Here is a 72,089-nt window from a genome sequence, read left to right as displayed (position 1 = left end):
ACTTGCCAATAGAGGTGGTGGGTTGTAATCTGATTTCGTCATCGAGATTGAGCTAAATGTTTGTGCGATGTTAGGTGTGCATGGGAAAGTGATCGTGGGGGAGGATGGTGGATTTTAAGACTCTTAGATCTCTCAATATGATTCTCTGGGGCTCAGGATATGTAGCGCTCCACATTTTCTGTACTTTCCATATTTAGAAAGTTGTGTTAGCATTTTTATTTGTAAAAACTTCTTTTCTTACTTCATTTCAATCCTTGTAATCTCGAGACTTTGATCATAATGGAAATCATATTTTTATATCAACCTTGTTTAATCATACATGCATAATATGTAATCAGTCGCGAAATACACGTTTTAATTTAAAACCGAGACATACATCGAGATTATATTTTCTCAGACTCACATACATACATGTATCATACTTATAATATACATGCATACACCTTTATAGCATGAAATATTAACAATACAAGTGCAAGAACTAAAAAAGAAATTTTCATCTCCCTAACCACTTTCTTTAATGTTCTAACCTCCAACCAACTCATTTAATGCCCCTCCTAACTCCCAACCATCTTCATTTAAACCCCAACCACTTAACCCTCTTATAAATACCAACCCTAACACCTCCCAAACACTTGCACCACCTCCAAATTATTTCTAAACTCTCTCAAATCTCCAAGATTTTCAACTTTGGGCAAAAAGTTCAAGAACCAAAATTGGTAACTTCGGTGTTCCAACAACTCAAGACTCGTCAAACTCACTAAGTGGAAATTTCTTCGCAAACCGTGAGTATACATGACCCTTTTTACTTTTTACACTTTTGGGTGCACTATGTTTATACTATTTAACATACGCAATCACTTATACTTTATGCTTAAATCACAAACAAACAATCCAACATACATGCTTAATACGTTATGCTTGAGTTCGTATACATTGGAACATTCTTATGTAATAAACTTGTCATTAACTTCGTACGCGCCTCCCCTTAACATGCGCTATAGGAGTAACGCACCGCCGGTAGTCTTGTGGTCATGTTAAGCCTCTTTAGTACTTTCGGTAATCAGAGGATTAACTTTTCTAATCGCATGCCAGTTATATGTTAATTCTTGACAACAATTTTGTCATGTGTATTGTTCAAACTTTTATATACATATGTTAATATTCAAACTTGTATGTTCGCCAATACTTTTGTATTGAACTATACTTTAATTTAGAGTCAGTTCTAGAGGCCGTGGGAGCAGCAATTGACGAAGAAGGTAGCAATGGGGTGCAACAATGAATACGCTTTTTGTTAATATTAGGGGTTATGGGGTGGAGGAGAAGAAGGCTATTTGGATTAGAGGGTTAGTATCCTTGAACAAGGTCTCCTTCGTTTCTTTTCAAGAGACCAATAGGGCCGACATTTCAGATTTGGATGTGGAGAGGTTTTTGGGGAAAGGTAGGTGGGAGAAAGCTTTTGTTGACCCATATGATCGATCGGGGGGGGGTATCCTTTGTGTTTGGGATCCTGGGATGTTCTCTCTAAATTCTAGTACAAAAGATCAGAATTTTCATCTGCTTAGTGGGGTGATTAAGGGTTGTGATGAGATAATTAATGTCCTGAGTGTGTATGCGCCTCAAAAGGTTGTGGATAAGCGTGCTTTATGGGCTCGAATTTTGTCTTCTATGCATAGTTTGGACGGTTTTTGGGTTGTTCTCGGTGATTTCAATGTCGTTCGGTGTGCCGAGGAGCGAAAAAATTCCAAGATGAAGCCAAGATGTGCGAGGGATTTTAATGATTTCATTCACGAGTCTGGCCTGTGTGAGTATCCTTTAAAAGGTAGTCGATATACATTTATGGTTGATTCGGTAAAATGTAAGAAATTGAGCAAGATTGATAGGATCTTCGTTTCTCACGAGTTCTAAAATAAGTGGTCAGACGTGTCACTACGCGTGCTTCCTCGCATATTTTTTTATCACAATCCGCTTCTCCTCTCGGTGGTGGACCTGACCTACGGTACAAAGTCGTTTCGTTTTTTCAACACTTGGCTTTAAAGGCCGGATTTCGAGACGGTGGTGGCTCAAGCATTAGAGTCAGCGGTGTTCGAGGGTCCTCCAGACCAGGTTCTCATGTCAAAATTCAAATTTCTAAAGGTAGCGGATTATAGAATGGAGAAATAAAATCATAATTAAAGAAAGGGAGGAGGAAGAAAAGCTGAGGAGTGATCTCGAAAAGCTGGATTTAGTCTTAGAGGATAGAGACCTAGACGAAGAGAAGGAATGGATTCGTATGCAATGTAAGAAAGATCTAGAGGTGCTAGAACAGAATAAGGGTAAAGATTGAAGGCAGGGATTGAGAGTGAAATAGGCTTCGGATGGCAATGATAACACGATTTTCTTCCACAGGGTTGTGAACAAAAGGAGAATTTCTAATGCTATACCAAGCATCTCTGTGAATGGCCAGTGGGTGTCAAAGCCTAGAAGGGTTAAAAAAGTTATTCACTATTTTTTAAAGAGCGGTTTTCAAAAAGTTTAGATAATCGGCCGGCTCTGGAGTGTTGCTTTGACAATAAAGTCTCAACGGAAGAGGCCGAATGGCTGATTCGACCATTTTTGGTGGAGGAAATTAAGGCGGGCATCTTTGAGTGCGATAGTGATCGGGCTCCAGGCCTGGACGGGTTCAACTTGAGATTCATTAAAAAATTCTGGGGGCTATTCGAAGACAACTTCGTTAATATTTTTAGCTTCTTTTCCACCCATGGATGTATTAAAACAGGGGCTGCAATTCTTCGTTTATTACGTTAATCCAAAAGGTCAAGGACCCGGTTAATTTGACTGAATACAGGCCTATAAGCTTAGTGGGAGTTATTAATAAGGCGATTTCCAAGGTTCTCTCCACCCGTCTCAAGAAAGTGATCGGTCCTCTGATTTCCGTTAACCAGTCAGCCTTCCTGAAAGATAGATTGATTCTTGACGGGCCTCTAATAATCAATGAGATCTTGGCTTGGTATAAAAAGACACATGGTCAGGCTTTCTTGTTGAAGATTGACTTTGAGAAAGCCTATGACAATGTGAACTAGGATTTCGTTAAAGCGGTAATGGAGCAAATGGGGTTTCCGAATAAATGGTGTGACTAGATTACTGGGATTCTTTTGTCGGCCAAATCGTCAGTGTTGGTGAAAGGTTCGCCAACATTTGAATTCCAGTGTCGGAAAGGGATGCGCCAAGGTGACCTGATATCGCCATTTTTATTTATTCTTGTTATGGAAGCGTTCACCGGTATGATAAAGAAAGCAAGTAGGATGGGTGCGTTTAGAGTTATTGCTCATCCAAATGATGGGTCGACAATAACCCATCTTCTGTATGCAGATGCCTGTATGGTTATGGGAGAATGGTTGAAGACGGACATTAAAAATATGGCGAAGTGCGAAGTTGCTGAGGTGCTTTTATTTATGCTCTGGTCTTAGAATTAATTTGTGTAAGTCTAATCTTATTGGCATTGGGGTGGAGATGAGAGAGCTAGATATCATGGTGACGGCTATCAGGTGCCGATTCGGGTCGGTCCCGTTTGTGCATCTGGGTATCTTGGTGGGGGCCAACATGAATAGGGTATAGAATTGGCAGTTTATCTTCGATATTTTTGAGTCTAGACTTGCTCGTTCGAAAGCCCACACTTTGTCTATTGGAGGCCGGGTGAATTTAAATAAATCTGTTTTGGAAATCATTCCGAACTATTTTCTCTCGCTTTATAAGGCTTCGAGCCAAATAATTAAGGGCCTTGAGGCCATTATGATAAAATTCCTTTGGGGTGGGGTCGGTAATATTAGGAAAATGCATTGGATTTCATGGGATCGGGTAGCTCTGCCAGTCGAGATGGGTGGTCTTGGCCTTGCTAGACTGGATAAAGCTAATTCTGCCCCTCTCTCGAAATGGTTGTGGAGGTATAAATCAGAAAACACAAGCCTGTGGAAACTTGTTATTGATGCACTGCATAATACAAAGGTCTGCTGGGAACAAGTGCCTATAAATAAATCCATTAACTGGACTTGGAAAAAAATTATGAAGGAGGTGGAAAAAATGGAAATGGAGGGGATCAAATTTCATCAGTTGGTTAGAGGCGTTGTGGGGGACGGTATCGACATCCGATTATGGCTTGATCCGTGGATTCATGAAGTTCCTCTTAAAAATTAATTCCCTAATCTGTTTAGATTGGAGAAGAAGAAAAAGTGCAAGGTGGCCGATAGATTTAATACAGAGCTAAATAACTTTATGGGTTGCTGGAACTGATCTCGGGTGCCATCGTCGAATGAACAAGTCATGGAGTGGAACAGCTTGATTGAGTTATTGGATGAGGTTGCTCTTTCCGATAATAAAGATAGATAGGAGTGGAAGGGGGGACCGGATAAAGAATTCTCGATCAAAGTTATTAAGAAGTTTTTGGTTAGCGATTTGGATTGAAGTAATGTTTTTGTGTTTAGTTGATGCAAATGGGTCCCGAAGAAATGTAATATTCTGGTTTGGAGGTCGGTGATGGGGCGTATTCCGACTTTGGACGTATTGGCTAGGAGGAGCAGCTACACAGGGAATGGGACATGTGTTCTTTGCAACTCAGAACCCCAATCGGCAGAGCACCTGTTCTCCTCCTGTTTTGTAGCGACAGTGGTTTAGGATCGGATCAGTAGATGGTGTAAGATGGATCCAATTTTCGCTTTTTTGGTGAAGGCTCTCATTCAGATCGATGATAATGTTAGCTTTGGTAAGAAAAAAAGGGACGTGGTTATGGGCATTATGATGGTGGGAATATGGTGTCTGTGAAGTGCTCGGAATAATAGGAGGTTCTCTAATGGCATTGTAGTGATCGACAAGATTCTTCAAGACATTAAAATTTTAGGCTTCTTTTGGCATAAAAATAGATCCAAGGATAGAGCGATTAGTTGGGGTAGATGGTGTAATTTTGATTTCTTGTAATGGTTTTTTGTCTTGTGTAATGCTGGCGCTTGTGTTATATGGGTGGCTCGTTTGTGAATAATATTTGCCTTTAAAAAAGAGGTTACACTATTTCCTTAGGGTGAGACTCCTTAGCGTGAGATGGAGAGAAACGAGGAAAAGTGAATGATGTGACGCCTAGATGGTGGAGCTAGCCTTAAAATTTAGGGGTATTCTAATAATTTTTTGGGATTAGGGGTATTCTGTGTATAAAAGACAAACATTTTACACTATATACATAGAGTTGAAGAGTATTTTTACACAATGAAGAGTACCCCACCTTGTATATTGCCTCCGCTCCTACCTAGGTAGAGTTAAAAAAAAATTAAAATATACCCTAAAACCTTATATAACAACACCAAGTGAGCAGAACATTGAAAGTTTCCTAAAGATAGAGGGATAATTCAATATCACAATAAAAGAATTAGTTCTAATACCACCTATTCCAACATCATTATGTGATATTAACAAATATTATCATAAGATGGAGATTGACATAGGTAGAGATCAAAATTAAATAATGTTAAAATCATATAGGTCAATGTGGGGCTAGCTTACTTGGTAAAGGCTCTTGTCTTTTAGTAGGAGATTATAGGTTCAATTCGAAACAGGGATAAGTTTATGATTTATTTAGGGAGGTAAAATGACAATAATGCCCTCGTAAGCAAGGCACATGACCAGATTTAACCAAAAAATCTAACTGGGTTTGGCCTAAAGAATATGACATGCAAGATTTTGGAACATTAAGGACAAAACTTGTCAACTTTTGCGCTAAAAGGCAACGCCTGCAATTTAGTGTTAACATAAAAGACAAAACTTGTAATTTACTCTTGTATTTATTACCTCAAATGAACACAAAGATTAACCACTGTTATATAAGGCAAGGGGCACCCAAGAGTAACCTTTGCCCTAACCAATCAAATCTGTCCATATATCTTAAAAACTATCCTTAAGACACAAAATACTAGCGACGCCCTACCCATATCATAATTTTTTTTTAGTTTTAATAAATTCAACAATCATATTTAACTAGAATTGGAATTTCAATAAATAACAATTTAAATTAAACAAACTAATAAAATTAAAAAATCACAATGAAAATAAAAATAGTAAAACAATAAAAATATAAAACAAACTACTTCTCGTCTTCCTGCTCGAGGTACGGTAGATCTTGAGCTGCAAGATGGACCACAAGATCATTTTTAAATCGAAAATGCATATCTCGGTCCATCAACTCACGAAAAACAATATCGTCAAAAACGGATTCGACGATTGGTTCCAGATGTGGACTGGTTAGAATGCATGCTCGTCATCCTTTAAGATTGTGTGGTGTGATGCACGTATAAACCATGATGATAATTTTATCCACAGTCATAGCACGCATGGGTCTCCTAAGTATGACTCATTTTACTTTTAGTGCACTAAAAACACGCTCCACATCTTTTATTGCCCCTTCTTATAATTTCTTGAACCTTTTTTCATTTGGATTGGCGCGATATGAAAACGTTTTCACAAACGTTGATCAAGTAGGGTAGATCCCGTTGGCTAGATAGTATCCACGTTTGTATGTATGCCCATTCACTTAAATGGACACTTAGGTGTGGTTCCATTCCGTTTAGCGAGATATATTGGAGATAAATGAAGCACACTGATGTCTTTTAGTGAACCGGGCGGACCATAATACGCATGCCAAAACGATAAATCTTGTGACATAACCACTTCGACCATGACCGTTGGGGATTTGTGATCCCCTTTCATACATTTTCATATATTGGCCTCGTAAGTCATTGGGACACATTCTCCAAAGAAAATGCGTACAATTGATGCTACCTAACAACCCCGAATGTGATGTTTTCTTTGTGATTTTTGTACAAATTTGCTACGTTGTTGATTGTCGGCCTACACAAGAACTCATTACCATACAATTGATTCATTGCATTACAAAATTTGTAGGGATTCCCGCGAAATCCTTTCAACATTTGTAAGTACTCATCGTTCTTGTTGAGATTATTACCGCTCGCGAGTTATTTAACGGCGTATGTAACTTTTTGTATTGTCATAAAACTATTTTTCAACCTCTTGTCATATCCTTCTTGAAACCAAGGATATTGTGCTGCCACATCACCAACAATTTTTAAGAACAACAGTTTCGACATACGAAACCGGTAGCGGAGTGTTTCATGATCATACTTTGGTTCCTCAACAAAATAATCATTCATAAGATTTTCATTACCTTGTACTCAATCACGTTTGACGATTATTTTAAGAATGCCTGACGACATTGCCGTGTCTTTCGTTTCGGCTTTCTCAGGCATCTCTTTAGAAAAAAAAATTAAGTTATTATCGGTTGACAAGAATCGTCTTCGAAATCGTCGGGGAGGTAAAAAAAAATACTCAAGTCATCCTAGGAGAAATTAGCAATTGTTGAGAAACGAGATTGACTTGTGTGAAAAATAGTATTAATATTTAAGAATGGTATACAATTTGAGTGAAATGAAAAACGGGACGTGATGATTTATAAGGTATAAATAAATAAATAATTTTTTTATTAAATCCAAAAGGTCATATAACCGTTGCACGGTCAACAAAATCGAACAACATTGTATCACGGGTTGATCTACCCGTTCAAACAACCCATCAACCATACCTGTAACGAGCCCGGGGAGGGTACCCGCATGGGTGTCGTGTCCCCCTAAGCCCCTTGCTGACCTATATTAATTATCTAAAACTAATATATAGGTAGTGACGAACCCATATTTTTTTTCTACGGGGGCACAAACTGATTGGGTTAAAAGAAGGTGGATCAAAACAAGTTCGGTTAAAATAAAACGGGTGAATCCAATGTTTTCATAATCGGAGGGTGGGCCGGTGTATATAGGTACACTTTATTATTTGAAACAAAAAATTGTTTACACTCTAAGATAGGTACACTTTACTACTCTTGTAACTTTGCAAAAAAAAAAAAAAGAATAATAATTCAAAAATTTTATACCGTATAAAATCACGTCGCCTTGCAAAAAAATATAAAATCACATAAAATTTTATTGCAAGAAGTTGGTGGGGGGAATGTTCGTTTTTGGAGCACCGATTCACATGTGAAGTGTAGACAATCCGTACGTAGATGCGGTATTATTAATGCGTCGTGACTTGATGTTTAATTAACACCTTCTGATTTATAAAGCATCATTTGGAAGTGATCGAACGGATTAAATAAATTCAGACAAGTATTATAAAAAGTCATAAAAAATATAAAGTGGTTACACTTCATAGTTCCTATTCATTATATTCCTTTTCATAATGGCCGGTGCTCAATTTCGTTATCAACTTTCCGGCCTATTAAGTTAGAACTAAACGATTTAATTAGAACATATTGAACGTGGGTATGGAGCAAATTCTATCTTGTACTGCAAGATTGAAATCAAATTCCCTAATGACCCGTGAGTAACGTGTAAGAATAAGAATCAAATTATTAATTAATATGTTTCGGATTCATTTGTGCATTAACTAACCACCTTTTTTACTTGGGTGATCATACAAGATAACTTAGAATCTTCGTTTGCCGTTGATGCTTCGATCGGGGTCGTTTCTACGATTTTGGAGGCCCTAAGCAACATACAAAATGAGGGCCTTTAAATTTGTATAATTTCACAAAAAAAGAACATGCATCTAAGAATATAAACTAAAATCATCGTAAGTCGTAACGGTCAACGATTCGTTGGCAGCAGACAAATAGGAAATAAGAACGATCTCTAATTGAGGAATTTTATAACGAATAACTAATATGTCAATGTATGCAATTATGCATATTAGCTTAGCTGGAGTTTTTAATAAAAAGTGAGTCTTTTTTTAAATAGAAAACTGGTTTTATTTTGTAATTAATTTTTTAATTTGGGTTATAACACACGTATTATATATATGATAACTTACTAAAAAACAGAGGCTCTTATTCTTTGGTGGCCCTAGGTCCGTGCCTAGGGTGGAAAGACTAACAGGCCGGCCCTGACTTTGATTTAGTGGTAGAGGAAAAATTCTCTCAGTGTTTAGACAGGTGGAGGTTATAAGTTCAATACCCTAGAAGTAACTTTGAGTCGTCTAAAAAAAACTTAGAATCTTCTTTTGCTAATGTAATTGAGTATAAATAAAAAAAGTTTGCTAATTTTTGGACAAATTAACTTTTCGATATTTTTAAATTGCAGGATTTAAACACTTCAACTCTTAGAGTACTACTAAACCAGTAAACCAGTATATGTTGCTTGGGGGCTAGATAAACTTAGAATTTGTTTTACAATAATTTAATAAAACTATGTTGCTATACGGCTTAATAAATTATATATGACTTATGATCACACATTTTAATTCTTTCAACGAAAACACTATCTTGATAATTCGAAAAAGGTTTAACGAAGGTTTATTGTCATGCCCAACTTAATAATCTGGATTAGAGGTATCATCCAGGCTTTAATATTTGCACTTATGTAGTTAAACGAGTTCCTTTTATTACGTATGGCAACCTAATAAAACCGTGATTTTAATCTTCTAGAGATTCATGAAACATGCAATATATATAGGGGTTGGTTAACGTACAATATTCCATAACGTATGATGTGTACGAGATGAAATTACGCACGTCATAAAACTAAAAAACCCTAATCACGCATGTTGAAAACTATAATCACGTATGTTGAAACCCATAATCATGCATGAACATAATCACACATGTACAAAATCAGAAATCACGCATGGGGTAAAAAACCTAATCACGCATGTTATCTTTTCACAGCGTACGCAGCATACAATAAGCAAAACTGTACAATACACTTTCACTATATATATATATATATACAGGATTAGGTTCAAGAGTGAACACTAGTGTAGCTTGCGAAGTGAGTGAACTAATCCTGGCCATACACGTGTGTAGATCAATGGCTAGGATTTGATGTTGAAATACACTAGTGTATTTTACGATTTAATGATGAGATCCTCGCCATACCTGTGTGTAGATCAATAGCCAGGATTTGTTCACTCAGTTCGCAAATATACTAGTGTTCACTCTAGAACCCCACCCTATATATATATATATATATATATATATATATATATATATATATATATATATATATATATATATATATATACTACTTTATAATACATATAGGAAGGACTTCTTAAAGTCCATAAAAATTCCCTTCAAACACCTCTAAAGCATGGTTTACAACCCTCTAAAGCACAAAATAATTTACACTTCCAATTATGCCCCTCCAAAACTTTTAGCATTTACCCGGATCCATCATCACCGTCCATTTCCTTTCACTTATTCACACGGATCGTGATCTGACGGGTGATATTGTTTTCACACGGATCCACCTTTCCCCTTCCTTCTCTCTCTTCTCTCTCATCTGTCTCACAACTCACATCTCACCAGATCTCATCCGCCCCCAACTCCATGCTTTCTCTCTCCCAGGCGATTTCCAGATCTAGGGTTTCAATAACCCTGAATCGTTCATTTTCTCTCAATCCGACAGAAGATCCAGTGGGGTTGACCTCAGGTAAGTTGGCTTTCTTGTAAACCTAAGTATTGTGCTATCCTTTGCTGAGGGAGTATATGTGATTTAAACACCATGTTCTGTGATGGTATATGTGGTTTAAACACCATGTTCTGGATGTTATCGTGGGGTTCTTTTTGCTAGATTTTCTGACATATGAAGTGGGTGTCACTGTTGTTGGATTTTTTTTTATTCTTCAATTAATTTTAGAAAGATTCATTTCAGTTGTTGATGTTGCAGCTAAATGAAGTATATGACTGTAGCAAGCCCCATTTAAACTTTTGCTTCAGATTGTGACTTTGGGTTCAAAGTTGATTTTGTTGGTTGCCCCTTTTCTTTATGCTTAGGCAAGTTCTTTATCCTCTCTTCTATATGAGTTTTTAAATAATAATGGAGTGTTCGGATGTGCGTCTGTTCATGGTGTTACTTATTTTATTTCTTATGCCAAATTGATATAATGATTGACATGTATGTGTGTTGAATGGTTAATTTAATAGGAATCTTGAACCCTAACAACGAGTATGCATCCCTGAATCCCAAAGAAGGTAGCTTTCACGGATGGAAATTGTATGGTTTTGTGAAGCTCAGATTTTTGCAGATTCAACAGTTAAGTCACAGGTCAACTGAGGCGTTTTCCACTTTAGCCAAAGTAAACAAGTCTATACCTTAAGATGAAGCTATTTGGGCCATTAAAGTAACAACTAATCAGTCTTTGTTTATTTGTGATATTAAACAGGCCTGAGTTTGTTTAAAAACTGTTTCCATATACTGTTTGTTCAAATGTGCTTTTTCATTGGTGTTTACCTAAAACAGATAAACATGATGTTTCAAACTAGATGGTGAGATCTTTGTCATGATCCCCATGATTCAATGAGTGTTAGAAGCAAAAATGATGGGGAAAGTAGTTTTACAGTAGAGCGATCTTTAAATACCAACACTCCATGTGCTGAGTTTTCTGATGCTTGGGAAGGGAATAATGTTTCTTTCTAATTATGTTTAAATATAGTTAAAGGTGAAAATGGGTAGGTTGGGTAATGTCTCTTATATATATATTTTTTAAATTTTTTAATCTTTATTTTATTTAGAACCAAAACGGTCTTGATGCTAATAGTTTTATGTGGGTTTATAAGAGCCATTGCTGCTTTATCTTTAACAACAGTTGCCTGGTTGTGTCAAAATGGCTTTGGGTTGAAACACGCCTTTTTATAGTACGGGTGGGTTGTGTTGGGTTGGGTTGACCCACAAACTCTTTTCTGTCCATGCTTCACTTTTTGATAAATCATGTTTATTATGATTGCCAAAATGTATATGAAATTGCGAATCTTATACTCTTGGAGATTGTATGCCTTAAATTGTTATTTATGATTGCCAAAATGTAAATGAATCTTAAGTTGTTGCATGTTGGAGATGTATGCCTTACGTTGTTATTATTCTTCAGAATTTGTTGTAATTTATGTCCGTTTGTTTTTTATTCTTCAAAAAAGCCATAATTATGTTTTCCTCCGGGTTCTGTAGATACGGACGTGAGTTGTGAGGGGACGGGAGTTGTGAGAGGACGGGATGACGGTAGTAGGCATCACTCAGGAGCACAATTCTGAAAGCAGATGTCTATTGTTATGTTAAAGAGGCCAAGCAAAATCTATCAAGTTACTTCTGCACATAAAGCGCAATGAGGGAGGTAACACTTATCTTTTGATATCCGAAAACTTATCTTTTATTATTTAAGAAAGACAAAGTCATAAAACTAGATCGTTTAATGTGGTTAACTATATAGTAGTCAAAAGCGCGCTAGAGTCTAGGTGCAAGCCTAGGCTCTCGGGACGAGGCGAGGCACAACTAAAACGCCTCAAACACACTCAAGTGCTAAAAACGCTTTGCACCAGCCTGAGTGGGTCTGAACCAGCCTTGTGGTTTCTTTATTTGAGTTGAATCCACTCTATAGTCAATCTCCCTTGCCATATTTCATTAAAACCACAAGACAGTTTAAAAAAATATATTAGATCTTCTAATATATTTGTAATGATCAGTATTTTACCCATAGTAAAAGATGGTTCCAGTCATTGTCATTGTGCTGACTATCACATTGGTAACTGAACCATTTATGATAAGTAGTATCCGGAAGTAAGAAGAATTAACTTCAATAAGTTATTGAAACCTTTAACAGGCTTTGGGTGTGGGGTTGTTTATGTAGGTAAGTTGTGTGCTTGGTTTTAAAAAGCGCGCCTCATGCGCGCTTAAGCGCGAGTCACAACAAGGCTCACACCTTGGGGCTTTTTCGCTCAGCGCCTAGAGTAATTACAAGAAGCCCAAAAAAGACGCGCTTTTTTGGGATTTTTCTGGGCTTTTTTGGCCTGGGTCACGCGCCTCTTGTACTCGAGGCGTTTTATGCATCTGAATGTTGTACCTTGGGTTTTTTGGTTTGTACATGTAGCTAAAATCATACAAAAACCTTACTTATGGCTATATTTTGGGTAGGGAAAGCTAATGACCTATGGGATATATAAAAATGTATATAATTAGCTTGCGGCTTGAGTATGAAAACCCCGCCACTTTTGCGCTTTGCGCTTCGTGTCTCGGTTTTAGACATTGTCGCTTTTGGGCGCCTCTCGCCTTATAAAACCAAGGTTGTGTGGTGTTTCATTGGTAGGTAAAATGAATGTATGATGCTATTTTTCTAAAAAAACAGAGTATGCATTCCTTTTTTGGTAGTTTTTAAAGTAAATTTTGATTTTATGTATATTTTTTCTCAACGTATGTTGCTATTATTGGTATTTACTTTCATTGTGTAAAAATATGTTGCTATTTAAATTTAAATTGATCATTCTTTTCTTGGAAATTTGTTTTTAAAAAATTGTCTGTTAGGTGCCCCTCATGTTCAACACACATTAACTGTAATTTGTAGTTCAGTCATCTTACCTAAAAAGGTAAAAAAAATAGAAGTCAAAAGCCCTTCCAACTCATGAGATCGGGAGGCAACTGACAGATTTCTGGATTCGGGCATAAACACATGTTTAGATGTTGCAGGTAAGGTTTAACACAAATCATTTTAAACTGCAGACGCCAAGGTACAGTCATTGGTTTTAAGTGAACATGGCCTTTTGTTTCCAAGGTACTATTTTTTCATGTTCTCAAACAATTATGAATTTATTATTGTATTTTTATACCTATTATTATAGATGACCCGGATTTTACTTTTGACTAACAAAAGAGTTGATAGGCAAATCATTAGAACCAGCAGCCGTGAGCAATAGCGCCACCACCTTCAATAAACGATATTCGTTTGGAATAACGGTTGTGATTCCATCATAGCAACCCAGCACCCGATAAATGATATCAGTTTGTGTTGCTGATGGAACCTTTGTCCTCTCTCCTGCTGAACCCAGAGATTATCACAAACCTAGGCAGCTCAAAACTTGGAAATGGTGATCAACCGGTGTTAATTGATTATGAACGTCTCAAAGTATAGATACGATGTTGTGGTTATGTTTTATGTTTCTGAAATGGAGGGTGAAAGATTAGGTTTAAAAAACTTATCGAGTTTCCATTGGCAATCTCATGTACTTAATTTTCCTATTAATGAAATTTGGTTTTTGCTGGTAAAAAAAAAAGCTAATTTAGATAAGTTAGCCAAAACACTAACCATGAGTTTCCATAGGCAGGTTCTAGACAAAAAAACTTGCAACGGTGTGTAAAGTTTTGCTTCTTTTTGCTTGATGAACCGAATTTATTCATGAAGTTTTTAATAGGAAAGTATCAATTAAAAATGGACTTTCATTTGATTTTCATCAAGTTGAATACAATTAATTAAATATAAACTATTTTTATTACCCTTTTTAGTTTTGACTTAGCATTCTGAAGCGCGATCAACTCCAAAAGATTTTGAACTTTCAAAAGGTTTGCACCAAACCGTACATTGCATTCGATGATCATCCAAATTTAAGACATGATTTGATTGTAGATTTAACTAAAATCCAGTGATCATTTTTTTTTAACGGCCAACAAACTCAATCCTGAGCACTCTCAGGACACCCACTGGACAAACGGAGTACTCCGAGAGTAACCCGAGTCCACCACTAATTCCGGGGAAAAACCCGGTAACCCACCTGCCCGTAGGCACGACAGTGAAATTACTGGTAAAACCCGTTTGGTTCAAGGATCCAACCCAGGTTTCCCTGGGTCTCCTAAGTCCTATCATTGCCCACAGTGCCTCACTCTGCACCAAGTGAGAGTCGAACCTGCATCAAATGCAAGCACTCCACCAGTTGACCTAGAGATCATTGGCAAAATCCAGTTATCATTAAAATTCAAGACACCGATTTGATTGGGCCAGTAACTTTTGAAATTATGATATAACTAAGAAATTCAAGAACTGAGGTATATATACATTAATACAAATACACAAACATAAACGAATTAAACAAGCGAGGTAACAAACCAATTTTGAACGACCTTTTTTCAACCGAGATTTGAGCAAGGCACGAGCTCTTTAAACAATTGGCACTATAAATCATCACCCGGGTTTCCTACAAGCTTTTTTTCAACCGAATGCCAGGCCTAACGCATGGGTAATTTCTATAAACAAAAGTCCGTAACTATCACGAGAAAATTAATTAACTAACGAAAAATAAGTACCACTTTGTAAATTGTCGCCGCCGCTGCATCGCGCGGGTCCCTGCTAGTATATATATATATATATATATATATATATATATAGGGTAGGGCTAGATAGAAAACCCTATATATATAAAAAACCCGAGAAAACCCAAGCTCCCGACATTTTTTTTTTTTGAAAAAAATAACACATGTAATATACATGTTTTTAAGACTTTTGGGCCAAAAAAATCAAAAAAGCGCCGAAGGGATATTTAAAAAAAAAAAACAAGTTTCAGCAATTTTCAGCGAAATTATGTCTTTTTTGCTTAACACGTGTTAGGAGCTGAAATTTGTTTATTTTTTTTTTTAAAAATCCCTTTGGCGCTTTTTTGTTTTTTTTGGCCCAAAACACTCTAAAACATGTATATTACATGTGTAATTTTTTTCAAAAAAAAAAAATGTCGGGAGGTTGGGTAAAAATGGCTTCCCATTTGGGTTTCCAGAGTTTTCTAAGAATTTTAGGGTTTTTTATCTAGCATTATCCTATATATATATATATATATATATAAGGTAGGGATAGTGTACAAAGTGTCTAAAGTGTGAGAATTGTAAAAAGTGTCTTAAACCATTAGATCTTTGATCTAATGGTTAAGATCAATAGGGACCAAATTATAAATTGTGTTATAATTATTTGGACTGATTTGAAAATTGTAGGGTTAATAGTGTCTTTGTATATGTTTCAAATTAGGCAACCTCTCCTAAATTCTATCAATTCACTCCTAAATTCTAGCGATTTAAATTTAACTTATTATAAAATCCGGACATTCTAAAAAATCCAGAAATATGTAACTGCTACAAGAAATATATAAAACTATACATCAATCATATAACACTATATAACACCGTATAACACTATGTAACACCATATAACACTATGTAACAGTATATAACACTATATAACAAATATATATAACACTGTACATCTATCATAGACATGCTATCAGAAAATATAACACTATAACACTATATAACACTATATAACACTAAATAACACTATATAACACCATATAATACCATATAACACCATATAACACTATATAACACTATACATCCATCATATAACACCAAAAAACACTATATAACACCATATAACACTATGTAACTATAACAACCTGACTTTTTGAAGTCAAAGTACAAGTCAAAGTCAAAGTCAAAGTTAAAGGAAGAAAAGATTGCTAATCAGATCAGTCATTCCTTGCTTAATTATTACTTATACTCTCCGACTCCATAATCGATGTATGCTAGATATCGCTATATTTGTTTACGATTTGTAATATGTGAAGTAACAATGCGATAAACATAATTAAACGCTAATCTACTTAACGCAAATGCAATCACAACTCTATAACAACGCAATCTCATCGCGAACTAGAAACGCAAGTTTACTTTTTTTTGTCTTTTAGGAGTTATGTTATTTTTGTAACTAAACTGTAATACTATCGCATCGCTTACTCGCAACTCGCTAAAACGCAATGCCCAACACACGAAACGGAAGTCGGAAACAAACTCGCACTTGCCGTCCGATCGAACGACCGTTCGATCGAATGGTCATCCGACCGGATGACCATCTGATCGGATGGCCATCTGATCGAAAGTCCCTTCGATCGAATCACTCCCACCGCCTTTCTCCTCCTTCCCCTATAAATACTCACCTGTTACATCACTGTTCACGTGATGTGACAGCTTTCCTTCGACCCTTCGCATTCTCAGTCGATTTTCTCTTGATTCCTCGCGATTCTTGTAAGTATTCACTCCAAATCTTGTACTTTTACAATCAGCACACACTTTCTCATCATCTTCACCATCGAATCTTGCAATTTAACCATGGAATCCACCTGATTTGGGCTGTTATCGAGTGACGTCATCACTGGTTCATATGAACACCGGAGTATGATCTCATCTCACCTTGAACAACTCAGATCTAAAGGATTTCTATGATGTTTAAACACTGATTTCACCTAAACCCAAACATTTTCAACTAGGTCCAAATTTTCCTCAAACATTCTTTAATTTTGCTCAAAACCGATAGAATCGGAGCTCGTTCAGGCCTTCTACTCATTCAATAAGTGAAGTGCCGGTTTGAGAACGAATTACTATCGAAGAGACAACCGATTCACGGGTTGAACATGAAACACCGTCATGAACAGCTGATTCGGATCGAACGGGGTGATTCCCGTCCGATCGGATGAGTTGGACCTGATGGGGTTTCCGTTGTTTGACACGCTGTCATACCGTCTCGGTTCAATCGCAAAACTTTCTAAAACTAACGGATTTCACAAGTTTTTAAACGAACAAGTTGCCCAATCGGATAGTCGTCCGATCAGATCACCATCCGACCGACCGAACGACTATTCGTCCAGGTGACTTATGGTTTCAACACTTACACAATTTTCACAAAATTTCAAAGAATATCAGTACCAACCGAAAGGCTATCCGACTGAACGGTCATCCGTCCGGATGACCTGATATGTAGAAACACTTCACATTTTACAAAATTCTACAATGAAAACTTAAAAGTTTAAATATTACACAAACACATCCTTCCCAAACGAATGACCCTCCGATCGAATGGTCATCTGTCCGGATGACTATCCGTCCGGACGGTCATCCGTTCGGATCACCATCCATCCCCTATCTCACTCTGACACGCTGTTTAACACACCGTTCAACGCTTATACTGTCGTTATCTGACCAGGCTAACTCTCCAGCGCTCCCTTCAATCCAAGACTGTGTTTATTCATTAAACACGATCTGTGAGTATACTCGATCCATTTTTGCTTAACGCACTTTTGGGTGTTACATACGTTACTTATATCAACTCACTTCGACACACAACGCAACTACTTTTATACGCTAACCGCTCTGCATGTTATACGTGTTATTCAATGAATGCTTGTATGTTATGTTTACACAGTGATTGTTGCCTAACACCTTAGCAATGATAGTACTATAGTTTGGACTCAGCACCTGTCGTGGACAAGGGTTGTTAAGGGTATTGTTGGTGCATACATTTGTCGACTTCGTGTTGTATCGAGTCTAGCCTTAAAAATGTTAGATCGGGGCACATTGTACGAGATTATAAGTTGAGTTAGATTGTTATAGTTCTGATTCCGCTCGTAGATGCCCAAAAGGCTGATTCCGCCCGAAAGTGACATGTGCCCTTTGGAGCGAAATCAGATCTTTCCGATTCCGCTCAAAATGGCATATGACCTTTCGAGCAGAACCCCTTCCCCTATAAATACCTCCATGAGCGAAATCAGATGTAACTGTTCTTGTTTCCGGTACCGAACTGCTGCCGAAGTGCCTTTTGACTGTAAAGATGTGAAATCATCAATACAAGGCAACTTTAAGAGAATTAAGCTGTTTTTATAGTTCGTTTCTTATTTTCCGCATCTGAAACGGATTAGAGCTCTTCTGATTGACTCGTTTGGGTCAGCACGCGATCCTACAAGTGGTATCAGAGCTCAGGAGGAAGAGTTCTTATCGTTTAGCTCGTTTTCGCTGAAATATTCTGATTCCTACACCTTCTTTCATCATTTCAGAAAGTTTTAATGGTCAAAACCGGTTCAAATTTTCACAGACTATATAAAATTTACAATTAACAAACCCTTGAGAGTTTCAGCTTGAAATACTGTTTAAAACTGATTAAAAATGGTTCAAAACCTGATTCCGCTCGAAACAGCATTTGGTTGATTCCGCTCGTAATTCTGAGCGAAATCAGGTTTTCATTTGAAAAGTTTTAATTCCGCTCCAAACGGTAGAAGCAGAATCAGTGATTCCGCTCGAATCTTCTGATTCCGCTCCAGGGTACTTTTCTGATTCCGCTCGAACCTAAAATCAGTGATTCCGCTCGAGTGTTAATCAGTGATTCCGCTCGAGTGTTAACTTTCTGATTCCGCTTGAAAGTTAACTCCTGATTTCGCTCGAGTGATTAACTTTCTAATTTCGCTCCAAAAAGTCAACATCAGATTCCGCTTGAAGTTGTAACTTCTGATTTCGCTCGGAACTGAATCTGTAATTCCGCTCCAAAAGGTTTTCTATTTGAAAATTCTAATTTCTCTTGGCAGGTTGTTTTGTAAGAAAACTTGTCGGGATTGTTTAAAAGATGACAATGAGGTTTGATGAAGAAGAAAATTATTATTTTGAGAGTTTTAATAATTGGAATCGAGGATTTATAGATGAGAGTTATAGAAATGTGAAAAAGGATGTTTGGGTAAAAAGGTTTAAATATTTTGTGTGCTTGAAAAATGAAACATTGGATGATCTAGAAAACTGATATAATGTTTTACTAGGTTACCTAAAAAATCATGAGATTTTCTTATCAAATGCTGAAAAAATAACAAAGTTTGCTGATGCATTACCTATTGAATGGAATGAATGTTTGAAAATTTTAAGAAAGGATTCAAATTTTTCAAAACTATATCTAAAAGGATTCATCAGTAAGCTTAAAACTCATGAATTTGAAAATGGAAAGAAAAGGAAAGAATTGATAAAAGTTTTGGAAACTCATTTAGTGGATATGAGTTTAGATGTGATTGATGAGATGAACAAAAGGATTGTTGAATGTATTAGAGCAAAATATGTTATGAAATACGATATGAAGAGGGGTTGTTATATTGATGAGAATACGAATCCTTTTGATTCCGTTAAAATTTTTTGTGCAGGTACATTCAGGATAAAGGAAGAAGAAGCTTCAAAAGTTAAAGAATCTGTGAAGTTTGGATCTTCAAGTTCTAAATCAGTGTGCTCTAAATGTGACAGCTTTAAGACTGAAAATGACAAACTCAGGAAACATGCGGAAAGTTTGACTTTGGAAGTCAAAAAGTTGAATGATAAGAAGCAAGCTGATGATAAACAGATTCTTGTTTTGCATGGAAATTGTGAAAATCTGAAAGATGAAAATGACAAACTGTTAAGTAATTTGAACAGTTTGACATTGGAAAACAAGAAACTGAAAGAAAGAACAAAAATATTTGATGATAAAATCAAAAGTTTTGAAAAGGAAAAATTAAAAATGGAAAAAGAATTTCAAAGTCAAATAAAAATTCTTGAAGATGGGAGAAATGTTTTTAGTAAAAATAACATCGAAAAGCAAAAAATGATAAATTCCCATTGTCAGAAAATTATTAGACTTGAAAAAGAAGGTGAATGTGCTCGAAAGAAAATCAAAGAGTTAGAAGAAAAGGAGTCTGAAAGCAAAAAGAAATCTTCAGAAAATGAAGATTTCTGGATAAAACTGGAGAACAAAAATCTGAAAGCAAATGAAACAAAATTCCAAGAACAGTTAAAAGATTTGGAAAATGAAAAATCTGTTCTTGAAAACATTAAGATTGAGAATGGAAAATCAATCAAGTCTCATCTTGAAAGAATATCTCAGCTTGGAAATGAAGCTGAAAATTCAAGAAACAAGATTGATGAACTTGAAAAGAAATTGAAAGGTTTTGTGACTTCTTCATGTTTCTCCTGTCCAAAACCGATCAATTCTGTTCCAATAAGTGATAATGTCACAAACTTTGACAATGTCAAAGTTGAGGATTGTGATGAAAGAGCTGATGATGAAAATGAAAAACAAAAAACATTTTTGAAATTAAAAGAAAAATTTCAAGAAATTGTTTTACATTCTACTGAAAAAGGTGAATGCTCTACGCAGAAACCTTTAAAGAAGACTGTAGAACAAAAACAAAAAGTTAAAAATTTGAAAAATTCCCAAAAAGATAATAAAAGTTCATCAGTTCAGTCATCCAATCATATTAAAAAAACAAAAAAATCAGAAAATAAAAACTCAAAAATAGTTGGTGAAAAGTGGTGCAGGTTGGACCATAGTGCTCAAATGCAAAATCCAGCTCAAAGGAGAAGATGGAATGGGAATTCACCCAAGACTAATCATTTCAATGATAGCAAGTTGAGAAATGATCAGTACTTCAAATCAAATCAATGCTATGATTTGAGTATTTGGGTTGAAAAAGATGAACGGTATGACAACAGAGTGTGTTACAATTGTGGCTATCAAGGACACATAGCTGTTGATTGCCAGAGAAGGAATTTTGAGATGAGAAGATGCTTTGAATGCAACATCAAAGGTCACATTGCCAGAGATTGCCCAGGGAGATTTATGAGTAGATCGAGGGTGGTTTCTCAAAAAATGGCAAAGATTCCAGTCAATGTCAAGCCCAAAGAACAAAAGGTTCAAAAACCTAAAGTTCAAGAACAGACGATTCAAGAAAAGAAAGTTAAACTTTCACAGGGGCAGAAAGACAGACTGAGGAAGAAGAGGAAGAAAGCACGAGAGTATTTGGAGAAGATTTTGTCCTCGGATACAAAAGGAAAATCAGATAAAAGTTCTGATAAACTAATTTGTTCTTCAAAGACTGACAAATCAAGCAAACTGAGTTCATCAGATACAAATCTTAGGACAGAGAGGTTAAAAAGGAAAGAGAAAATGGTCGGCGATGAATCTGACGTGTCGAAGTCAGACAAGCCACCTTCAGGTAATGAATCTGACAAGTCAAAGTCAGACAAGCCATGTGCAGGCAATGATTCTGGTTCGTCAAAGCCAGAGGAGCCATTGGTTGAGGTAAAAAGTGGAGATTCCAGTTTGACAATGAATGATGACAATTTTCCATCATTGTCAAAAGGAATTTCGAAAACACCCAAGGACCGTCAGGCTTGGGTGAAACTTTTTAAATGAAAAACCTGACTTGCCGGAGCTCCTAGGTTGGTAAGAGTGGAGCAGGAATCGGCATCATTCTTGAAATGTTTGTTTGGTAAATCTACAGGTGATATCTTTAAATTGTTATATTTTGATTTACAAGTGATTATGGTTAGTGAGTGAACCTGTAAGTGGTTGAAAGAGGTTTTCATTGACAAAATGGTTAATCAAGGTCATTAAGTTGAACTTGATTGGATCATACTTACAAGTGGTATTTTGGAGAACAAATGATGATTTTATTTCCTAACCTACAAGTGGTTTAAAAATCAACAAAACTAATTTTCCGGAAAAACCATTTGATTAAAACAAACTTAAGTGTTTTTGAAATCACAATGGGAAAATAGTTTGTTGTGAGGGGGAGTTCTGATTGTTTATGCCGAGTGGATGGCGATTTGAAGTGATTTGATATCAGTTGTCAATTTGTTTGTACAGTTTGTTTTCAAATTTTCCTTTAAATGTGTTTTCATTTTAGGGGGAGTAAAAATTTCAGAAAATCCAAAAACATTAGAAAATTTTGAAAAAAAGACAAAAACATGATAAAATCAAAAATGAGTTTTGTTGTATAAAAGAGGAAATGCTAGTACATCAGTGGACGATCACGGCATGCTAAATAATTGGAAAGTTAAAAATGTGATAAACAATCTCACTGCGGATATGTTAGTAGGTTTTTACACATTTAGTAAATTGTGACGAGATATAAACCTAAAATTCAAACTTGCTTAGTTCGTGGGGTAACCCCCGAAATCTTGTTTGAAGGACCCCTTATTTTGAGATACTAGGTCTTTATGCTTAGTGATATCTGGGGTATTATCCCGGGACTTCTGATAATGCGGAAGCAATGGCTAGTCCCCGGATAATACTTTCCGCAAATGCTTGAAAAAGCGTCGCCCTCAGCAAATCGATGAAACAATAAAATTGATAGTCATTGCTGTTGTAAAAAAGATCCTCTAAAGGGGACCCACCGAAAGTCGAGCCGTCATCTCTCTGCTGAACGGAAGTTCTGACCTGAGCTCTCACAGTTTCGCATCTAACCCCTTACAGATATCATCTAGGTATACTCACCTGTAAGACTGAATATTGGGATCTTGATACAGGAGTATATTCTGAGGTGGGACACGCGAATAAGTTTAAATGTTTAAGACATTAATCTCGTATCTCGAAACAGTTGAACTTTGTGTGAAAATTTAAGTGGATCAGTATACTGACAATCTAAGTGAATTGTTTAGAACTTAAAATGATTAAAGCTTAACGGTGTTGGTGATTTGTCTCAGAAACTGATATGATCTTCTTAAACAAACTCACAAAAATATTGTATGTAAATATTTATTTACTGCATTTCATTTCGTTTATTCTCAAAATTCCAAAAAGATTTTCAGTGTGTTTTAGCAAATTTTTTTTGAAAAAACCAAAAAGATTTTCGACAACTGATATTGAAAAGCTGATTTTCAAAATTCTGAGTGCTGAACATGATGAACAGGTTTGGGAGAGTTTGATTGAAAAGTTTTTCAGAGAAAATTTTTTTGTTAAAATGATTTTATGAATGATCACACTTTTTCTGATTCTATTTTGTTAGTAGGGGAGTCAGTGTTGGTGCATACAATTTTAAATTTGTTAATATCTTATTTTTATGAAACTTATGTTTTGGGTAGATGAGTTGTAGGAAAGCCTGTATTCTGATTGAGAATAGCGAGCCAGGTTGCAATCCTGTTGTTGTAAAAGTCAGACTACAATTTCAGCATGTTTTGAGGGGAAGTCTGTAAGAGAAAGAATTTGAAGATGCAAGAGATAGATAGAGTTTATGGAAGCCCGAAGACTGATCAAGACTGAAGATGCGAAGACTCTACACTGAAGACTCGTCAACATCTGAGGGGGAGTCTATTGGTGCATACATCTGTCGACTTCTTCTTGTATCGAGTCTAGCCTTAGAAATGTTAGATCAGGGAACATTGTACGAGATTATAGGTTGAGTTAGATTGTTATAGTTCTGATTCCGCTCGTAGATGCCCAAAAGGCTGATTCCGCCCGAAAGTGACATGTGCTCTTTGGAGCGAAATCAGATCTTTCTGATTCCGCTCGAAATGGCATATGACCTTTCGAGTGGAACCCCTTCCACTATAAATACCTCCATGAGCGAAATCAGATGTAACTGTTCTTGTTTCCGATACCGAACTGCTGCCGAAGTGCCTTTTGACTGTAAAGCTGTGAAATCATCAATACAAGGCAACTTTAAGGGAATTAAGCTGTTCTTATAGTTCGTTTCTTATTTTCCGCATCTGAAACGGATTAGAGCTCTTCCGATTGACTCGTTTGGGTCAGCACGCGATCCTACAGGTATTTCTTCATGTGTCACAGTGGTGATATGTGTTGCGCATTCTATAACTCGCAGTCATGTCTGTACATATTTCATCGTCGATAGCTTACATGCTTCACACTACTACGTGTTACATGCTGGTTATGCGTAAACCGCTTTCGCTACTATTATGTTATTAAACTCTTGTATGCTCACCTTTACACTATGTGTATTGACTTTTACTTTAACGTATGTGATAGGTGTTTAGGACGCTTAGGCTATGCTTGCTGTTATGGAATTAAGTTAGGAGGTCTAAGAACGTCACATTTAATTCTGAGTTGTTAAAACAATTTAATTGTCTTTGAGATACTATGTCTGTATTAACTATTTTGCTGGATATATTATGGTATGGGACGTAACTTTAAATATTTGGTAATATTAGTTGTTATGGATTTCTCCTGGACAATCTGTTTCGCTCAGTATCGCGCCCCGATGTTTCCGCCATTGGTTGGGGTGTGACAGTAACACTATATAACACTATACAATTCCGAATGGTGGTTGCAGTGTTATATATAATGTTGTAGTGTTATATAGAGTTATAAAAAGGGTTATATGGTGTTATATGTTATTCATAGTGTTTTATAGAGATTTGTAGTGTTATATAAAAACCTCCATTCTGCATCCATCACTATATAACACTCTATAAATTTTCATTCTGTGATCTTCAGAATTAAAAATTGATGAACGAGATGCCACAAATTCGTAGATTAATTCTTAATTCGTATTCCTATAATTAAGGGTGACGGTTATGGTAGGTTATCAATTAATTAAATCAATAAGAAAATTACTTGTTTACCCTTTTGAAATAATTTTGATTGAGGACACATGTCATTTCCATAATATTTCTCACACTTCTCACACTTTTGAATTAATGTACAGGATCATATATATATATATATATAGAAGAAAGACCCGTTAGGAACCACCCTTTATTGCGAGAACCAGTGTGAACACAACCAAAAAATACCTAAAATACTCAAAAAAATATATTTCTTTATTATTTTTTTAAAAAACGCTATATTTCGTCACTAAAACAAAAAAAAAACCCAAAAAAAAATTCGAGTAACGATTATCCATGCACATGTGCATATGTATCATTTCTTTGACAAATTTCGTAATACATTACTAATATCAGACAATTGCACTTTTATTTACACTACCATTCATAGTACACTACTATTTACATTAACAATATTAGAAATGCACATGTGCATCTATATGTATGAACTTGTTATAACATTAACAACATTAAATATGCACATGTGCATCTTTATGTATGAACATGTTATAACGTGTTTTGGTACACCACTTTGAATACACTTTCCCTTTCATCTGTTATACCATCCACAATACACTACCATTACCTCCTACCATCGGTGATACAATACCATTACCTCCTACCATCTATAATACACTACCATTACCAATATTTCATTTTACTACATGTACATCAACACCCTTTATACTATCCAAACAACATATTACATCATCAAGTGACAAATATAATCAAACCATTAACCACTAGATATAACTAACCAAAAAACATGTATATGGGTCTATTTCATAATTTAAAATCACAAACTTTTTGTAAGAAAACACGTTATATCATATGGTTATACATAATGATGCACATGTGCATTTTTAATATTGGTAATGTAAAAAGTAGTGTATTGCATATGGTAATGTAAATGAAAGTACATTTCTCTACTACTGGTAATATATTACGAATTTGTCCAAGAAATGATACATATGCAGCACATATGCATCCATAATTGTTACACGAAAAAAAACTTTTTTTTTTGTAACGAAATATAGCGATTTTTTTTAAATATTAAAAAAAATTTCTGTGTGTTTTTTAGATTTTTTTAGGTACTTTTTTGTGTTCACATTGGTTCTCGCACTTCTTGCAATAAGGTGGTTCTCGCATGAACCCTACCCTATATATATATATATATATATATATATATATATATATATATATATATATATATATATATAACACTAAATATTGCGAGACACGTAGAACAAAATAAATCACCCATTTTTTCAATCATAAAACCTAAAAAGTAAATGAAAATGTTACAGATGTAAGATTTATTCTTTCTCACATTAGTATTCAAAAAAATATATATATATGAAAAATTTTTAGTTTTTATATAACCTACACACATGTAGGTTATGTGTAGGTAAAAATGTATTGTTTTTTATGTATATATAATACCCATATGAATGTAAGAAACATAAAATTTTAAAAATATGAACCTTAAACCCCAAAATTTAGTGATTTAGAGTTGTTCTTTTTGTTCTCGCAATAATTAGTGTTCTATAATGATCCTTATTATATATATATATATATATATATATATATATATATATATATATATATATATATATATATATATATATATATATATATATATATATATATATAGTGTGTGTGTGTGTGTGTGAGGTTCATTGGGAAACACTAAAAAAGTGGGAAACTTGGGAACACTCTTAAAAATTTAACTTAACATGTTAAAATCAATTTTTTTCGGTGTTTTTCCTTATAAATACATGTAAAAGAATTTTTGATAAAAAATCAAAAACCAAAAATATATTTTTTTTTAAAAACAGTTAGAATAAAATTTCTTATAAAATTAATTTAACATGTTAAAATTTATTTAAAAACAATCAACGCTTTTCCTTATAAGAATGGGTAGAAACTATTTCAATAAAAAATCAATTTTGTAAAAAAAGCCATTTTTCACTGTTTTTAAATATTTTTTTATACTTTTTTGTTTTTGATTTTTTTATTATAAATGCTTCTACATTATTTATAAGGAAAAGCGCCGATTTTTTTTTTTAAAATTTGATTTTTAACATGTTAAGTTGAATTTTTATAAGTCTTCCCAGGTTCTAGACTTTTTTAGTGTTCCCCAATGAACCCTCCTCTACATATACATATATATATATATATATATAGGTGAATTATATGGAGAAATTAATCCTATGTGAGTTACAAAAACTCCGAAAACCTAATAGATGGACATCATGCTGCCACGTGTTACACTTTTCGCTGCAACACTTTTATTGATACTTGCAACATTTTCTGACACGGACACACTTTTCGTAAAAGTGGAGAGAGAAGACAGAATGTGTTACATTTTCTCAGTTGTTCACATTTTTTTGTTACTAATCTGTAACAATTTTTTTATTGTTTTTTGACAACAGGTTTTTAGAATATATGAGGTATATGGATTTTAGAACTTATAATTTATGATGTTTTTTGTAATATGCGTAAACAACATGATACATTTTTTTTACATCGAGATTTTTATGTAACACTACAGTTGTCACACTCCTTTTTGTGTCATATAAGACAGGAAAAAAGAAAGAGAAATGTGTAAAGTTACACTTTTTGTCAAACTATATCATTCTTTGAAAAACTAACTTTTTATACACTTTTTAATATCAACCATTGATCACATGAGATTAATGGTGGAGATGAAATTTTATGGGTTTCTTTAACTCGTTGGGTTTTTTGCTTTATCCTGTATATATATATATATATATATATATATATATATATATATATATATATATATATATATATATATATATATATAGGGAGCCGCTAGGATGAGAACCACCTCGAGTTGTAAGAACCGCGAGAACTACACCCCACGGAGCGCCGTTCGCCATGATTTTTTTTTACAAGTAGATGTGTATATTATAAACACAGCCGTAAAAAATCATGGCGAACGGCGCTCCGTGGGGTGTAGTTTTTTACACCACAAGTTTGGTGAAAAAAAAAGAAAAAAAAAATTAAAAAACACCAAACTTGTGGTGTAAAAAACTACACCCCACGGAGCGCCGTTCGCCATGATTTTTTACGGCTGTGTTTATAATACACACATCTACTTGTAAAAAAAAATCGTGGCGAACGGCGCTCCGTGGGGTGTAGTTCTCGCGGTTCTTACAACTCGGGGTGGTTCTCATTCTAGCAGCCCCCTATATATATATATATATATATATATATATATATATATATATATATATATATATATATATATATATATATATATAGGGGATGGATCATGAAAAAAAACTAATTTAAATTAGAAAACCAAAAAATAATTAAAAAGCCAAAAAAACTTATGAATTTTTTTTTTTGACTTTTTTTATTAAAATTCTCTATATTTAATATATAAATAACTTTTTTTTTTCAAAAAAAAAAGTTGTACTGCACATGTGCAATAACACGAAAAAGCCTAAACCACCTAACCCACCCCCACCAACAACCCCCAATAACCTAAATCCACCTCCCACCAAAAGCCTAAACCCCCCACCACCAAAAAACCTACCCCCCCCCACCCCACCCCAAAAAAATCTAAAACTAATCCGTAAACATAAACCCCAAAAAACCTAAGCCCTCCACCTGCGCCTCTCAAAAAACCTAAACAATAAGAGTGGTTCTCAATGAAGCATACCATCTGTATATTTTTTTTGGGGGGGGGCGGGGGTGGGGGTAGGTTTTTTTTGGTTTTTGTGGGTGGGGGTTAGATTTTTGAGTGGTGGTGGGGTGGGTTTATTTTATTGTGTTCACATTTGTTTTCATGGTTCTCGCAATAAGAGTGGTTCTCAAATGAAGCATATATATATATATATATATATATATATATATATATATATATATATATATATATATACACACACACACACATATGTGTGTATATATATACATATGGTAAGATTCATGCGAGAACAACCTTTATCACGAGAACCACAAGAAATAATGTGAACACAACCAAAATAAACCCACCCTACCACCATAAAAAACCTAAACACTCACCCCCACCTTACCACAACCCAAAAACCTACCCCCCCCCCAATAATAATAATAATAATAATAATAATAATAATAATAATAATAATAATAATAATAATAATAATAATAATAATAATAATAATAACCTAAACAAACCCACCCACTCCACCCAAGGTAAATACTAAAAACTAAATCATAAAGCTAAATCCCAAAATTAAATGCTAAAAATGTCTTTTTAATAGTTAAATCACAACTTTTTACAAATAATAATAATAATAATAATAATAATAATAATAATAATAATAATAATAATAATAATAATAATAATAATAATAATAATAATAATAATAATTAAAATGTGCTATTTTTGAAGGAATTTTTTAAATGTTAGTTTTCTAAGTTTTTTTAAGTAGTTTTGTTTGTGTTTACATTGATTCTCATGGTTTTCGCAATAAAGGGCGGTTCCCAATGGATCATACCTAATATATGTATATTAACGGGATCAGGAGAAAACGCCTTAAAGTGTGAAAACGGTGAGAACGGATCCTGGCCCAACACGTGGCAAGGAGCGCTAAATGATATGCAGGGGTACGATAGTCATTGCACACGTTCCCTTCCTTATTTCGCGTTATAAATCTGTTTCAAATAAAACTCCAAAAATTTCCTATTAGCAGTTACCTCCTTTCCAAGCTTTCCAGATCTATGGCGTCTAACATGGATTCAGTTCGACAAAGTAATATTTGATGAAGTTTTCATATTTTGTTCTAGTAAATCATGCAAAACATATACAACATATATGACGTTTTGTTCTTTATACTTGTTTCATTGTCGTTTTTTTTTTTCAAGTTAATCTTTCACAATGTGTTGTATGTTTTCAATTGCGTTCTTCATGTATCCAAATTTTTCGCACTTTCGTTGGTTGTTTTACAATTAGTAAGAACTGATAATTGGAGTTTTCATTATTAATGTTAATTGTCGTTTGGGATCTAATATATTTCTTATGTTTTACGATCATTGGCGTTTTACACCTGATTAGTTTTGAATATTATTGAGTAATATTTGTAAACAATAGTTATTACTATTTGTTAATTTGTAAACATCAGTTTTGTTAACTATGGCGTTTTTATTATCATGTTATATTTGTTAATTATTCATATTGTCAATTATTCATGTCATGGCGTTTTGATTATCACGTTTCATTAATATTGTCAATTCATCACATTTGTTAATTAATCAACAAATGGTGTTTTCATTATGGCTTTTTTATTATGGCGTTTTCAATTATATGTTTATTATGTCTTGTTTATTATTCAAGTAATGGCGTTTTCATCGATAATGTTATAAGGAGACAATTTCTATTTTAATGGCGTTTTTTTTTTAAATTGTTTATTATTTTGTCACACCCCCAAATTCCACCTGCGGAGTAACATCCGCTTGAGGGCGTGACTGACCAGGATCCAGCCACCAATTATACTAAGCATTGGTTAATAGTAAAGTAATTGCTATCTAAAGTGGTTAGCAACATCGTAGTTTAGGTTCGATAATAAGTTTAAACAAAACAGCGGAAGCATAAATCAAAAAGTTTTAATAAGACAGTTCATGGTTCAAGATAAGTAAAACCCAACACACGGGTTTTGACCAACACTACACATCCCTAAGCCGCAGCTCCTCAGTCACTGGTTACCTGCAAAGCATGCAGTAAGGGGTCAACAATAATGCTGAGTGAGTTCACTAGTTGTCCAGTTTTAATTACCAAAAACTTGTTTCACCAGTTAATTTATCCGTTTATACATGCCATGGGGAGCTACCCCAAAAGTTAGCGACTAAACTGTTTTTCCAATACCGAACACTAGGTAACCGTTTGCGTTTCCGCAGGATGCCCCGATGTCAATGTTCTATCATCATTGATGGATGCCTGAGTACATTAGTTCACGACCGATCCCAAACCATGGCACGGTGTGAGGTTGGTAAAACCTAAATAGCGCTATCAACTAATAACCCGTTCGCCTGGCCCCGGCGACTAATCGGTATTATGTAGTAGGGACTTGAGTGATAGAGTTGCGTTTAGTGGCGTTTGGTTGCATTCCGTATAAACAGTAATTAACTAAAAGGTTTCCCAATGACAAGGGAAGGAAAAGTAAGTTTGTTCCCAGTAACTAGGGAAGGAATGTAAATGGTGTCCCCTTTACAAGGGGATAGGGTTGTTTTAGTCTCGTGTCCCAAACCACCGGGACGCATGCTTTTAAGTTGTGAACTCACCTTGGGTTGCTCGGTAGATTAAATACCCGGTCAATCACGTTGGTCACCACGTCCTAGCATGGTTACCAAATATAGGTCAAGTTGGGGTACACGTAATCATGTATTAGTAAAACGTATAAACACATTTAGCATTCAAGCATACAAACAGTTGGGTTATTGGGCCTGCCTAACATCTACACAACAAACAGTAATAGATACACATGCAGTCCAGTCAACAATTAGCCCAACAAGTCACGGCCCAATAACACTAAGGCAGCCCAGTCGGGACAAGGGCGGTTTCGACTCGTAATGCATGGTTTCGAGTCGCAACCGGGGGATTCCGATTCGCAACTCTGGTTTCGGCTTATCATGCCTTGGTCTCGAGTCGCAGCCAGAGGTTCCGACTCGCAACCTCGGTTGCGGTTCATCATGCCGGGTCTCGAGTGTGCTGCTGGCGAGTCGCAATCTCGAGTCGCAACTAGGAGATCTCGAGTTGTCATGCCTTGGTCTCGAGTCGCAACCAGAGGTTCCGACTCGCAACCGTAGTTACGTGCACAGAATCTTCTAGAACCTGTCGACAGTACTAACCAATAGAATTGTATTTTCATGAAATTTGTGTACTATCCCCACTAAACATGTTTCCTTGTCTGATTACAACCCAAAACAAATCAAACAAGCAGAATTTCAAATATTCATCATGTTCATAACATATTCAAATTGTTCATCAAAATCACCAAATGTTCATCCTGTCTAGGCTATCTTTTAACCGACCCAAAACAAGTATTTTCCACCTTTCCTTTGTAATATTATCGGCATTTCTAGCAGCCCTACGTTACAAGCATCCAAAACATTCGAAACATGCCAAGTTACCCAACTAGATTTCATACTTGATCCTATTTCTAGCATGTATGACACAAGAACATATAAACACATAATATTCCCCCTTTTCGGCTTTACATCTATAATAGGAATGAAACTTATCACAATCAATAACATTTGAAACTTATCACAATCAATCACATTTCTATTAAGCACATATCACTTATTTGGTTAATATAATTCATAAATCAACCAAGAAGTCATAGTAATCCCCAAAAATCCACTAACCGGTTGATGAAGGATAAGAGGGATGATCTTCCTAATGAGATGTTCGAGTTTGATCCGAGGACTTGGTGTTTCCGGTTTGTATCCGAGTATGAAGAGGATGAAGGTGAATGTTGGTGCTTGTAAGGTTTAGTGAGAGAGTGAGAGAGAGAGAGAGTGTTGTAAAAATGGTTAAGGGATGGGAGGGTTGGTTTATATAAGATCTCGAGTGGGCTTAGGGTGTTGCGACTTGGGCTTTCACATGGCCCAAACCAAACCGGCCCCTAATATGTCGTACTGTTCACTCGAGACCAAGGGGTCTCGAGTTGGGTCATGGTTTTCGGCTCACCTCTCACACATGCACACACTCACACACTTTATCTATATAAATATATATAATACATACATGTTATCGACAATTAGCACGTCACGGAGAATCACAAACTTTCATTTAATATCATATATATATATACACGTTGATTAAATACAGAGATGGTTGCTCGGGAAAACCCGAAGTGTCACATTATCCCCAAGTTTTAAGAACTTTCGTCCCGAAAGTTAAGGCAGTCACTGGTAAGCTAGTGTAAGTGAAAACGTTTCAACGGGGTGTCACATCATCCCCCCGTTAGTTAGGAATTTCGTCCCGAAATTCAGTTGTAGCTTCAGTGCTGGGGTTTTCGTTTGGGAACAACTGGGGATACTTGTGCTTCATCTGGTCTTCCCGCTCCCAGGTAAACTCTGGGCCACGTCGCGAGTTCCAACGGACTTGTACAAGAGGTATCTGGCTACGTTTGAGGATTTTGATCTCTCGATCCGTGATCTCAATCGGTTCCTCAGTAAAGTGTAGCTGTTCATCAATAGTTAGTTCTTTGAAAGGAATCACGAGCGTTTCATCTGATAGACACTTCTTCAGATTAGATACGTGGAATACGTTGTGTACCGCACTCAGTTCTTCAGGCAGGTTCAATCTATAAGCAACCTTACCGATTTTCTTGGTAATTTCGAATGGCCCGATATATCGTGGATTAAGCTTGCCCCGTTTACCAAAGCGAACCACACCCTTCCAGGGTGAGACTTTAAGTAGAACCCGGTCACCGACCTAGAATTCCAATGGTTTCCTACGCTTATCAGCGTAACTCTTCTGACGGTCACGAGCGGCCGCCATGCGTTGTCTGATCTGGGCAATCTTTTCCGTTGTATCTACCACCATCTCTGGGCCCGTGATTTGACTATCACCGATTTCCGCCCAGCAAAGAGGTGACCGGCATTTACGACCGTACAATGCCTCAAAAGGTGCTGCCTGAATACTAGTGTGGTAGCTGTTGTTATAAGAGAACTCTACTAGCGGTAGATGCTTCTCCCAGTTCTTGCCAAAATCGATCACACATGCTCTAAGCATGTCTTCTAGGGTTTGGATGGTGCGTTCGGACTGTCCATCCGTTTGCGGGTGATAAGCGATGCTCATGTCCAAACGTGAGCCAAAGGATTTGTGCGTAGCTTGCCACAATTCTGAAGTAAAACGAGCGTCTCGGTCAGAAATAATTGAGGTTGGCACTCCGTGCCTCGAAACTACTTCCTTTAAGTAAACCTCCGCCAAGGTAGAAAACTTGTCTGTTTCCTTAATGGCCAGAAAGTGTGCGGACTTGGTCAATCGATCTACTATTACCCAAATAGTGTCATTTCCGCGTTGAGACCTAGGTAGCCCTGTAACAAAATCCATGGAAATTTGCTCCCATTTCCATTTCGGGATTTTTGGTTGTTGGAGTAGGCCTGCTGGCTTCTGGTACTCTGTTTTGACCCTTGCGCAAGTCAAACATTTGCTGACGTATGTTGCTATGTGGGCCTTCATGCCAGGCCACCAGTATGTTGTCCTCAAATCGTGGTACATTTTATCCGAGCCAGGATGTACTGAGTAGCGGGACTTATGGGCTTCGTCCATCACGAGTTCACGTAAGCCTCCAAAGAGTGGAACCCAAATGCGCCCTGTTACATAGTAAGCGCCATCTTCTTTCTGTTCTAGTCGCTGTCTCGATCCTCGCAGGGACTCAGCCCTGATGTTTTCCGGTTTCATTGCTTCGACTTGAGCACTTCGGATCTGGGTAGGGAGGTTAGACTAGATGGTAAGTTGCAATGCTCGCACACGCTTTGGTATAGTGTCCTTTCTGCTGAGGGCGTCTGCCACGACATTGGCCTTGCCCGGATGGTACTTGATGGCGCATTCGTAGTCATTCAAGAGTTCGACCCAGCGGCGTTGTCGCATGTTCAATTCCTTTTGCCTAAAGATATGCTCGAGACTCCTGTGATCGGTGTAAATAGTGCACTTGGTACCGTACAGGTAATGTCTCCATATCTTAAGAGCGAAGATCACTGCTCCCAATTCCAAATCATGCGTAGTGTAGTTCCTTTCATGCGTCTTAAGTTGGCGAGAGGCGTAGGCAATAACTTTCTCGCGCTGCATTAACACGCAACCGAGCCCATGGATAGACGCATCGCAGTAAACCACAAATTCGTCAGTGCCTTCAGGCAACGAGAGAATAGGAGCGCTACAGAGGTTATCCTTTAGCCTTTGAAAGGCCGACTCCTGAGCTTCATTCCACTTGTAAACAATGCCTTTCTGAGTAAGAGTCGTGAGGGGTTGTGCAATCTTTGAGAATCCCTTGATGAATCTGCGGTAGTATCCTGCCAATCCCAAGAATTGGCGAACTTCGGTTGGGGTCTTGGGCGTAGGCCAATTCTTTATCGAGTCGATCTTAGCGAGGTCGACGTGAATGCCGTCCTTGTTGACCACGTGCCCAAGGAAATGGACTTCTCGGAGCCAGAAGTCACACTTCGAGAATTTGGCGTACAATTGCTCATTGCGTAAGAGTTCGAGGATAAGGCGTAGGTGTCGCTCATGCTCTTCTTGACTTTTCAAGTAGATCAGAATGTCGTCGATAAACACAATCACGAATTTGTCGAGATAAGGCTTGCACACTCGGTTCATGAGATCCATGAAAACCGCAGGTGCGTTAGTCATTCCAAAAGGCATAACGAGGAACTCGTAATGACCATAACGAGTCCTGAACGCAGTCTTAGAGATGTCTTCATTACGAACTCTCAGCTGATGATAGCCTGATCGCAGGTCAATCTTAGAATAGTAGCTCGATCCTTGCAACTGATCGAATAGGTCGTCGATGCGCGGGAGGGGGTAAGGATTCTTGATGGTAACCTTGTTCAGCTCACGATAGTCAATGCACATTCGGAACGTGCCATCCTTCTTCTTAACAAAGAGTACTGGCGCTCCCCAGGGTGATGAACTAGGGCGGATAAATCCTTTATCCAATAGTTCTTGTAGCTGCGTAGAGAGTTCCTTCAGTTCTGCAGGGGCTAGATGGTAAGGTGCACGAGCTATGGGTGCTGCTCCGGGAGCTAGCTCGATTTGGAACTCGACCTGACGGTGGGGAGGGAGTCCAGGTAGTTCCTCAGGAAATACCTCGGGATAGTCACGTACTACAGGAAAATCTTCAATCCTCTTTTCCTTTTCGGGGGTGTCGGTGACAAGTGCTAGGATAGCGGTGTGCCCTTTCTGTAAACACTTCTGGGCTTTTAAAAGTGAGATAATGCCTGTGACTTCTCCACCTTTGTTGCCTTGAACGATGAGGGGTTGGCCAGAACGACGAGGTATACGAACTGCTTTCTCTTGACAGAGGATCTCAGCGCGATGTTTGGATAACCAATCCATACCGATGACGACGTCGAAGCTTCCAAGTTTGACAGGGAAAAGATCGATACTAAACGTGTGGCCAGACAATTCTAGTGTGCAGTCGTAGATCACGTGTGTGGCCTCGATGTTCCTACCATTAGCTATCTCGACGACGTGCTTAGAACTTAATAATGCAAGCGGGTGCTTAAGTTTCTTACTAATGCGAAGGGATACATAACTGGCATCGGCACCGGAATCAAATAACACAGAAACATAACGATCATCAAGTAGGAACTTACCCGCCACGACGTTGGGGTCGTTCCTTGCTTCTCCAGCTCCAATCACGAAAGCTCTTCCCCTTGCACCATTCCCAGCATTGTTGTTTTGCTCATTGTTCCCAGCTCCCTGATTGTTGTTGCGATTCTGATTCAGTTCAGGGCAATCCTTTCGCATGTGCCCTGTTGCTCCGCATTTAAAACATGCTCGGTTGTTTCCCTGCTGCTGTTGCTGTTGGGGTTGTTGCTGATTCTGCCTTGCTGGGAACTGACTTCTGCAATCCTTGGCTTCGTGCCCCATCTTGTGGCATCGCTGACACTGACCCTTGTTACATGCCCCATTGTGGTGCCTGTTACACTTGTTGCACTTAGGGTAGCTTCCCCGGTAGCCACCCTGTTGCTGAGTGCCTTTGTTGTTGTCAGTTTTCCTTTGCTGAGCTGGGGCCTGAGTAGAGTTAGCATCTTTGCCCTGATTTCCATCCCACTTTCGTTTGCCATCACTGGAAGTTCCTTCCGCAGCACTGATCCTTTTGGGCATCCTGCCCTCTTCCACAGCCTGGTTAGTGAGTTTGTGGGCAAGACGGACCACAGGCTGTATGGTAGTGAGGTTGGCCGAGGTCACATGGCTCCTGATTTCTGGGGCTAAGCCTTTGATGTACAATTCGATCCTTCGATACATGGGTCGGGACATGTTTGGGCAAAGAGCAGCATAGTCGTTGGACAGCTTGGTGTAGGTCTCAATCTCTGACCCAACCATCTTGAGTTCATAGTACTCGTCCTCGAGTTTGTGGATGTCATCCCTATGACAGTACTCTTCCTTGATCATATCCTTGAAATCTTCCCATGCAGTAGCGTTAGCAGTCTCCAAACCAAGCATTTGAATTTGCGCCTTCCACCACGAAAGTGCGCTTCCCTCAAGAGTACCAGTAGCAAACTTCACCCAATTAGCAGGGGGACACTCGCAGACAGCAAAGACAGCTTCGACCTTCTCGATCCAGTGCAGAAGACCTATGGCACACTCAGTGCCACTGAATGGAAGAGGCTTGCAATCCATGAAGGTCTTGAAGGTACAGACACGTGGTTGCACAGGCGCATGCTGACCTGTTGTGGGAGCGATACGAATAGGTTTAGAGGTGAAAAGACGATGTGGCGGTAGGATCTAAACATCCTAAAACAACGAGCTTACCTATAGGGTGAGTTGCGAAAGCTGCAGCCACTGTGTTGAGCAGGTTAGTGAACTGAGCCTGGGTCATGTTGACGTTTCCTCGTCCGCGTCCACTCATTGTCTTCATAACCAGAAAACATAGTATGAGTGTGATGTCGTAATATAGCGAGAAGGAGATAGAAGAGGGAAGGCATATCTATCTAATCAGGCAAACTAGTACGTATAGTAACGCAGAAAGCATAAGACAATAAGCAAGTAAATATGGGTCCGAGCTATGAGGTCAGATAAGTCGAGCCTTGCACTTGGAGTGTAGTGTCGTCACGAGTCACGGGTTATAGTCTGGTTTTTCTCAAAAAGATTTTTCCTCTTTTTAAAACCAAGTTCACTATAACCAATGGCTCTGATACCAATCTGTCACACCCCCAAATTCCACCTGCGGAGTAACATCCGCTTGAGGGCGTGACTGACCAGGATCCAGCCACCAATTATACTAAGCATTGGTTAATAGTAAAGTAATTGCTATCTAAAGTGGTTAGCAACATCGTAGTTTAGGTTCGATAATAAGTTTAAACAAAACAGCGGAAGCATAAATCAAAAAGTTTTAATAAGACAGTTCATGGTTCAAGATAAGTAAAACCCAACACACGGGTTTTGACCAACACTACACATCCCCAAGTCGCAGCTCCTCAGTCACTGGTTACCTGCAAAGCATGCAGTAAGGGGTCAACAATAATGCTGAGTGAGTTCACTAGTTGTCCAGTTTTAATTACCAAAAACTTGTTTCACCAGTTAATTTATCCGTTTATACATGCCATGGGGAGCTACCCCAAAAGTTAGCGACTAAACTGTTTTTCCAATACCGAACACTAGGTAACCGTTTGCGTTTCCGCAGGATGCCCCGATGTCAATGTTCTATCATCATTGACGGATGCCTGAGTACATTAGTTCACGACCGATCCCAAACCATGGCACGGTGTGAGGTTGGTAAAACCTAAATAGCGCTATCAACTAATAACCCGTTCGCCTGGCCCCGGCGACTAATCGGTATTATGTAGTAGGGACTTGAGTGATAGAGTTGCGTTTAGTGCCGTTTGGTTGCATTCCGTATAAACAGTAATTAACTAAAAGGTTTCCCAATGACAAGGGAAGGAAAAGTAAGTTTGTTCCCAGTAACTAGGGAAGGAATGTAAATGGTGTCCCCTTTACAAGGGGATAGGGTTGTTTTAGTCTCGTGTCCCAAACCACCGGGACGCATGCTTTTAAGTTGTGAACTCACCTTGGGTTGCTCGGTAGATTAAATACCCGGTCAATCACGTTGGTCACCACGTCCTAGCATGGTTACCAAATATAGGTCAAGTTGGGGTACACGTAATCATGTATTAGTAAAACGTATAAACACATTTAGCATTCAAGCATACAAACAGTTGGGTTATTGGGCCTGCCTAACATCTACACAACAAACAGTAACAGATACACATGCAGTCCAGTCAACAATTAGCCCAACAAGTCACGGCCCAATAACACTAAGGCAGCCCAGTCGGGACAAGGGCGGTTTCGACTCGTAATGCATGGTTTCGAGTCGCAATCGGGGGATTCCGATTCGCAACTCTGGTTTCGGCTTATCATGCCTTGGTCTCGAGTCGCAGCCAGAGGTTCCGACTCGCAACCTCGGTTGCGGTTCATCATGCCGGGTCTCGAGTGTGCTGCTGGCGAGTCGCAATCTCGAGTCGCAACTAGGAGATCTCGAGTTGTCATGCCTTGGTCTCGAGTCGCAACCAGAGGTTCCGACTCGCAACCGTAGTTACGTGCACAGAATCTTCTAGAACCTGTCGACAGTACTAACCAATAGAATTGTATTTTCATGAAATTTGTGTACTATCCCCACTAAACATGTTTCCTTGTCTGATTACAACCCAAAACAAATCAAACAAGCAGAATTTCAAATATTCATCATGTTCATAACATATTCAAATTGTTCATCAAAATCACCAAATGTTCATCCTGTCTAGGCTATCTTTTAACCGACCCAAAACAAGTATTTTCCACCTTTCCTTTGTAATATTATCGGCATTTCTAGCAGCCCTACGTTACAAGCATCCAAAACATTCGAAACATGCCAAGTTACCCAACTAGATTTCATACTTCATCCTATTTCTAGCATGTATGACACAAGAACATATAAACACATAATATTCCCCCTTTTCGGCTTTACATCTATAATAGGAATGAAACTTATCACAATCAATAACATTTGAAACTTATCACAATCAATCACATTTCTATTAAGCACATATCACTTATTTGGTTAATATAATTCATAAATCAACCAAGAAGTCATAGTAATCCCCAAAAATCCACTAACCGGTTGATGAAGGATAAGAGGGATGATCTTCCTAATGAGATGTTCGAGTTTGATCCGAGGGCTTGGTGTTTCCGGTTTGTATCCGAGTATGAAGAGGATGAAGGTGAATGTTGGTGCTTGTAAGGTTTAGTGAGAGGGTGAGAGAGAGAGAGAGAGTGTTGTAAAAATGGTTAAGGGATGGGAGGGTTGGTTTATATAAGATCTCGAGTGGGCTTAGGGTGTTGCGACTTGGGCTTTCACATGGCCCAAACCAAACCGGCCCCTAATATGTCGTACTGTTCACTCGAGACCAAGGGGTCTCGAGTTGGGTCATGGTTTTCGGCTCACCTCTCACACATGCACACACTCACACACTTTATCTATATAAATATATATAATACATACATGTTATCGACAATTAGCACGTCACGGAGAATCACAAACTTTCATTTAATATCATATATATATACACGTTGATTAAATACAGAGATGGTTGCTCGGGAAAACCCGAAGTGTCACAACTTTAGGCGGGATTTTAGTATAATAAATGCTAGTAATGAAGTTTCCGTTGTTTCGGTTACTGTTTGTTCAACTTTATCGCTTAAACACAAAGTTTGGCCTTTTTTTTTATATAATAGAGTTTAGATGTGTGCTTTGTAGTTTAAGGCAGGAATTTAATGGAGTTTTATTCATGAGTTTGGCGTTTTGCCTAAAGAAGTCTAAAGACCTTTTTTACCCTTAATGAAGCGTGTCCACGTAATAAAATTAATTTTATTTACGAAAACGCCACCACGATCTAGTCCATAGATTGTTTTGATCTGACGATCCATAAGCGTTCTCACCGTTCTCACACTTTTCACTGTATCCTGACCCTATATATATATATATATATATATATATATATGGGAAGGATCTACTAAAAAAAGTAGGTTTTGACTAAATAACCTAAGAAGGATTATAGAAATAAGATGTGGCACTCCTTATAGCTAGGATGGAAGGATATTTTGGTCCTACAATACAATCTCCCACCCTTTTATTTTCCCAAATTCAATACAATACAAAAAATCTTTTGCAAAAAAAAATAGCACAGAAAATCTATTACAAAAAAATGTAGCACAATATATCTAGTACAAAAAGTCCAGTAAAAAAAATCCAGTACAAAAAATACAACAAAAAAATTCAGTATAAAAATATAGCACAAAAATCTAGTAAAAAATCCAGCACAAAAATGCTATATAATATAGAAATCTAAAACATTTTTTGGGTGTTTTTAAATCTCATATTTTATATAGCAATATGGTGCTCAAATTAAAGATAAATAAAATCCTCGATTTTACAGTGCAATTTTTTTAAATAAAATAATGTCGTATGAAAAAGTTATAAATGTGCATTTTTTCAATTTTAAACATGTATATACATATATGTATAATTGACAATATACACATATGTATACTTAAAAGTTTAACAATATACACATATGTATATACATATATGTGTTATAAACCCTAAACCTAAACTCTAAACCCTAAAACTAAACCCTAATGCTAAACCCTAAAGCTAAACCCTAATGCAAACCCAAAAGCTAAAGCTAAACACTAAAGCTAAACCCTAATGCAAACCCAAAAGCTAAAGCTAAACACTAAAACTAAACCTATATGCTAAACCCCAATGCTAAACCCAAAAGCTAAACCATAATGCAAAACCCTAATGTTAAACCCTAAATACTAATGCTAAACCCTAAAGCTAAACCCTAAATACTAATGATAAACCATAAAGCTAAACCCTAATGCTAAACCATAAATACTAATGCTAAATCCTAAAGCTAAAACTAAATCATTCACCTCAATCAAAGATTTTTAACACTTATTTTTCAATTTTAAACATGAATATACATATATGTATAATCGACAATATACAAATATATATAGTTAAAAGATTCATGTGTATAAATCCATAAAAAAAACTTAAGGAAAAAACTCTGATTTTTCCGAAAAAAAAATTTGAATTTTTTTTACATTTTTTTGCATTTTTTTGCTTAGGGAAAATGTGTGGTCCAGAATGCTTCTTAAGTTTCTCAATTAGCGTACTACTTCTCACATGATCCTAATTCTATATATATAGGGGATGGTTCAAATGAAAACCACTTTTATTGCGAAAACTAACTAAAAAAGCCTAAAAAACACACAAATTTTTTTTCAATAATTTTATAAAAATCGCTAGTTTTTTTATATAATTTTTTTTTCAAAAAAAAAAAATTGTAGTGCACATGTGTAATAATTCACATGTGTAGTACACACATGTGCACTACAAATTTTTTTTAAAAGTTTTTTTTTATATAATTTAAACAGCGAAAATTGGTATGAAAAAAAAGAAAAAAAATTGGTATGTTTTTTAGGCTTTTTTAGTTAGTTTTCGAGTATTCGCGACAACTAGTGGTTTTCATTTGAACATTCCCCTATATATATATAGGTATGGGATCAGGAGAGAATGGTGAAAAGTGTGAGAACGGTGAGAACGCATCCTGGCCCAACATGTGGCGCGTGATACAATTAGGGCGTATGGGCTTTTTTGTCATTTTATCTTGTAAAAGACCCACATCAGAAATTTACACGATTACAACTTTAAAATAAGCATTTCAATAAATGCGACATTACAAAAACTTGTCATACCGACATTTCCATATGTTAAAAAAAACATTACAAAAACATAGTTGTAAGCGTTTTCATAAATCACTTATAACAAAACAAAACAAGATTTAACGCGGAAGCTTTATTTAACGTGTGTTCAGTTCTTATTCGACGCTTGATCTTCATCTGGGACTCTTGACATTCACCTATGATCAAAACCAACTTAAAAGTTAGTTTTGATAGTTAAATAACAAGCACAACAAGGTAAATGGGTCAAACAAACAAAATAAACAAAAATTGCAGGTTTTTACCCCGTCGACGCACGCTACGGTATTCCCCCTTGGGCGTCGCACGACGCCACGCCCCGATTTCGACAGAATGTGTTGATGTTGGTGCTGCATATTACCAGCAACCCAATTTTTCACGAAAACGAACATAACTTGCTCGTTTTTTGATCCGTTTTACGATCCGTTTCGTCCTACGTGATCGTAAATTGATTCTCCATAACATGGAGTTAAAATCCGACATCCCGATTAAAAAAAAATTAAGACTTTTAAGCTTTCGGCTTAATATAAAATTTCTAAGTTTTGACCCGTTCATGTATTTATCAAACAACCATGTTTGTTTGCATGTTTGTTTGATTCCAATTTCTCATGAACCTTATATTTTCGATGTTGTCTATCATATTAGGTTCAAATCATGAGTTTCTTAAGTATTTTAAACCCGTTTTCTTTCGTATGCTTATTTTGACCCGTTAAGGGTATTTAAGCATATTTTAAACACGAATCGCTTTCGTTCGTTTCTAGCTTCATATTTCCACATTTCTTATCAAAAGATTTTCCACCACAACTATATTTGTGGTGGATTTAATGTGGTGATCTATTAATTCCGAGTTTTACCCCTCGGATTATCATTTACGACAAAGACTCATATAAGGTCAATATACCCAAGGATTCACACCTTTCGGTTTTTATACTTATTCTAAGTATCTATTTGCTTATAAAACTCGTTTCCAAACAACCTTTAAGGGTTGTTTGCTCAATTTAGCTTACAAGGGCGTTTTAGTCAATTTTAGTCCTTCTTTTAAGACGAAGGACTTTTAAATACTTGTTTGACCCAAAACTCCGACCTCTTAACTGTAATCTTGTTTAGAAACCATTATGTTTCTAAAACACCATGATTATAACTTAAATTATTCGGTTTACCTACAAGATAACCTAATATCCATTTTTGACCTTGTCTAACTCTTATAGAAGCTCAAGTTCTAAATGATGAGTTGAACCATTATACATACCTGACTCGGATCAATATATTGACCCGTTTTAATACCTTGCTTTAATAATCGCTGATTAATAGCGATGCAATTATCCTTTCTCTATTCACTCTTATTGTCACACACCGACCACGTAAAACAACAAATTGTGACGGAAACGTCCGGGAATGTCGTAACAGAATCATTGTTTCACAACACATGGATAAAAGTTCTATTATATTGAATTAAATGTATTACATTGTATTGAAACTAGAAACAAAACATGAACAAATTAACTTTCATTGTTATTAAGTCACTAAGGCCTCGTCGATTCCTATGTGAGCATGCACCAATATCATCATCAAACATCATCAACTATGGTACCTGAAACACATGTGAAAATACATCAGCATAAAAATGCCGGCGAGTACGTAGGTTTTATATGAGTGTCAGATTCATGGCTCATATTACCTTTTGAAATAACCCAAACAACTTTGTTATTCGATATTAGAAAACTTAGTTTTGTAAAATGTTTATATTGTGAACTGAAATAACCAAGTTAAAACAGATTTGTTATTATTTATAAAACCTCGATGCCATGGAACTTAACTCAAAACATTTGTTTAAGTAAACCCAGATCGTAAATTGTTTTTGAAATAAAACTCGAACGTTTTATATTATCAGAAAAACCTTGTAATATAACTTTGTTTTGATAACCTTTGCCCAAGTGATCTAGATAACGCAACGATATATAATGTGTTAAAAGCACATATATATAGGAAGTACCAGTGGCGTATCCACCATGCTTTTAACACATTGCACCCGCCCCGTTACCTAATCACTTCCCTAACCCAACGGTTCAAACAGTACCAAATGGTTCACATAATCAAACAGTTACAAATGGTTCACATAAATCAAACAGTTACAAACGGTTCACATAATCAAACAGTTACAAACGGTTCACATAAATCAAACAGTTACAAACGGTTCACATAATCAAACGGTTCAAACAGTTCAAAATGCAAAACAATGTGTCCATATGCAACAAAATGTAATATATAAAAATCAATGTGCTAGCATGCTTAGTGAACATACATAGCAAAACATAATGAAATCATGTACTATCTACGTACTAATGAACATAGCAAGTATATGATATAAAAGCATGAAAAGCATGAAAGTAACAAGTAGGCACATGTGTTTCACCCCAAAATAGTTGAAAACAGTAAAAGAGGGGACTATGTACTCACTTGAGGATGCTTAGAAGTCTTGAACAACAACCAAGTAAAGCTAGAGGGATCACGGAATCAAACGGCACCTAATATAGGTAACTAAGTTAAATAACGGACCTAACTCGGAAGATCGGATAGGATGAGGTTTCGTAAACCAAATGAGTGTTGGAACTCATATGATATGGTTTAACAAAGCCTACATACTAAAATGAAACCTATCTTAAGTGCTTACGACCCATTACGACCCGTTTAGGTAGCTTACGCTACTTTAACACGTCGTTCGCGTAAAACGCGTTCGGAGTGCCTAACTAGTCCTATGACAAGTATTATATGCCTAAACATGTTTAAATATGTTGTATAATCAGTTAAGTGACAAAAGTTTAAGTTACATATGCTTAAATACCAATTATGCATGAAAAGAGCATTTTGGACATTTACCTAAGGCATATAAACTACCTATCATACAACTAATTAAACGAAGTGATCATAAGGTATAACCTCGGAAGGTTATTCCCTATACAACTATGGTCACAATATATGCTTGGTCGGATCCTAATGATCGACCGAACGGGTTGGGTTCGAAAGTCTAAGCGGTTGTTTAAACCGCTTATCTTTCGACCCTATATAAGCACTAATCTAAAAGTGACGAGTTAAACATATTAAAACATGTTTAACGAAGTTTGATATCAAAACAAAGGGTTTTGATACCCAAGAATAGTTTAGTTGCAAAATACGCATAAACGCGCATTTTGACCGAAACTATGACTCGTCACTACACCTAATCAACGTGGTAATCAGTAGGTATAGTCACACGGAACTATAACCATCGTGATTACGCTCACGCTGCAAAGTTCAAACGAACTTTGTGTTGGCCAAATACTGGTCAAAGCAGAAAGTCAAACACTGTTTGACTTTTACGCTTAAAAACGCATAAAAGCATGAAAGAATACTTACAAAGGGTCCAAGCAAGGAAATCTTGTTTCAAATTGCTCAGGTGTGAAGTGCTAAACCCCAACTTAGAGCATTTGAATCAGATTTTGTGAGGAACAAATGAATGGGGTTGGGTATTTATAGGAAATCCACAAAGGTTAGGATCGTTCCTCGTAAACCGTGCCTTGATCTTGACCCTCCATGTGTAGCCTATGGTTTATAAAACAATGGGACACTCAAAACCATCAAATGGTATTGCAATACAAGCAACAAACCATCGAATTCAGTTGTTTTGAACCAGATTCAATGTTTCTGTCTGATGAGCTCTCGCGGGCCGCATAAGAAATGGACAAGTCTTACGCGCCTCTCCTAGCTGTCTTTGACAGATTGTCAAAAATGGTCCCTGCAAACCTGAAACTTGGTTTTTGATGCATTTTTGGCACGTTTAAGCCCCGTTAACCCCATTTCAAGGCTCTACAATGAAGTTAAAGTATAGTAACTTAAAATATGTTCAGAAACGTCTCGGGTGTTGGTTCGTTTGGTCGTACGGTTGCGTTATTCGGTTAATTACGACGGAAGTCGTAACGGACGCAAAAACGATCCAAATTGCGCGACGAATGGAATTTTATCATGCCAATCACTAAAATAAAATATTTTAATGATTACATAAATTTTTGGAAGTCTGGATATATTCAGAATGTAAGACATGCGCGAAAATGCAAACTTATGCACTTTTTGACGCTTTTAGTCCCTGTTGATCAAATAAGTTTATTTTTGCGCACCAAGCACCTCTACGCCTATTTCTAAGCTATGTAAAGGATATTTAGGGCATGTTTAACTTATGATCATATTCCGGAATGTTCGTTATAGTACGAATCGGCATACTTTCGCAGTTTGTCGAAATTAGTCCCTGTAAGCGAATAAACTTGATTTCGACACACCAAACCCTCCAAAACTTATTTCCAAGTTATGTAAAGGTTATTTAAGGTATGTTAAGCCTATGTCACTGTTCCGGAGTGTTTGTTGCATTAAACTAATTACGTTTACGCATCAGTTCGTGTATAACCTTCTAGAAAGCGATTTAAAGCTCGAAATCGAACAAGAATTGATATGTGCAAGTGGTACACATATTTTTACAAATCCCAAGTATGAAACACAATATTTCATTGATTTGGTATTTGTTTGATGATCGCAGAGGCACAGATGTCACAGTCTCCCCTACTTTAGCAAATTTCGTCCCGAAATTTATTCGTAGGAGTCTGTCTGTGACACTGTGTTAAATAATTGTCTTGCATGGAATCTAGGGTGTTTATCTATTTGCGTAGAATAACCCATCAAAGATATGCAAGGCATAATCCTGTCATTTCCCTCGACGGATATTCTTTAGAAACGAAAATGAACGGACGGAGTCATTTTCGTCAACGGGTTCTTTAGAAAATGGAAATGAAGGAATAAACAAAAGGACATTCATTTCCCTCAACGGACATTCTTCAGAAACGAAAATGAACGGATGGAGTCATTTCCAACGGGTATTCTTCAGAAATGGAAATGAAGGAATAAACAAAAGGACATTCATTTCCTTCAACGGACATTCTTCAGAAACAAAAATGAATGGATGGAGTCATTTTCAACGGGTATTCTTCAAAAATGGAAATGATGGAATAAACAAAAGGACATTCATTTCCCTTAACGGACATTCTTGAGAAACGAAAATGAACGGACGGAGTCATTTTCAACGGGTATTCTTCAGAAACGGAAATGAAGGAATAAACAAAAAGGACATTCATTTCCCTCAACGGACATTCTTCAGAAACGAAAATGAACGAACGGAGTCATTTTCAACGGGTATTCTTCAGAAACGGAAATGAAGGAAAAAGGATATTCATTTTCCTCAACGGACATTCTTTAGAAACGAAAATGAACGGACAGAGTCATTTTCAACGGGTATTTTTCAGAAACGGAAATGAAGGAATAAAAAAAAGGACTTTCATTTCCCTCAACGGACATTCTTCAGAAACGAAAATGAACGGACGGAGTCATTTTCAACGGGTATTCTTCAGAAATGGAAATGAAGGAAAAAGGATATTCATTTCCCTCAACGGACATTCTTCAGAAACAAAAATGAACGGACAGAGTCATTTTCAACGGGTGCTTCATCAGAAATGGAAATGAATAGAATTAACTCAAGACACATGACAAAACTTGCTGTGGTTTCTGTGCACTAAATTCCATAATTATGTATGCATCCATAATTACGTAATTCCTTGCATAGTAACCACAGTTTGTTTTATAATGTGAAGGGGATAGAATTTGAACAAGCTTGAGACAACTTTGATTGGGTCAACACATAAACACATAAGCACAAAATTGTTTTCTTGATTATTATCTTGTTATTAATTGTTATTGATTTGAACATGGGATTCAAGGTATACCAAGAACCCAGTCGATGGACTTCAACGTCCTCAAGAATCTATCTGTAAAGATAGGATGATCTTCTAAAATTCGATTTCGTTTACAAGGAAATGTAACATTCGAATTATGGTACACAAGGAATCCAATCCATGGATTTCATTTGGCACTTTAAACATCTTCAAGAATCTATCTATGAAGATAGGAAGATCTTAATAGGAATTCGGCTTTTGTCCTTATTGAATCGTAATGTACGTATTAAAGCATACAAATAATTCAATTAAGGGCTCCGATGAGCGATAATCATCCACAAGGATCTAATTATGTGGATAGAAAGATCCTATATGGATTTTGGAATTTGTGTAACGAGAGGTGTTTCGAAACCTTGCACTAGGCGTGCTTAAGTCGATACACAAAGTAGAAAGTTCATGAGGTTGAGGTGCTAGATATGCCAAGGCAACATATGAAGCAGAATTTGGAGGTTGAGCAGCAGCAGGATTTGCAACAGCTTTGCTTTGGATTGCAAAGCGGCACATGTTAACCAAATGTCCCCATCGTCCATAGTGGGTACATTTGAAACAGGGTATTTGATTTGGATGATGACGGTTACACTGATTGCACCAAAAAGCGGTTCCCTTGTACGGCTTCATCCCTGAGGCGAGTCATGGTGATAGCTAAATCAACGGTCCCCTGGAGTACGACGCCTATTTGTTGGGCAATTGTAGCACCTGGTTCGGACACTTGAGTGTTGTTGCGATGAAGAGGCATCTTGAAGATAATGGAAGGCATGGGAGGAAACAAGCGAGATGTTATCTGATAATCAAAATAGGATGACAACGCATAAAAATTACGGTCATTTGTTTGTTACCTAAGGCAAACAAATGAGACGGTGATTAATCAAAGTAAGCGGGTCCTATTAATGTATCGCGAAGACATGCTTTAGCCTATAAGTGGACACTCACCCCAAGAGTTCCCAGGTAAGAATGACTGGTCCGATTATGTGGATTTGTACGAACACTCTAGCCTTAGACAGAAACTCAGAGTACAGGCGTCCACCCTTCCAGATTGCACATGTTCACATTATAAGACCCAAACTTTGACGGGATTTTGAAAACTTTGAAGGTTCAAAACCATATAATAAATCATCCTAGAAAAGATGATTAGTTTTCAAAGCGGATTCGAAAATTGTGTTCTTGTTGTGGTAGTCGCCTAAAGATAGGTGACGGTATTGTTTTAAGATCTAAACACAAGAATCTTGTGTTAGGGTCCTAGGAAGGTTATAGACTAGGTCAAAGCATTACTAATAACCTAATTCCCTATAACCATGAGCTCTGATACCAACTTTTCTGTCACACCCCGACCACGTAAAACAACAAATCGTGGCGGAAACGTCGGGGAGTGTCGTAACAGAATCATTGTTTCACAACACATGGATAAAAGTTCTGTTTTATTGAATTAAATGTATTACATTGTATTGAAACTAGAAACAAAACATGAACAAATTAACTTTCATTGTTATTAAGTCACCAAGGCCTTGTCGATTCCTATGTGAGCATGCACCAATATCATCATCAAACATCATCAACTATGGTACCTGAAACACATGTGAAAATACGTCAGCATAAAAATGCCGGCGAGTACATAGGTTTTATGTGAGTGTCAGATTCATGGTTCATAGTACCTTTTGAAATAACTCAAACAACTTTGTTATTCGATATTAGAAAACTTAGTTTTGTAAAATGTTTTTATTGCGAATTGAAATAACCAAGTTAAAACATATTTGTTATTATTTATAAAACCTCGATGACATGGAACTTAACTCAAAACATTTGTTTAAGTAAACCAAGATCGTAAATTGTTTTTTAAATAAAACTCGAACATTTTATATTATTAGAAAAACCTTGTGAAATAACTTTGTTTTGACAACCTTTGCCCAAGTGATCTAGATAACACAACAATATATAATGTGTTAGAAGCACATATATATAGGAAGTACCAGCGACGTATCCACCATGCTTTTAACACATTGCACCCACCCCGTTACCTAATCACTTCCCTAACCCAACGGTTCAAACAGTACCAAATGGTTCACATAATCAAACAGTTACAAACGGTTCACATAAATCAAACAGTTACAAACGGTTCACATAATCAAACAGTTACAAACGGTTCACATAAATCAAACAGTTAAAACGGTTCACATAATCAAACAGATACAAACGGTTCAAACAGTTCAAAATGCAAAACAATGTGTCCATACGTTGGATGAGCATATGCAACAAAACGTAATATATAAAAATCAGTGTGCTAGCATGCTTAGTGAACATACATAGCAAAACATAATGAAATCATATACTATCTACGTACTAATGAACATAGCTAGTATATGATATAAAAGCATGAAAAGCACGAAAGTAACAAGCAGGCACATGTGTTTCACCCCAAAACAGTTGAAAACAGTAAAAGAGGGGACTATGTACTCACTTGAGGATGCTTAGAAGTCTTGAACAACAACCAAGTAAAGCTAGAGGGATCACGGAATCAAACGACACCTAGTATAGGTAACTAAGTTAAATAACGGACCTAACTCGGAAGAACGGATAGGATGAGGTTTCGTAAACCAAATGAGTGCTGGAACTCATATGATATGGTTTAACAAATCCTACATACTAAATCGAAACCTATCCTAAGTGCTTACGACCCATTACGACCCGTTTAGGTAGCTTACGCTACTTTAACGCGTCGTTCACGTAAAACACGTTCGGAACGCCTAACTAGTCCTTTGACAAGTATTATATGGCTAAACACGTTTAAATATGTTGTATAATCAGTTAAATGACAAAAGTTTAAGTTACATATGCTTAAATACCAATTATGCATGAAAAGGGCATTTTGTTCATTTACCTAAGGCATATAAACTACCTATCATACAACTGATTAAATGAAGTGATCATAAGGTATAACCTCGGAAGGTTATTCCCTATACAACTATGGTCACAATATATGCTTGGTCGGATCCTAATGATCGACCGAATGGGTCGGGTTCGAAAGTCTAAGCGGTTGTTTAGACCGCTTATCTTACGACCCTATATAAGCACTAATCTAAAAGTGATGAGTTAAACATGTTAAAACATGTTTAACGAAGTTTGAAAACAGGTTTGATATCAAAACAAAGGGTTTTGATACCCAAAAATAGTTTACTTGCAAAATACATATAAACGCGCATTTTGACCGAAACTATGACACGTCACTACACCTAATCAACTTGGTAATCAGTAGGTATAGTCACACGGAACTATAACCATCGTGATTACGCTCACGTTGCAAAGTTCAAACGAACTGTGTGTTGACCAAAGACTGGTCAAAGCAGAAAGTCAAACACTGTTTGACTTTTACGCTTAAAAACGCATAAAAGCACGAAAGAATACTTACAAAGGGTCCAAGCAAGGAAATCTTGATTCAATTTGCTCAGGTATGAAGTGCTAAACCCCAACTTAGAGCATTTGAATCAGATTTTGGGAGGAACAAATGAATGGGGTCGGGTATTTATAGGAAATCCACAACCGTTAAGATCGTTCCTCGTAAACCGTGCCTTGATATTGACCCTCCATGTGTAGCCCATGGTTTACAAAACAATAGGACACTCAAAACCATCAAATGGTATTGCAAAACAAGCAACAAAACCATCGAATTCAGCTGTTTTGGACCAGAATCAATGTTTCTGTCTGATGAGCTCTCGCGGGCCGCGTAAGAAATGGGCAAGTCTTACGTGCCCCTCCTAGCTGTCTTTAACAGATTGTCAAAAATGGTCCCTGCAAGCCTGAAACTTGGTTTTTGATGCATTTTTGGCACGTTTAAGCCTCGTTAACCCCATTTCAAGGCTCTAAAATGAAGTTAAAGTATAGGGAACTTAAATTATGTTCGAAAACATCTCGGGTGTCAGTTCGTTTGGTCGTACAGTTGCGTTATTCGGTTAATTACGACTGAAGTCGTAACGGACGCAAAAACAATCCAAATTGCGCGACGAATGGAATTTTATCATGCCAATCACTAAAATAAAATACTTTAATGATTACATAAATTTTTGGAAGTCCGGATATATTCAGAACGTTAGATATGCGCGAAAATGCAACCTTATGCACTTTTTGACGCTTTTAGTCCCTGTTGATCAAATAAGTTTATTTTTGCGCATCAAGAACATCTTAGCCTATTTCTAAGCTATGTAAAGGATATTTAGGGCATGTTTAACTTATGATCATATTTCAGAATGTTCGTTACAGTACGAATCGGCATACTTTCGCAGTTTTTCGAAATTAGTCCTTGTAAGCGAATAAACTTGATTTCGACACACCAAACCCTCCAAAACTTATTTCTAATTTATGTAAAGGTTATTTAAGGTATGTTAAGCCTATGTCACTGTTCCGGAGTGTTTGTTGCATAAAACTGTTTACGTTTACGCAGCAGTTCGCGTATAACCTTCCAGAAAGCGATTTAAAGCACGAAATCGAACAAGAATTGATATGTGCAAGTGATACACATATTTTTACAAATCCCAAGTATGAAACACAATATTTCATTGATTTAGTATTTGTTTGATGATCGCAGAGGCACAAATGTCACACCTGTGAACATAAGACTCGACAATATTCATTAGTCGACATTTTAAATAGTGATATCTTCACCATTTGACCCGTTTGGTCTAAGTGACTGTTTATCTTTGCGAGATGATCTTTATTACCATCTCATCTTCATGACTCGTTCCGGTTTACACCGTACGGTCATTTTACTTATAACACATTTCTTGACTCATTTGACCCATTATGGCTTACGCCATAAGTGTCTTTCAACAACTAACGGTTGTTATCAATGAGTGACCGGATTACCGTTTTACCCTTTTCATTTATCTCGGTTTACCTTATGAGGTAACCATTCTAAACTCATTATCTATTAGTCATTTCATGACTAAATAATCGTAATAGTCCTTTTTAACCATTAAACATGGTTTATTAGCATTGTCTTGGTTCCGAACCGCACATGTCATGTCGGACATAATTCAAACCTGAATTTCTAGTATTCATAACCTATAAAACCAACAGGTATTAAATAAATAGAGTGTAATCTTTACTTACCTTGCATCTTGATTATGTTTTTCTTCATACTTGATTCATTTGACCCGCTTCATTCCCAAGCTTCCACCTAGCTTGCCAAGCGTCAAACTATCATTGTAATTTGTAAGATGGTTAGATTAGTCGTAATCATTTATGACTATTCCATCCTACTATTCTTATGTCGAATTTATCATTCGATCATATCATTGGTCAGTTTGACTTTTTAAAGTCAACTGCCTATTGACATGTCACACCCTGAAATTATCAGAGCTGGCGTGACTGGACTGGTATCTTCGTTGCACAGCGGAATCAAAATAAACCAAGACTTCTAGAAAACGAACGCCCACTAAGCACTCAAATCTCCAATGGTTCTCCTATTCCATCCGCGCCATGATTTGAAAAAGTATCGTGAGAAAAAACATGCGAAAAATCAACATAAAGTTGAGCGAGTTCATAGTTTGTTTGTAAAAGATTTGAAATAAATCTTTTTGAATAACCGGTTTGTGAAATATTATTGAGAAAACGAATTTAGAAATCATTTTCTTGTCAAGTTATATGGAAACTTTGTATTTGTAACGCATTATGTTCGTAAAACCATGTATTTGTAAACTCTTGTATTTGTAAAGTTTGTATAACCGTCCATGCCCACCCTGACTTTGACTTCATGCCTGCATAATCCTAAGCTTTGAATTTGTATAAAACATGGTATGTAATTTGTAAAACCCCGGTATGAAAGCAACAATGGAAAACAGATCACCAATGGTTTGCAAGGCCATTGATATGTGTGAAGTGATGCAGGAAAACTTAAACCTAGCAGACTTGTATCGGGCTTCGGGCTGTAAGACATAGTCACCACATGGTCCACTCACCGGACTCATGGGTGGGGCTCGCTACACCCAAATAGATCTATCACTCATGTCCCTTGGTCCTACAATGAGGAATAATGGCCTTAAGTGTTGTACCCACCACTCACATGATCTAAGTGCACCCTTCCTTAGCTAACCATACCAATTGTAATTGTATGTAATCATTTTGTAACATGTACCCACTGGGAGTCCCGTTTCTCAAACGCAGACCAACCCAGTCCCATTATTATAACTAGACGATCCCATCACTTGTCATGAAAATCATTCACATTTCGATAATACACTTTTGTTTTGTAAAAACCGGTATATTTAGTATAAATCATTCGTAAACCATTTGAGTTCCTTGAAATCTATTCGTAACATGATTCAGAAATATGAGTTTTCGTTTATTCAAAGAAAAACCTTGTATATTCTTTGCAAAATGTGCTTTGTCTAAAATATGTCTTTCCACCCCGAAAACATTTACAAAAATGTAAAACCGTAAAAAGGTGGGGTTATGAACTCACCTGAATTTCCATGTGCAAAGCTAGCTATTGAAGACTTCGAGATGTCGTTTCCGAGACGTGACTCGCTAGCGTGCATTCTACAATATTCCTAACACAGAATATCTAATAAGTTTCTAAATAAAAGCGGTAACTAAACTACGTGTCACCGAGCTTTACCGAATCGTTGATCGAACGATTCGACGGTTAAGTTGTCAAGTTAATGGAAATGACTAAGTTAAACTTTGTCGCCCCGAGAAGTCGTTTGTGTATATAGGAATATTCGTATGAATGTAATATATAATAAACTTGTATTATATATATTACGTCTTGTATATATTTGCCAAAATATACGTATATGCCGTTTTGGCGTTTGAAATAAAAATAAAAATAAAAATTATATTTATTTTATAAGAGAATTCGTGTGTTATGATATTTGAAATAAATATATAACTATATTTCTCTTTATAAAAGAATCGCCGAGTTTTAGGTGTTTGAAATAAATACAATAAGCATATTTATTTTATAAAGAGTTTCCGCATTCTTGATGTTTAAGCCAAACCTCGTAGTCGTTTATAAAAAATATCCGAATTTGGATGTTCGAAATAAGTATATAAACTATACTCGTTTTTATAAAAGAATTGTCGTTTTCGTATGTTGTAAAGTGTCGTCGGAAATGTTATACACTTGTATTTAATTCTATAAAAGTCGTTTGTAGTCGATTGGTTATGTTTTGTATTATAATAAAACGTAATTATTTTACGGATTTTCTCGAAAAACGGGCAGAGTTTCCTCTTTTTTCGGACGATCCCGACATCTAAAGTGTCGACTTATTTTCAAAATTCAATAACAATTCAACCATAATACATAAACTTTTCGTCAAGTGCCCCAAAAATGAAATTAAATCACTAAATGCATTCGGTTCGAGCTCCGTCGCGTATAAATGAAATTAAATCACGAAATAAAAAATATTCGCATCGATTAAGTTTTACCGGGTCTTGCGTGGACTAGCCGACCCGACAGTTGACTTACTTTGACCGTCGTTGACCAAGCCTTTGACTGTCGTTGACTGAGTTGACCCGACATCAAACCGAGTTGACCGGGTTTAACTTGTTGACCCAAATTGTGACGAACTACAATCTGACCCGTTGAAGCACACCCGAACCACGGCTGACCAGCTTTGACCGAGACCCAAAACCGAGCCGTTGACCAGCCTTGACCACATTTGACCGTCATTGACCGAGATCCAAAACTGACCCGAAGTCGTGACCAAAGCTGAAATCTAACCAAACATCATCAGCAACTGCAAATCACCAACACTGGTGAACATGTCCAAAAGTATTAAGGACTGTCATCACCTCCATCATCCTCAACATCACACCAATATCAACAACCGAAACAATTCGTCATCATCAGTAAAAAAAAATGAAGAGAAAAGGCAAGTGATGTGAAGGTTTACCGTAAAAGTTATTGAAAACAATGTCGCCGCCGTCCTCCAGCCTCCACTGCCGCTGCCGCCGCCGTCGACCGGCGACGGCTCTGGTTCCGTCGCTCACCACCTCCTCGGTTCCTCTCTCTCGCTCCCGACTTCTCTGTCTCACCTGGTTTCGTAGCCGCACGGCAACGGCTCTCCGCCGTCGGAACGTCATCAGGAGGGGGGGTTGGGTGGTTGCATGTGTGTGACATCAGAACCCGTCGCCGGTCGGAGAGGTGTCGCCGGAGCTCCTGATTTCCGGTTACAGGAGTTACAGGAGAGAAAAAGGGGGGTGTTGTCGGCCTGAACAGGAAATCGAGAGGTAGGGAGAGACCTGTGTTTTGTAGGTGTGTTGTTGTTTGAGAAATGATGGTTTTGGATATTTGGTGTAGATAATTTCTTCATGTGTGAGTTTATAGGGTTTCTCCAGAACGATGAAGGCAGAATGTTGTATGTTGTATGTGTGTGTATTTGTTGTCTGCACATAGAATATATCTATACTACTTTAATAAGCATATAGGAAGGGAAAGAATGGTCATTTGCCACTTTACAAGTCTTTAAAGCATATTGTACAACCAACTGAAGCACAAATGTTGAATCTGAATTTTGGGTGGCCAAACAAAACACGCGTACATCAAAATTTTGGGCGGGCCAAATTTTGGCAGTTCAAAATTTTCATTCAAAATTCAAACTGCATTCACTTAAATCACGTGTATCTCTTTCTCTCTCCTTCATTATCTCAAAACCCTAAAATCCATAGCCGCTCCCCTCCCCTTTGCACACACAAGCCAGTACAAACACACACGTTTTTGTGGAAATCCGAAGCATGAAGCTTTGGTGTGGTTGCAATCGATGGGAAAAAGATCGAGGTAGGTTTATTTTTTTTCCTGCTGAATGTTTTCTATTGTTGGATGGAAAGGAATCCAACAAGGCATACTTAATCAAGGCTTATGCTTTTGCATTTCTTAGGTGTAACCGCTGGATTTCATATAGATCTGGTGGCGATGACTAGATTGATGAGGTTTTGGTTGGAATTAGCGACTGGATGCTTAAGTTTAGGAAAACAAGGGTTTGGTAAGTAGAGATTCCGGCGATATATTGCATAAACAAGCTTTCTATAACAAGGTAAGAACCAACACCAGTAAACTCATTTATTTTCTTCGATTTCAGGTATAATAGGGTTTTGGTTGTTGTTTTTCAGAAGTAGAAGGCGGAGGTGCTTCTAGGCCCCAACTGGTATAAATTTGATTATTTTTTTATGGGTGTCAAAAGCTTAATTGCTGACCATTTAAGTTTATATATATATATATATTCGATCTTGATTTCTAAAGGAATGTTTGGTTGGGACAGGGTCATGGGTTTCGAAGTGATCTATTTAAGATGGTTGCAGATATGAAGCCTGCATTTATCAGATTTCCAGGTTTATCTATACTATATAGGAAGATGAAGAGAGAGAGGTTGAGATGGTTTCCGTGCTCTAGAATGATGATATTGAAAACTGAACAAATGTTTTGTGACCAATAACATTTTGGTTTGGGTTACTTTTTGTATCTTATTTTTATTATTATACAGGAATGATGATATTGAAAACTGAACAAATGTTTTGTGAAACTGGAGAGAAGTGGCCTGATATTATCCCAGAGGAAGATAGTTCCAAGGTTAGAAAAAAGAACCAAATTATCCATTGTTTTTTTTTATTATTACAGCACTAAATTAATGCAATGAACTAATGACCCCATGTCAATTAATGGGATATAATGTTTTATAAGCTTGTTTTGGGTTTAGTGGTGCATCAGGTGACGATTAATGGTTGGGCTTGCAAGGTGGTGTTGAAGCTGTGGATTCGAGTTTTTGACTGATTTAGAAGGTACAAATGCACACTTGAGGACTTGGTTTAATTATAATAAATTGATTTTTATTATTGTTGTTGATATACAACAACCCGAGTAACAAGCCCATTAATTGATCGAATTGGATTAAGATAATTAACTATACTAACACACTAATTATTTATAAATTTAGGAAAAGGGTTATTTTTTCTTCAGAGTAAAAGCTTTGGTCAACTGAGCCAATTCAGTCAACCAAGCCAAATTTGGTCAACTTAGCCAATTCAGCCAAATTTGGTCAACTGAGCTAAATTTGGTCAATTGATGTCAGTTTACGAGACCGATTTGTGGGGGTTGCAAAGGAGAAGTATTCCTGTGCAGTCTCCATGGCGCGTCTTTTGTGTGGATCATTATAACCGGCAGAGCACATTTAACATGATTATATATCTTGACCATAGAGCCACATGGATGGTGGCGATAGAGGTTGGAGCATGTTTAGTGGTCTATTGCAATCATTTTGATCACTACTGTTCATAAGGTAACTAGACTTATTTTGCAAATGTATTGATGACATGAATACCATCCTTAGATGGACCTTTAATCTACTGGATTTTTAAGTGTTGTGTTTTGACCCGTTTTGGCCAAAACCTAATACTGGCAAAGCCTGTTCTGACCGGACCCAAAATGACCATTTATTGAACTGAGCTATTTCTAGCAGACCCAAAATGACGATTGAGGACAAGTAACGCCTAACTCCTAAAATTTTATTTTGCTCACTACCTTTTCTTTATGGGCCGCGAGGATTGGAGTTACACACTTTCCATGTGCGAACAGTGATGTTCAAAACAAAAAAAAGCATTGCATAAGCAAAATATCATTAAAAATCACATTCGATAAAATAAAAAAACAAATAAACAAGTTAAATGGGTTGACCCACGAACTCGCTGTGTTGACACGAACACGACCCATCTAAATGTGTCCGCTGGCTCGACCTGAACTGGCCTGAATCCGTTTAAACTAAACCCAAATCTGGAATTCCGTGTTAGGAAGGTGATAATTGTCATTATAATTTATAAATTTTATTGATGTAATCAGGTAATATGCTTTTTGATTTGTTATACTTTTTGTAGATATTATGGTGGAAACGAGCACATCGATGAACTGGAAACACTTTGTCAAAAGATGGCCTTAGCAGCGTTTCACTTGGATGAAAATAATGTTCAACTGTTATCTGGTTCACCTGCTAATTTTGAGGTTTATAGGCTGTTCTTAAACCCCATGACCGCATAATGGTGAGTTGTCTTTAGGTTCTGTTTTGAGCAATCCAAATTGTCTATGTTATATTGCATCAATATATGTATTATATATTTTACTGTGTTCAATTCAGGGACTTGACTTGCCTCATGGGGGACACTTGTCTCATGGATTCATGAGACCCAAACGAAGGGTTTCGGGAACATCCATATAATTTGAATCGAGGGAGGAAGTGCTTGGGAAGCCGTTGAGTTGAGCCGAGAGACACGAGCTTGTTAAACGACATGTTTCGAGTAACCGACAGGTTAATCTTGGTAAGATATAACTATTATATATAGTTAATTCGGTTAATTTGTTGGTTTTCGGTTTGGTTCAATTAATAACCTAATCAAAACAAGGGCTAAAGTTTTTGCTTAGAAATACATGTAATGGGGATGTAAATACATGAAATATATGCATAAATACATGAAAATGATGAATAAATAAATGAAATGGAGGTATAAGTACATGAAATAAAAGTATAATACATGAAATGAAAGTATAAAAGCTAGAAATATATGAAATATAAATGGTTCGGTTCGGTTCAGTTAATTTGGGTTAATCGTACAAAAAAATAACTAATAACCGACTTTCGGTTAATTCGGTTTGGGTTAATTTCAGTTTGGTTTCGGTTAACGGTTCGGTGATTGCACTCCGTAAAGGAAGTTATTATTATTAGTATTATTATTAATTACGAATTGGGTTTTGTAGGAAGGGATGGGTTAACACATAATATGTTGGAGCAGATTCTTTCGCATTGGCGAAGGGATCCGGTTTGTAAGGTGCGGTGTCTTGGCGTTCCGACTGTTGACATGCGAAACCTCTATCGCGTTTTGCAGGTTTGTTAAGACAGTTTTGATTCATCATATGGGTTCTCCAGGTTGTTTATTAATTCAAATGATAAACAAAAGTTTTGTTGTTTACTTAGCATGTCATTTTTATATTTGCAGGTAGCACATATAGTATAAAAGTTTGTTGGGCTAGATGGTAAAACTACTGAGAAAAGGAGGGCTATGCTGAAACATGTGGCAGATTTGGAGGGTTGCAACTGTAACTGGGCTCTACGTGCAAGGGACTAAGGAGGTATATATTAAATGATGTACCACACTTATGTATTTCATATGTTTTTTAGTTTAGACCATAGAGTGTTTCCTGTTATATTGATTGTTATCTGCAAGTAATATAAGATTAGTTACCTGCAACTTAGAGCCAGGTGGTTTGTGTTTATGAGTATAAGTAATTTTTTATTTCAGTTGCATGTTTCGTTGTTGTAGTAATACTAAATAGTTGATATCTACATAAATAGGTCCAAAAGTTTGGGTAATCATTCTTCTTGGTAGTTCGAAGGGTGATGCACAAAGTTAAAGTAATGATACACAAGAAGCCTTCTTTCTCAAAACCTTCTTTCTAATCAATTTTGATATTGTTTCCAGCTTCATATTTCACTTTTTGAACTCATAATGTGCAGGTGAAAGTTTGCATTTCTGTCTTTAGGGCGTTGTTAATATTTGCTTTTTGTAGCCATACTTGGATGCTTCAAGGTTTGTGAGAGCGCGCAATAAATTTGGTTTATGTTTTATGAGTAGAAAAAAATTACTCAAACTTTCAAACCTTGTCTGTAAAAAACTATCTTCATCTCTTTACTATATTCTAACCTCTCTTGACACATAATAAGAAAACTTAGGTTTTCAACTGGATTTTTATAACCCACAACAGAAAGTATAGAAAATAAAACAATAAAGGGAAATGAAAACGGTTGAATTTGTGAGCTGTCTAATGCGTATGAGGTGAATGGTGATCTATCGATGGGATATGAGGCTATCTAATATGCATATCATTGATGAGAAATCCCTTGTAAACCAAAACCAAAATAAAAATTTAAGTTTTAAATAATTTATGAGAAAATATTGGTGTTCTAGGTTTATAACAGAATAAGGGCGAAAAAAAGGAAAAACGTTAAAGTGATAGAACATTTAAACTTCATTTTTTTTTGAACGGTGGCTTTCTTTTAAAGTGACCTATGTCACATCGCCTAAACGGCGGTCCTAGCCAAGATCTGCCCAGACTACGTTGTCTTAACCGATCCGTGCTGGGTTGGTCAGACTTGGTTACAACGTTTCCCGGAAACCGTACTGCCTCCACACTAGATGCTTTGCTGAAGTAACAGCCGAATAAAAACCGGGGTACGGCTCAAGATCGAACCCCCCCCCCCCCTTGGTGGGTTTATCATAATCATTGCCCAATATCCACCCCTAATATGACACAAGTGAGAATTCAATTTGAATCTCCATTGGAAAATCCAAATCTCCTACCATTAAGTCACAAGTGGGTATACTTAAACTTCATAGCATGTTAATTTTTGTTAGTTATTATGTTAATAAAACACAAGATTCTAAAACCTATGGATATTCTTGAAAACAAATGTTCCTATTTAAACTGTTATAGACATATATTCTACTTCGTCCTAAATCAAAGACAGTGAGATATAACTTAACTAAATCAAGTATATATTCAAAAATGGCCGATAAACTAGCATTCCCGATTAAATAAATTTAATAGCCAATATGAGTTTTCTAAAGGCATTCATGTTATAGGCTGGGCAAAATCCAATTAGCAAAACCATTTGAGTTAATATAGTATTTCTACCTCAGAGGTCAAGAATTTAGGCTAATAGACTCTACTGAAGATGGATTTAATATTATTTAAGCAGTTTAAAAAACAAGACATGCATGTTATCTTTATTGGCATCATGTAGTGGTGCACAAAAAACCCAAACCCGGACCCGAAAATAAAACCTGGAACCGGGTATTATAAAACCCAGTTTTTTTATACCCAAACCCGACCTTATCCATAGGGTAAGGGTTGGGTATGCATTTCTGTTATAAAACCCAAACCCGGAACCGGGTTTTACGAGTATCCGGTTTTAACCCGAACCGGAACCGGTTTTTTCAATACCCGGTTCGGGTTTCCCAATACCCTGTTCAGGTTTTTTCGTTTTTTTGTGTTTTTTCGAGTTTTATACCTTGGTAACGGCTATATTGCCGTTAGAAAGTGTATTATAATCATTTGTTTGGTTTACATTGTATCTCTATACCCTATAAAAGAGGTCTTTGATGACGAACAATAAACGAAGACGATCAAGTTATTCGAAGCTATCTATGTTCATCATCTTATTCGATCTGGTTCAATGATTATTTAGGTGTCATTTATTTCTATGTTTTATGAAATAAAAAGGTTTTGCATTTTATATTTCTATGACTTATCCAAAAAAATGAATACCCGAGGCATACCTGAACCCAACCCAATCCATATCCGACCCTACCCGAACCCGAAAACAGGGTATTATAATACCCGGGTATTAGAAAACCCGAACCCTACCCGAACCCGGGTATATAGGGTATACATTTTTATATAAAACCCGGACCCGACCCGGGTATTGTCAATACCCGATTTTGTAGAACCCGATCGTACCCGAACCCGGTTCCATACCCGGAACCGGGTATTCAGAAAACCCGATTTATGCACCACTAGCATCATGCCATTTAATTTGTACAAAACAAATCATTGAAAAATTATATCAAACTTTGGTTAGAATTTAACCTTTAAGTTATCTATACTATATTATAATACATGAGGGAGAAACATTTTAAGATACCCCAAAAATTAAGAATTTTCCACTCTTAATTTATAAATACACACCTAAATATTGGTAAATTGGTCTTTTAAACACTAATTATATTTTATCCCTGGATCTTATTACACTTAAATCTCCGAGTTTAACAAAACTATGGATAATTAGTTACACTTTTCTCCATCCACAACAAACGAATAAGTCTTTTACGTATTCGTGTTATATCTTATAAACTATGATGTTTAAAAAATTCAAAGGTACTGTGACTACCTACTCATTTTTGTTGACGTTTTGATATTTGCCTTGGTAGAGACTTTTGCTTCTAAGTGGGAGGTATTAGGTTTAATCTAGAGCAAGGAGTAAATTAAGATTTATTTGGTGTAATTTAGGAGATGAGTATGTAAGTGTTACCATTAAAAAAATCAAGAAACATAGATAGACCACATATATGCTAAGAATATGAAAAATAACAGATGTAATATACAATATATCAAGATATGATTTATAAAAAAAAGAAAACACAAATCGATCGAACAATGCACACCACAATGAAATGGACTAATCGATGACTTCGCTTATAACATATATCCACCACAATGATGGTACAATAAATATAATACGAATAAAAAAAGGACAAGAAACAAGTACCACAATGCATATTGTCACCCCGCCGCATCGCGCGGGTAAACGACTAGTTTTCACTAAAAACAAATACTTTTTCTCTCTCCGTTTCAATTAAATAATATTATCATTACATTTTTCTCTCTCCTTCACTCACAACCACTTTCAATATATATTAAAAAAATTATAGTGGGTGAACAGTGTCCCCTCAAATATACAGATGAACAGTAACATTTTCTCTCTCCTCCACTCACAACCACTTTTTATACTCTTTAAAATATAAAATCCTCCCCTCACATATTTTGATGGATAGAATGTGAATGCTCTTATATAGATGTTGTGGCTCTCATAAGATTTCTTGTGTTCCATCTTTTTGAGACAAAAATCTCTTGAAGAGATTTATAAAGATTTTGGAGATCTTAAAGAGATTTTGAAAGATTTGTTAAAATTTTCAAAGAAAACTAAAAATCGTTTGCTTCCTATTCATCACTTCATATGTAGTTTTTATCCACATACTTTGTATATAGAGTTCCAAATGGGTGAATGGTCTTACTTAATATGTATATTTTTTTTTAAAATACACACTGGTAATATAATGTCATGATGCTCTGTTTTTGCGCGTAATTATAAGCCGTAAATCACCGGTTGTCACATGACATAATTAATTACACGAAGTAGCTCAACAATTCGTTTAATTACTTGGTCAATTCTCCGGTAAGCATCATTCTTATGCTATCGTCTTTAACCAAGTTTTTTACCAAGTTCATGTAATCGAATTTCATCAATTTCACACAACTTTGATCCCTTTTAACACATAACAATATCATACATCATTCAATATGAATATATCATCGATTCTTTCATCTTATCATACTAAACTCATTACTTAGCAAATATGATTTATATATTTAAACACCTAAATTGTTCAAGTATCATCTTATTAATATTAGATATGATGATCCTAATCAAAATTATATCAACTTCATCACATGATTAAAACCCACTTATCCTAGTGTGGTAAATCATATAATCATTCAATTCATAGCATCATAGGTTTTGTTCCTAAGCAAGTACACATCACTAATTCAACCATAGCTTCAATAATTTATTCATAATTCGCGATTATGATGATTATTCAAATTTCACAACTTCACAAATTATCAAAATTTTACATACCTTATGATCTCCTAGCTTGGGTGATTGTGAATTCATGTTCAATTGTTAATTCACGTTCAACTGTGAACATAAGACTCGACAATATTCATTAATCGATATTTTCAAATAGTGATATCTTCACCATTTAACCCGTTTGGTCTAAGTGACCGTTTATCTTTGCGAGATGATATTTATTACCATCTCATCTTCATGACTCGTTCCGGTTTACACCGTACGGTCATTTTACTTATAACACATTTCTTGAATCTTTTGACCCATTATAGCTTACGCCATAAGTGTCTTTCAACAACTAATGGTTGTTATCAACGAGTGACCGAATTACCTTTTTACCCTTTTCATTTATGTCGGTTTACCCTATAAGGTAACCATTCTAAACTCATTATCTATTAGTCATTTCATGACTAAATAATCGTAATAGTCCTTTTTAACCATTAAACATGGGTTATTAGCATTGTCTTGGTTCCGAACCGCACATGTCGTGTCGGAATATCATAATTCAAACATGAATTTCTAGTATTCGTAACCTATAAAACCAATAGGTATTAAATAAATAGAGTGTAAGCTTTACTTACCTTGCATCTTGATTATGCTTTTCTTCATACTTGATTCGTTTGACCCGCTTCATTCCCAAGCTTCCACCTAGCTTGCCAAGCGTCAAACTATCATTGTAATTTGTAAGATGGTTAGATTAGTTGTAATCATTTATGACTATTCCATCCTACGATTCTTATGTTGAATTTATCATTCGATCATATCATTGGTCAGTTTGACTTTTTAAAGTCAACTGCCTATTGACATAATTAATTACACGAAGTAGCTCAACTATTCGTTTAATTACTTGGTCAATTATCTGGTAAGCATCATTCTTATGCTATCGTCTTTAACCATGTTATTTACCAAGTTCATGTAATCGAATTTCATCAATTTCACACAACTTTGATCCCTTTTAACACATAACAATAGCATACATCATTCAATATAAATATATCATCGATTCTTTCATCTTATCATACTAAACTCATTACTTAGCAAATATGATTTATATACTTAAACACATAAATTATTCAAGTATCATCTTATTAATATCAGATATGATGATCCTAATCAAAATTATATCATCAACTTCATCACATGATTAAAACCCACTTATCTTAGTGTGGTAAATCATATAATTATTCAATTCATAACATCATCTGTATAATTTTCACTTAGGGTTTTGTTCCAAAGCAAGTATAGATCACTAATCCAGCCATAGCTTCAATAATTCATTTATAATTCGCGATTATGATGATTATTCAAATTTCACAACTTCATAAATCATCAAAATTTTACATACCTTATGATCAACTAGCTTGGGTGATCGTTAATTCACGTTCAATTGTGAATTTGAGCTTCATTTAAGCCTTCAATTTGATGATTTGATTAGAAGTTAGGGTTTTGGGCTCCAAGGGAGCTTCTTGTCGATACAGAACACACACACACCATGTGTGTGTTTTGTGTTTATCCTACTTTTATAATTTAACTTTCAATTTATTCGTATTTGGCCCCTCTTGTTTGGTTAGTTATTAAGTAGACCACAACCTACTTATTTCTAACAATATTCCCACTTATTAACTAGGTTAAATATTCCTAGTTAACTTAGTGGGTTCGGAGAATTTATGACTCAGTTTATTTTAAGTCCCGTTAACTCGGGCCTTTTATTAACTTTATTTCCTCAAAAGGTTTCATTCAACTTTTATTTAATATTAGGTTTATTTATTTAAATCCTAATATTCATCGGGTTAATTTTACCACTAACGGTACTTTACCCGTCTTTTAGTATTAACGTGGTTTGATTACCAAACCCGTTTTCGGGGTGTTACATATCTTCCGCTTTTCCAATTCGGTGCCACAATATTGCTTCATTTTTTGCGTTTAAGATTTTTTGGCGTTAACCAAATTCAATAATTACCTGGCGTTTTAATGGTTTCATTGTATTAATATTTTGGCGTTTATGGCGTTTCCAAATCGTAGGCCATTGGAACCCCAAGGGCCAGGATATCTCTCAAAATGGCTTCATCCATACTAAGTATGGCTAGGACTTTTTAGGATGATGCCCCATTGTTTGTTCTTAGATTCAATGGCGTTTTAGACAAGATGACCCATTGTTCTATTATTTTTTATATACATTGTGGCGTTTTTGGTATCTTGGCGTTTTAAAAGTGGAAAATTATATTACAACCACAGGGGAAAAAATAGAAGCGAAAAAAATAAATTAAAAATCCTAATCGGATCTCTCTTCACAATCTTCACTATCATCAGTCTCTCTCTTCTTTAATACTACAAGAACTGTCACCAAATATATGGTGTTTTATGTAAAACTTAACAAACCCATCGGTCTAATTATTTTGTTTGTTCGTTTGTTGAAGTGGCTTTTGTGGATGTTGGGGACATAGATCGATGACGTGTGGGTGGGTTTTTGCTTTGCTCTTCATCTTTATAATCATCCCACTCTTCTGTGTCATTGATCTCTTCTCCTCATCCAAGCCTTCTTCAAGAACAAAGAACACAAAATGATATATGACTGTCATCAGTATCTTTTTCTTGAAGATTTGTCCCTCTCATGCAGCAAAATCTTACTGAGTTACTCCCCTCACCTAACAATCCATTCAGTGAAACTTCATGAAGAACAATACTAAATATCCAAGAAAGCATGTTAGCCATCATTGATTTTTTAAAATTTTTGGCGTTTTAGAGTGAGTGGTATTTAGGAATATTGGCGTTTGTTTTTTTGGTGTGATCAAATGGAAGTTGCTGAGAGGTATCATTTTATAGGATGTCTTTGGCGCGTAGTTTAGGCGGTGTATTAATATAATAAAGTATTCGTCGTTTCAATTACTGTTTGTAATTACTGTTTTTGATAAGCTTTCTCTATGAAGTCTGTAACACGTCTCATCTTTCAAGTTTGGCGTTTTAGATTTTAATACAATAAATGTTGTTAATAATAAAGTGTCCGTCGCTTCAGTTTTACTGTTTTGTAGTTACTGTTTCTAGTTACCTTTTCGAGATTTTGGCGTTTTTTATTTTTAATGAGGTTTTATATAAAGATGACACTTTGTTCTATTTTTCTTGTACCTTGTTTTTTATACTTTTTTTGAGTTTTTATAATGCTTGTCCAAAGTAATTTTATTATAGTTTGGGAGCTTTGAGGCGTTTTATGGCATGATGGCATTTTCATAAGCATTTGTCTGTGTGGCGTTTTTATTATATATGACGTTGTTATTATATAACAATCAACTGAAAAAAGAAAATTAAAAAAATATATATAAACAATTGATCTTCCAAATCTTCACTGTCACCAGTCTCTTTCTTCTTTTTTTGAATCATCTTAACTTAACTGGCTGTTTTGACTTTCGTATGATTCATTTTGTTTTTTTGTTTTTGAAGTAGCTTTTTGTCGCTGTTTGGAAGCACAAAGTGTGACATCAGCCTCTTTTTCTTGAAGATTTGTCCATCTCATGCAGCAAAATGTTATTGAGTTACACCCCTCAGCTAACAATCCATTCGGCGAAACTTCACGTAGAACAATATTGAATATCCAAGGAACGATGTTTGATTTTTTTTAACTCTTTGGCATTTTACCGAGAAAAAGAACGCCACTAGGTAAAAGTAAATTAAATCTCTAAATTTGGTCATGCTAAACTCAATAATGTTTTGCTGTATGAGATGGACAACATTGTTAATCCTCAGTTAAGAAAGATGTCTAACAATGTTGTCCACCCCATACAGCTAAACTTTATTGAGAACAAAACTCAACAATGTTTTTGTATGTTTTGGCGTTATAAATTGGATGGAAGTTGAGGATAAAGTCAATAAAATTTTACTCAATGAGATGGACAATATCCTCACTGAATTTCAAAGAAACATTTGAGCGAAACCTTACCGAAAACCTTACCGAAAACCAAACTGAATTTCAAAGAAACATTTTGTTTTAGGGATATTTGATGTTTGGGTTTTTTTGGCGTTTCTAAGACGAATGGTATATATTAAATATGACGTTTTGGGTTTTGTGTGTATAATGGAAGGTCTAAGATGTTGTATATATAGGATGTTTTTTGGCGGTTGTTTTAGGCGATTATAATAAATGCTAGTAATTAAGTCTTGTCGTTTCAGTCACTGTTTGTTCAACTTTATCGTTTAAAACAAGTTTGGCGTTTTATATCTAATGGCGTTTAGATTAGGATGGTGTGTGCTATGTAGATTAAGGCGGGAATTTAATGGCGTTTTATTCATGAGATGGCGTTTTGTGTAGAGAACTCAAAAGACTTTTTTACCCTAAATGAAGCGCGACACACTAATAAAAGTGATGTTATTTACGAAAACGCCACCGCGTCATCTAGTCCATAGATTGTTTTGATCTGACGATCCATAACCGTTCTCCCCGTTCTCACACTTTTCACCGTTTTCTCTAAATCCTGACCCTATATACATATAAGGTTAGTATCATGTGAGAAGTACTAGGCTAATTGAGAAACTTGAGAAGTATTCTGGACCACACATTTTCCCTAAGCAAAAATGCAAAAAAGTGCATTCTTTTTTGAAAAATCAGAGTTGTTTCTATTAATTTTTTTAGGGATTTATACACATATGTATATTGTCAATCTTTTAACTATACATATATGTATATACGTGTTTAAAATTGAAAAATAAGTATTTTAAATTTATGATTGAGGTGAATGATTTAGTTTTAGCTTTAAGATTTAACATTAGGGATTAGGGTTTAATTTTATAGGTTTTATCATAGGGTTTAGCCTTAGGGTTTAAGGTTCAGATTTAGGGTTTAGGATTTAGAGATTTTGGTTATTGTTTAACGTGCTGGTCCCAATCGGCATTCGTTTGACCCGGTATTCAATTAGGCGAGGTAGGTGTTGGTGATGGAAAGATTTTCAAGTAGGCGAAATAGGTGTTGGTGATAGTGGTGTGGTGGGGTGCAACGGTGACTGTGCTAGAGGTTTGTGGTTGGTGACGGAGGTGGTTGTGACTGTGGTGGTGATGGTGGTGGTGTTGATAGTGGTGGGGGATGCAGGTGGTCTAGAGAGAGAACGAATGATGAGAGAGAGATGAAGGTGAAGAATGTTTAGAGAGAGAGAAAGAGATAAGGGGGAAAGAGATATATAAGAGAAAGAGAAAAATGTAATAATAGTTTATTTTTTATCTTTTTATTTTTTTAATTATAAGGGTATTTTGGTCATTTAATAATACTTAACCAAAAAATTCTAACAGTGTTAGAAATTTGGACTCAAATAGTTAAGAAAAGTGGCTATAGGGACTCAGGGCATTAAACATTTTGATTTTGAACTCAATCGGTTAAAATCCCTAAAACATAGGGAATCAAAAAGTAATTTACCCTTGATTTTCTAAAGGATTCATTATGGAAACTGGTGCTTTTCCTCTCAAAGCTAAACGAAGCAGTAAGTTCTGTCTGGCGGTCTTTTCGATTTTGGGGTCGAAAAGAAGTGGTGATGACTTCCTTGAAAACCTGGTATGCTTGCGATTAGAGATCATATGCACACAAGTAGACAAGAAAAAGCGCATATTACCGAACGAAACAAAAATAAACAAAAAGAAATACTTTTGGGTTTTTTAGACTTTTTAGAAAATAAGAAAAACAACTAATTAAACTAACACTAAGCGCACAAATTCCCCGGAAACGACGCTATTATGATGACTATCGTAAGGGTCATGTAAAAACCTAATTAAACTAAGAAGATAGCGTAAGTTGGGTATCGTATCCACGTGGAATATGTGGTTAGTGTTTAACTAGATTATCTAATTAATTAACTATTAATCTTAATTTGGGGGTTTTGATTGATTTAAAAGAAAACTTTAAACTAATTAAGAGAAAATATATCAGATTTATAAAACGTAACCTCCTCCAAACTTCAGGTTCTAGGTTTCATAAAACTCAGTTTACTTAGTTAATTGGCCACCACATAGACATGATGCTGGAAAGTTGGTTAATTTAAGATGGTAATAAAAAATAGGTCATTGTCATCAGATCTTTTATAGTTTAATTAACCCTATTTACTAGTGTGAGTCAACCTACTCCATGTCACCCAACAAGCTACTAGGTTTTTGTCATCAACCAAACAAGTTGTAAAGCAAGAAGTCAAAATAATTGCAAATAGTTCAAAGAAACCAACACATCAATGTATTCCTACAACTTTGTCAAGGTCAAAAACACATTCAAACATGAGTATGAACTCAGAAAAGTAAAAACCTAAGCAAACCGTCCGCCTGCAGGAAGCTGCAAAGAGCCTAGCCTCTTCTAATTATAATTCTCATCTCGTTCCGCGTTTCAGCCGTTAAACAATTCTTATCTCTTGCGAACCCCCAAAAGTTGCCGTAAAAATGGGTTATTGGATTTTATCACTCTGAACTATTGGGTATTGGCCGCTGTCACTCCTAACTATCACTTTGATTCCCATCACTCCCAACTTAACACTTTGTGTGTTGTGTCACTCTGGTTGAGTGATTTTTGGATCCCATTTTGTCTTTTAGGAGCAGATTTACCTGCAACCATTAGTAATTCACAAAGTGTTAGCCTAATATCACCAATAACACAAGTCAAACACTAAGAAATGTTCACATGTGGGGTGACACAACACACAAAGTGTTAAGTTGAGAATGGTGAGAGTCAAATTGATAGTTGGGAGTGGCAGCGACAAATACCTAAGAGTTGGGGGTGAAAAAAATCCAATAACCCTAAAAAAACTCTCTAAAAAAACTGCCTTCCCCAAAGCTTTTGTATGCGAACCCTATATATTTTCCATGCAAATCCTTTATTCCCTTATACAACCGACTTCTTTATTCTCATTATGGCCTTTTATTGTATGTATCATTAATTCCACCTAGTGCTCTAGTGGTGGCCACAAGTATTTAAGTTACACCTATGGTGGGCCCGGGTGAGTTTTCCCCTCCAAGTCTTAAGTTTGAGTCTGGGTGATAGGGGTTTCTCATTGAGGGGTTTAAATTAGGGATCTATTGTGCGAGGGGGCTCTCTATCGAAGACCCGATATGCTAGACCTCCCGACATTCACGAATAATTCACACCTTTCAAAAAAATTAATTCCAGTTATGGGCCACACCACAATTAATATAGATTCATCCCACATGATTGACCAAAACTCGTTACAGCTCCTCCAAAATAATCCCATGTAACTAATTCACCTCAATGTGAAATATGAGGCCTTTATTAATTATTAACTCCATTAATAAATTTCATCTCCATCTTTAGTCGTCATAATAATTCTTTAAGATTTTTCATATCCAATATGTAATTTCCTTACAAAATCATCTTTTAAGC

General features: G+C 36.3%; 4 long non-coding RNA genes across 9 annotated transcripts; 3 read left to right on the top strand and 1 right to left on the bottom strand.

The window, feature by feature from the left end:
* The first annotated feature begins 10,184 nt into the window (after nt 1-10,184).
* On the top strand, nt 10,185-14,119 carry LOC110940382. Of its 4 annotated transcripts, none has more exons than XR_004894324.1 (2): nt 10,185-10,514; nt 12,027-14,119. It is a non-coding gene; the product is annotated as an uncharacterized LOC110940382 (long non-coding RNA). The 4 variants fall into 4 exon arrangements; XR_004894323.1 differs by lacking the exon at nt 10,185-10,514 and adding an exon at nt 11,009-11,129; XR_004894321.1 differs by lacking the exon at nt 10,185-10,514 and adding an exon at nt 11,009-11,160.
* Nucleotides 14,120-49,808: 35,689 nt separating this feature from the next.
* Nucleotides 49,809-56,673, bottom strand: LOC118492272. 2 transcript variants are annotated; one of them, XR_004892924.1, is made up of 4 exons: nt 55,756-56,673; nt 54,748-54,835; nt 53,397-53,483; nt 49,809-49,861 (listed from the first exon to the last, which is right to left on the bottom strand). It is a non-coding gene; the product is annotated as an uncharacterized LOC118492272 (long non-coding RNA). The 2 variants fall into 2 exon arrangements; XR_004892925.1 differs by having other exon boundaries at nt 54,748-54,824.
* Nucleotides 56,674-56,917: 244 nt separating this feature from the next.
* Nucleotides 56,918-58,087, top strand: LOC110940381. Of its 2 annotated transcripts, XR_004894586.1 has the most exons (6): nt 56,918-57,066; nt 57,167-57,322; nt 57,399-57,433; nt 57,548-57,654; nt 57,770-57,855; nt 57,983-58,087. It is a non-coding gene; the product is annotated as an uncharacterized LOC110940381 (long non-coding RNA). The 2 variants fall into 2 exon arrangements; XR_002593095.2 differs by having other exon boundaries at nt 57,548-57,855.
* Nucleotides 58,088-58,089: 2 nt separating this feature from the next.
* On the top strand, nt 58,090-60,864 carry LOC118492578. Its single transcript, XR_004894585.1, has 5 exons — nt 58,090-58,561; nt 59,154-59,315; nt 59,411-59,591; nt 60,028-60,155; nt 60,267-60,864. It is a non-coding gene; the product is annotated as an uncharacterized LOC118492578 (long non-coding RNA).
* Nucleotides 60,865-72,089: the final 11,225 nt, after the last annotated feature.

Source organism: Helianthus annuus, chromosome 5 (genome assembly GCF_002127325.2).
Source record: "Helianthus annuus cultivar XRQ/B chromosome 5, HanXRQr2.0-SUNRISE, whole genome shotgun sequence".
Lineage (NCBI taxonomy): Eukaryota > Viridiplantae > Streptophyta > Magnoliopsida > Asterales > Asteraceae > Helianthus > Helianthus annuus.
Note: the sequence above shows the minus strand (reverse complement) of the source record. Positions and strands in the feature narration are given on the sequence as shown.